General features: G+C 39.2%; 1 protein-coding gene across 2 annotated transcripts; it reads right to left on the bottom strand.

Annotated features, from left to right (window-relative positions):
• Positions 1 to 45,449: 45,449 nt before the first annotated feature.
• On the bottom strand, positions 45,450 to 57,902 carry YIPF5 (Yip1 domain family member 5). 2 transcript variants are annotated; one of them, XM_081093225.1, is made up of 6 exons: positions 57,792 to 57,902; positions 57,119 to 57,238; positions 51,154 to 51,276; positions 50,169 to 50,314; positions 48,171 to 48,352; positions 45,450 to 46,430 (listed from the first exon to the last, which is right to left on the bottom strand). In XM_081093225.1, the coding sequence occupies exons 2-6, from the start codon at positions 57,150 to 57,152 to the stop codon at positions 46,268 to 46,270; spliced, it is 648 nt and encodes a 215-aa protein (XP_080949351.1). In that variant the 5' UTR covers positions 57,153 to 57,238; positions 57,792 to 57,902; the 3' UTR covers positions 45,450 to 46,267. The 2 variants fall into 2 exon arrangements, with proteins under 2 accessions (XP_080949351.1, XP_080949350.1); XM_081093224.1 differs by having other exon boundaries at positions 51,154 to 51,326; positions 57,792 to 57,892.
• Between the last annotated feature and the right edge of the window lie 14,187 nt (positions 57,903 to 72,089).

Genomic DNA, 72,089 nt, shown 5'->3' on the forward strand with positions numbered 1-72,089 from the left:
ATAGACAGAAATCTTAATTTTTGTAGAAATATTCATCATCCTGTTGACACACACCAAATGGTCGTTGGATCAAACAATTTGGATTGTTTTAATTATCACCTTACTCAGTAGCAGCGGGCCCAGTTTAACTAAAGGTTCAGGGTTCTAGTCTCTTTCTTGCCGCTAACAGCTCCTGGGGCCACGGGTAAGTGATCTGATTCTCTGTGCAACCTCTCCAGTTATCAAGTTGTATTTAGATGGAGTCTCTTTTCTATCCCCCCAAGTGAGGACTCTCAGACAACAGGCTCAAAGAGGAAGATGGCATTCTGTCAGGCCTACTGCAGGCTACACCCATTTTTTAAACCCTACAGCCATTTACAGAAAGCCCATTTTAGAAGTGAAAACGTAGCTGGACCCCAATAAGTCTAAAATATGTATAAAATCCACAATATTTTCAAACCAAGATGGGACAGAAACACCACTGCCATGTGCACGGCCTTTTGAAAATGTCATCAACTCGAAAATAGCAAACTAGGACTAACTCTGGGCCTCTTGGGACTTGTAAACTTTTCCAGTCACATCTGCAGGCATCTGCTCAACTCTTAAAACCCATACTTTTTCAAATGAGGCGGCGCCTAGGACCTGTTCAAGCACTAGCTAGAAATATTGTTTGGGAACTGTTCTTGGGAGAACGCTGAGGACCAACACACGTAGCGCCATCCACACAACATAGAGTCGTAATTGCCTTTCTGGAGTTGCCGACAGCCAGGATCCATCTATCCATATTTCAGGTTGTGTCTCAGGACTCCCGGGTTCCGGCGGCTGAGGCAGGAGACTGCAGCTGACCCCACCAAGCTCTCCTTCCACGGCCATCCCAGTTTGCCTCTTCTGTAAGGATCTGTGTGGGCAGGCAGCTCAGGACTGCTCCAGCACAAAGCACAGCAACTCCAAATCTTGCCTCACTTCATTTTTAAGCGAGGCTTACATCCCAGGGACTGGAGATGTGATTAATAAAAGGACTACAGCTGCAACCTGGAAATCTGTTTTTAAGGTTGTTCCAAACATATGCACTAGTTTCATTTAGAATCCGTTCCTCTGACTTTAGTTCAAAAGCAGCACCTAGTGGTCCTCAGACCATATGGATGGTAAACTGTGATGAAGGTCTTTTCTATATCTACAAAGCACAAATCAGACAGATCCAGAGACTCAGATTTTCCACTCAGACTATCTTCCTTGATGTGGTTAACCATATAATGACCAAACCCATAACTCATTGTGTTCTCAGTAAACCAAACCTCATTCCACATCAAAAAGCTACCCAGTATTCAGGTCTATGTGATACATTATAATTTTCCTTCTAAACATCTGTAATTGCACATTCAATTAGATTGACTGACAAGCTATAGAGGTAAAAAAATTTGTCAGAGAGACCACAGGGAAGGCTGGAGACTGTGGCAAAGTGGAAAGCTCAGACCTTGTGAACAGGAGGAAGTTTCTAATTTGTTCCACCAGATTCTTGCCATGTGGCAATGTAAGCCCAGTGCTAACTTTTCAAAGGAAGCTTACAATCTGAATTTTCATGTAAATTCTCTCCACTTTTTTTTTTAATCCTCACCTGAGGATATGTTTAGAGAGAAGAGAGAGAAAAAAAACAACATTGATTGGTTGCCTCCTGTATGCATACTGCCAGGGATTGAACCAGAAACCTAGGTGTGTGCCCTGATCTAGAATCCAATCCACAACTTTTTTGCTGTACGGGATGAAGCTCCAACCAACTGAACTACCCAGCCAGGGCTCTCTCCACTTTTAATGATTCATAATTAAATTTTTGTTTAAACCCATGGACCAAATACATCTGTGGGTTAAAACCCAGCATACAGATCACAATTTTGTAAATTCTTAAATTTATGGAACTACTTCTTATGACAACCTGTAATTTTAGAGATTTTGCAACCCCTGAAAAATGTTCTCAAACTCAATCTCCCACACTGCCACACACCCTTCTTTTAAAATATATTACTTCAGTATAATATATATCCAGTAATGTACATATATCATAAGTGCAAAGTCCATAGGTTCACAAACTGATCATTTATGTATAGCTAGCACTTAATTCCAGAAATAGAACATAATTTGCATTCCAAAAGCCCCTTCCAGTCACTATTTGCCCCACAAAATTGATCACTATTGTATACACTTCTCTGTTGCCTCTTTGTAAAGTCAAATGAATACTGCCCGTGCATGAATTAGTTACAATAATTCAAACTTTGGATTACTAAAAGGCAAAGCATCTATAATAATAAAAGCATGATATGCTAATTAGACTGGATGTCCTTCCTGACATCCACCTGGACGAAGCCGTGGCTGCGAGAGAAGCCTGGGTCCCAGGTGCCGGCCAGTGGCAGGAGGAAAGCTTGGGTCCCAGGTGCCAGAGGGAAGCTGGTACCGGCAGCCCGTGGAAGGAAGGCCTACTCTTGCACGAATTTCGTGCATCAGGCCTCTAGTACATATATAATTGCTGTGCTAGGAACCTTGGTCTGATATTTTAGACAATTTATCAGCAGAGTTGAACATAACAGCCTTGGCCAAGTTTTCCATTCATTTTGTCCATACAAACAAAGCCAAGGGAAAGGCTTTGAATTCACAGCCCTCATGTTACCTAATCCAGTTCATCTGAGCCAAATGCTTCCCTAACACATGTGTGGAGAAGATCCAAGTCCATGTGCAGTTTCCTAGTCTCTCTGCATTGAGTATCAAGATGTTATCACTTTTTTCCCCATGAAATTCACTGTGTGTCAAATGCAGGACTTTGCTTCAATGCATGTATTTATGTTACCAGGTTCATGACAGACCATCAACAAGCCCTGCTGTGCTTTGGCTTCTCAATATGTTTCTCTTTTATCCTTCAGCAGTCATCCTACAGTTTAAATTTTTTGGTTCTCACATCCTTTGTTTTGAAAGCAACCTGAATCTGGCATCCAATTTTGTTTTTAGTGAGAAATAAATAATCTGTGAAGTGCGTTATGGCACATTTGGCACAAGACGCTAAAACAAAAAGACAGGGGCTTGTGTGGCTTTGTGTCAAAACACACGCCAGCAATTGGCGAAAGCAGTATTGGTGAACTTACCATCAACTGCCATCCAGTCCTGATTGATTCAGCTGCTCCTCCCGCACACCAGGCTGCGGGGCAGAGAAGTAATCACATCACTCTCCCACCACACAGCCATGCTGTCCCTACAGATCTCTGCATCGACCATTTCAAAAAAGTGCCCTTTAAAATTCCACTTCATTAATAATCTTAGAAACAGAATTCAAGCAACAATGACATGCCTTTTCACCTGGCAAATGTGAAGTTTCTTAATGTAATTTTCATTGCTTTAATAATAAGGCCCATGCTGGAGAGAGGGGGGGAAATGGAAATTCTTATACAATGCTGGAGGCAGCATGAACTGATACAAACATTCTGGAAGGGAGCTCAGAAGACCAAGTCTGGGAAGGCAGGATTTTGCTCTTGACATGACAAAAGGGAATTTGCCATGGAATTAACGCTGCTAATCAATTGGCCTGACAATAGGGAGATTATCCTGTTACCAATGTAATTACATGAACCCTTAAGATCTGAAGAGGAGGCACAGAGATGTGGCTGCAGCTTGAGGCAGCAGGTGAGGAGGATATGACCCCAGGCCTGGTTCTGAGCCGTAACAGCTTCCATGCAAGTTCAGGAGACTGGACTCGAGGCTAAGAGAGGCCCCAGCTGACGGCCATCGAAACAGGACGCGGTCCCGCAGCTGTAAGAAACGGATTCTCAACAACACCGGTGAGCCTGGCAACAGATTCTCCCCTCCCGTCTCCAGGCAGAACCCGCCATGCCCACACCGATTCTGGCCTTTTGAGACGCAATGCAGAGAAACCAGTTAAGGCCACTGGATTTTTTTTTTTTAACCTACAAAAACTGTGAAATAATAAATGACTGTTGTTTAAAATGTACCAATTTGCCTTAATTTGTTCTGGCAGTGTATTAATGTTCTCCACAGAAACAGAACCAACAGGACAGCGATAGTTATATTTAAGAGGAGACTATAGGAGTCAGGTCACGTAGTTAGGAAGGTGAGAAGCTCCACCATGGGCCACCTGCCAGCCGGAGACCCAGGGCAGCCACTGGGACGATTCAGGCCAAGTCCGAGGCCCTGAGCCCTAGGGACCTCTGATGGGACCTGGGTGAGGGGGGGGTGAGGGGCGTGCAGTCCTGGGGCAGGAGGAGATGGCCGACCCAGCTCAAGGAGAGAGAGGTTCGGGTTCAAGATGGTGACACCGTAGAACCCGGGGCTCCCCTCCTCGGACAAAGCGGGTTGGAGAGGCCAGACCGGGACACAAGGTCCCCATAAACCGCACCTCCAGTGTGGGCCGAAGTCGGGGGAACTCAAAACCGGGCCCTTCTCCCTGGGAGGGAAGGGTTTGAACCCCACATATGCCACTCGACCTTTTAAGACCTGTACCTGATGGAGGAGCCGCCAAACAAACCCCCAGGCTCCGCCTTCCAGGAGACTTCCGCAGCCGGGACTTCCGTAGCCGGGACTTCCGGAGCCAGGACCTCCGGAGCCAGGACTTCCGGAGCCAGGACTTCCGGAGCCGGGACTTCCGGAGCCAGGACTTCCGGAGCCGGGACTTCCGGAGAAATGGATCTTAAAGGGCCCAGGCTTGGACTCACACCCAGGGCTCAGCGCAGAGAGGAGCCCGACTTTAGGACTTTATGTGAATGATGCGCCTTTGCTCACCTAAAAGTGTCGGCCTGAGGGGCAGGCCCCTGGCGCCAGCTGGCAGGTGGCACCATCCTCACACTTTCTCTGCCTCATTCTAGCCAGCCAGTGCCCTTGCCCTCTATTTTTTTTAAACGCTAGGCTTACTCTCCCCCCAACCACCACCCCCTTTTTCTTTGTTTCCTCTTTTCTCCTGCAGCACCATCTGTGTGCTCTCCCTCTGTCTCCTTCCAGGAGACACCATCTTTTCTTGTTTTTTCCTTTTTCTTCTCTGTATGTGTGCTTTTTCCTTTATACAGCAGGTCCTAGGACCACTAACGTCATTTAGTTCCATGCTGCTTCGTTGTAACATTGATGAGATGTGTAGAAACTTAACACATTGTTATCAAGTAGCCTACGGCAACATATCGTGTCACCTAAGCTGCAGATCCAGTGGGCAGCGTTAAATGAGGACTAAGGGGATGTGTGGTTGCACTGAAGTGTAGGTACCACCATACTGATAGGATGCTCATCTGGGTTCTGGCTGGGCCCCCAAGCCAAGAATAAAGCCTGTGTTGGTTGCTCCACCTTCCAAGGCCAGGTGCTCTGTAGGGTTGGCAGACATGGTCACTGGAAAATAGCCCATTCCCCCTCCAGAGTGTAAGAGAAGGGAAGTTGAAACAATCTAGGGGCCATTGTGCTCTGGGCCTCTTCTCTCGACCATTTGTGGAAGGAGAGGGAGGTCTTGGCCTTCATCTTAGAACAAATGAAAAAGTGGGGCTTCATGGAGACCAAACAGAGAATTTGCTCCTTCTCTTGGGTTTGGAGAACACATGGTTTGGGGTATGAGACAGTTAGTAACTCATTTATTCATTCATTCAACCAATATTTACTGAATCAGCTAGCACATACTGTGCATTGTGTTTAGTGCTGAATTCTAGGCCTCTTGCTTTTGTTAAACATTAAAATAATCTATTGTATTAAAATAAAAGAACTAAAGTACATCTTCAGTGGACATTTATTGTTTGCTTTCCCCAAATCCATTTCTGCTTATTCTGGATAAAACCACTAATTTGAATTTTGGAATTTTCCCTGCCTGCACACATGTTTCTCTTCTCCTTCAGCTCAAGTGTGGAATAAATGGCTTAACCGATCAGTGCCTCTTATTCCCATGATCCTGGTGATTGATTCAGGAATGAGCATATGAGATACAATGAAATGTTGGCTTGGAATCCTTTGGTAGAGAAAGTTTCTCTTTTTTTATCAGATGTGAACTTGAGAATAAGCAGGAGCTGGAGCAGTTGCAGCCATTTTGCTACTATGAGAAACCTGGGAATTAATAGTATAAAGCCTGGTGACATTGCCTGAGTCTAGAATGAAGCCATAATTGAAACTAGACTTGCCCTCCTATTACTTATGTCTATGATCTAGTAATTGTCCCTTTGCTTAGGTCACTTTGAGTTGTGGGGCACCACTAGCAACAAAAAGTGCCCCCATATTGACAAGATCCTGTATTACTTTCCACTTTTAACTCTAAAATGTTGAAAGCTTCAATTGAAATTCTCAAAATAAAATTTGAAACTCTAAGAGGAAAGGAAATATGATAATCTAATAAATTAGAAACTATATATACATTTGCTTTCACATTTGATAAAAATAAGTTTGTATCTTTAAATGTGCCTAAATGAGAATTTTAAATCAAAACACACTTAGGACAGGAAAGTGTTATAAGCCAATTAGGGATGACAAGAATGCTTTCCCTATTCTGGTAAGCTCCTCTAATTAACCCTCTTATTGCTTTCCAGTTATGCAGCCAATTTGAAAAAAGGAGTCTGAAGAGAAAATGCTTGAAGGGTAAGGGGAGAGAAAAAAGTCAAAAATCATTTTAACACAAAAACTTCTGTTAGATGCCTCTGATCCCATAAAGGATCGTGGACTGGAGCTACCAATTTCCTTTTTTGAATTCTCTTTAGAGTCTATGCCTTCAAAAAGACACTAGAACACATTTTTGTCATACACTTAACATCTGGAATGAGGAAAGATTTCCCAAAGGACTCTTGGCTGCCTTATGCCCCCCTGGAGGAAATTCCCTGAGGGTCAGGATGACAGCCTGTTAAATAGCAATCGCTCATCTGTGAGATGCTTCAGCATCTTAGCACATCTGGAAATAAAAGAATAAGGGCCCCTCATTTTTGCAAGCTAAGTGTGGGGTTACATTACTCGATGCCAAAACATCCAGATTAAGATAAAAATATTCAGTCAGCCATCCAGATATTCTCAAGTATCCAGATGTTTGACATCTTGTAACCACAGCCTGCGATGGCACTGAGTAATATAACAATCCCTATCCCTTGGTCATTAAGCATTTATTATCATCTACTTACATGCCTACCACATAGGATGGAATGATTCATACCATCGTTCCTGTTCCCATGGATTTGACTATTTAGTGCCATACAAATTACACAAGAAAATGTGATGAATGACGTATCGAATTGGGAAACTTTCATTGTAAGAAAGTATTGAGTTCAACTAAAAGCAGGACTTCTACTAGCTAATTCTGTGCTTTTGTGAAAATTGGAAAAACATGCCTCATTCTCTAGGCAAACACAATCTACATCAGAACACATAACATAGCAGAGAGCAGCAGGGCACCCTTTTCCCTTAAACACCCTAAAAAAAAAACAAATACAAGAGGCCACATTATTATATTATCCTATTTATGTGAAACGTTCAGAATAGGCAAATTCACAGAGGTAAAAGTAAATGTGTAGTTGCCAGCTAGGTTGGGTGCAGTAGTTAAGAAAGAGGAATGACCACTAATGGATATGGGATTTCATTTTGGGGTGGTTAGACTATGGTAATGATTGCACAGCTCTGAAATATACTAAAACCACTGTAGTAAACACTTTAAATAAATAAATTCTATAGTATGTGAATTATATTTCAATATATTTTTTAAAAGATGAGTTATGTGCGACTGTGTGTGACTAGTAATACTGCCATGTAGATATAATCACGTTAATATTTTTGTGTATACCATGCAGACTTGCTGGAAGCTAATTCCAGCATATCATGAATGCAAGAAGTTTCATCAAAAGGTTGATGGAACTTGGGGATTCATTAGGGCTGAATACATATTACCTGCTGCTGGAATAGCTAAGGGCATTTCCCCACACCTACCTTTTGCATATATTATTGCCTGTTGCCAGACAGCTGAGGGCATTTTAAACTACATGTTATTGCCTCCTGCTGGCCAAACACCTGAACAGCCGAAGGCAGTTCCCCAAACTGACAATGCCTGCTGTTTACCAAACTTACCTTTGATATGTATATCTACTTTACTATAGGGCAGTGGTTCTCAACCTTCCTAATGCCACAACCCTTTAATACAGTTCCTCATGTTGTGGTAACCCCCAACCATAAAATTATTTTCATTGCTACTTCATAAATGTAATTTTGCTACTGTTATGAATCGTAATGTAAATATCTGATATGCAGGATGTATTTTCATTGTTACAAATTGAACATAATTAAAGCATAGTGATTAATCACAAAAACAATATGTAATTATATATGTGTTTTCCATGGTCTTAGGCGACCCCTGTGAAAGGGTCGTTCGACCCCCAAAGGGGTCGCGACCCACAGGTTGAGAACGGCTGCTATAGGGCAAGATGTGGGAATAAAAAGAGTTCTGGGTCCAGAGATAGGGAGAACTTGGTTTCTATAGCTAAGCTTCCTCTGGCTCCCCCATGGATTACAAATGTATATTATATTTCTAGTCTCTTTATTAATTTACACTCAGCGCCTCTCCAGATTTTTGAACCCTTCTAGATGCTGAGAAACACCCACAGGCACAGACTCTTCTCTAGGCATCATACATTTTAATGTTAGTATATATTCTATCATATATATGCAACACATTTGGTCTAGCTATTCTTCCCTTAAAGGAAAGGACTTTTCAAAGTGTGCTCACTCTGTTTCTGTTTGGTTTTTTATTCATGAGTTAGGATAAAAGTTTGACTCATGCCTCAGACTCATTTATAAAACTCATTATATGGTAAAAAGAAAAACACAAGCATAATCTATTTCTTTTTAAAACGACTGTTGTCATAACAATTTTATGTTGCCTTGTAAGTAGGATTTTTTTGCCTTCATGCTATATTTAGAGCATTAGTTACCATAACAACAAGATGTAATTCATCATATAGAAACCCAACCCAGGAGCGTTCTCTATCAGGAATCTTAACAATATGTTACAATTATGAAAGCCAGTCCCATTGATCATTAGGTCCAAATAAATGGCTTTATGCTTATTTTAACAAAATAAAATGAAAAATAAGGCTTGAGGAACCAAAATTCCAATTATTTCATTTCAAAATTTGGTTCAGGATTCTGCAACCAAGATGGATATGGCTTAACTTGTAGGCATTCTCTCTGCAACACAATCCTAAGTAAGCCTCATGGATTTTCCTCTCAGTGTACCAAAAAAGTGACCCAATAGCCTTTCATACCCCGGACTATGGCTGGGCTTGATCCCTCCATCCAAAAACATACTAGCAGTATGCCTCTGTCACAAAAGGGAGAATTTCTCCTATGACATTGCTTTCCCCTTTATAATTAATACCAGTGATACTTAACTTTTTGGCTCAGCCATCAATTTGAGAGTCTGATGAAACCCAGACCCTATTTCCCCAAAAATGCACATAATACATGACATTTAATTCCAATTTCAGGGGTTTCATGAATCCTCTGAAGCCCATCCAAATTCCTCTAAGGTTATGATTCCAAGATTACAGACAAAGATGGTTTGTTTTTTTTTTCTTTCCATGTCATTCATTCATTCATTCATTCACTCATTCATTCATCCAGATAAATGAGTAGCTCTGGATATGCCAAAAACTCCCCTGAGCCCTTTGTAGCCATGAGAACGGCTGCACCCAGGAGACTCTTTGGGGACCGTCAGTCTCTCTACTCCAGTGGTAGCAATTCCTCTGTTCTCTTTTCTCCTCTGGAATGGAGCTAATAATGACTCTCTGAGAGTTTGAGGGGAAAAAACAAACAAGAAAATGGAGGTGAAAGCATTTTGTAAACCACAAAACTAGTGATCATTAGCATTCTTCTTGTTGTTAATGCTATTGTTAAAAATCAGACCTGTATCTTCATTTTTGGCTCCAGAGGGTGACAGAGAGGTGTGAGAGACCATTCCTAATGAGTCGCAGTGTTTTATATTCAAATAATAGTTTTTGGAACAGAGCAGGTAGTACATTCCAGAATGTGAGACCTCTCATGAGGCAATTCTCAGCCTCTTATTTGCAGCTATAATGCACTAAATTACAGTGAATTATATGCACACACACAAATATTCACTCCATGGAAACATAGATCCTTCTAGAGTCTAGAATCTAGACATTTTAAAAAATGAAAGATTTTAATCGTTGCTGGGTGTGTGTTTTTTGGGGGGTGGGGGGGGAAAGGGAGGATCATGAAAAAAAACCCTCTGTCGATGATATTAGGATGCTTTTGGTGCCAAGTAACAGAAACCAACTCTCCTTGCTTAAACTCCCTGGTGCTGATTTATTTTGAAGATGCCACTGGATTCTGTGGGTCCTGTGAGCTGGCCTGCACTGCCTGGCAGGCAGGAAGGACTGAACCCTCTAAACGCCACCTCTGCTTCTCTGTGTGATGTGCTTGCAGGGCTCCTTGCTCTTTCTCATCAGATCAGCTTCCTCTGAACCTCTGTCCAACGGCAGACAGAATGTGGCTGCACCCAACTCTCAACTTGACATGTCTGCGCTCAGCACCCCAGACAGACATAATCTAGCTCTCCGTCCCAATCCCACGTCCCCAGAGAAAGGGGTCTAATTTGCCTGAGTTGTGCCATGGGCCTGCTGGTATCTGAGAGGGCCCCAACAATCCCCAAACACCCTCTTTCCAACACAGACTTTAAAACATTTGAGAAAAGAATAGGGAGAAGGAGAATTAGCCTACCAACTTTCTCATCAATAATGGTGGCTAAAATGCATACATACAGTGGGCTTCCAAACGGGGAAGGTGCTTTTACCCAAATAACGAGGAGCAGGACAAAAGAAATGTTCTCCATGGGCAGAAAGCACCCAGAAGCAGCAGGAGGGAGTGGCTGGGATTGGGGCTTCCTCCTAAACTCATCCACGCAGTGACCGGCTCCTCCTCCCTGGAAGAAAGACGTGGAGGCTGGAAATGTACCAGAGACAGAGCCCCCAGCACCTGGAGGAAAGTATCAGGCCTGGGGAAGGAGGCGTGGCTGCCTTCTACAGTGCTGACCCCCATCTAATCAACTGTGTCTTTGTTCTAGGGCTAGAGTTATGGCTCTAGGGAGCCCCCTTTAGATAAGGGACCAATGAAGTGAATTACTGTGAACAGGGTACTTCAAAAGAGGTATACTACAAATGAAGCTAATATGTCAACCAAGATTGAAAAATAAATTTTTAAAAATGTGTACTACAGGCACTCTCCCTTTGAAGTAAATGGAGAACCAATCCCTCAAGGACTATGATTGGGCCTTGGGCTCACTGCTGTCAGAGAAGCAAGGAAGGAGGAAGCTGAGACCATTGCATGACTGTTCTAGCTGTTCTATTCCTTGTGGGCAGGAGGGTTTTGCTACCCCTTCAACCTCCATGACCTTCCCATTCTTCAACCCTATGAGAAGGAGTTTCCTGTTTTGTTTTGCTTTAACCTAATGTACATTAAAAAACACTTGTGAGATCATGACTTCCCTAAGTGGTCCTGACCAACAAACAGGCCTGTGTCTTCCTGTCCTTGCAAATGTTGCAGGACACAATGTACCTTGCCTCCTGCTTCCTCTGGAAACTCACCACCAGGAGGCCTCCCCCTCTGGGTGTGCATAAGCCTCATCTCTGATTTAGTGTATTTTGCTTATGTTACTGGCAAATGCTAGCCTTTCCCCATCTGTTTAATAATCCTTGGTTTAGGAATAACCTCTTCCATGGCCCACAAACTCTGACTGATCTAGCCCCTGCCTTCCCCTCCAGGCCCATCCTGGCCATTCTTCTGCCCATCCATCTCTGTGCTCCAGCCCCACTGGCATTCTTTCCAATCCCAAGAAGCCTACTTCTTCCCACCTCAACTCCTGCGTGTTCTCTCCCTTGGGTCTGGTCCATTTTTCCTTCTGGTCCTTTCCTCTCCTCTTCCCTCATTTAGCTGATTCCTACTGCCTACTTAACTCCAAACAGGAAAGCTTTTCTTATCTGCAGACCAGACCAGGCATGTATTATCAAAACTCCCATTGGTTCTTCCACACCACTTAACAGCTTGTGATTACATATCTCTGTGAATATTTGATTACTCTACATCTCCCCACTAGAGAATAAGCTCCATGAAGACAGACTCTTTGCTGTTTCACTTACCACACTATCCTCAATGCCAAGCATATAGTAAATGCTCAATTAATATGGCACAATGGTTAAAAGTTCTGGCTTTGTGCCCTAGCCGGCTTGGCTCAGTGGATAGAGCGTCAACCTGCGGACTGAAGGGTCCCAGGTTCGATCCTGGCCAAGGGCACATGCCTGGGTTGTGGGCTCAATCCCCCGTAGGGGGTTGTGCAGGAGGCAGCTGATCAATGATTCTCTCTCATCATTGATGTTTCTATCTCTCTCCTTCTCCCTTCCTCTCTGAAATCAATAAAGAAATACATTTTTTTTTTTAAAAAGAGTTCTGGCTTTGCAGTGGTGCTGAGTTCAAATCCCATCTCTACCATCTAATAGGTGAGTGCCTGTATCCTTGTATGTAATGTGGGTATATTAAAATTGCTCATCTCATAAGATATTATGAGAAATAAGCTGACTCATACATGCAAATTGCTTAGAATAGTACCTGGCAAACATTATGCACTCAATAGATATTAACAAAAAATGAAGAGTGAAAAAACCCCAGAGGGAATTTTTTTCAGAGGAAATTTTTTCATAGGAAAAGAGACAATGTCCTATTTTGGACCCAAAGAAGGAGAACCTATTTTCTCCATCTTGAGTCTAAATTATATCCTCATACTTGAACTCAGCCAATTCTGGGTGTTTACCAAACTTCCAATAGTACATCAGAGTGCTTAGTCTTCTAGCAAAGCCCCCATAGAGTGCACAAACAGTGTACTCACAGGAAAGCTTACAGTGATAGGAGAAATCAGTCCATTCACATTTATACAAATTATAAATTCTGGGGTAAGACTGTAATGTAGTAGTATGTAGCAAGTGACAGCTATGAATCAGGTGCCTAAACTGGAACTAGATGAAGATAAGCTTGCAAGCCTGTGGTCACCTTTTTTCCAATTGAAAGTCAATTTTTTTTTTAAATTCACTCAAGGTTTATCTTCCTAGCACATATATTCTTCCAATTTGCTTCTTCTAGGAGTATGGTACATTCATGGAGAAATACAATGGATTTATTGTCAACTTTGGCTCTCATTGATTAAAGTGGAACTAGGAATGCTTTCTTCCCTTTATTTGATGATCTCCATTATTTTTTTGTATATTCTTTTACTGAGTACAGCCATATGACTAGCCTTGACATGCTTCCTGTTCCAAAGGAATTTACCATTGAACTAGCTTTGGATTAGAACAATTTATGGCACGTGTGTGACCTTGCCAAGCCACTGTGAAATCTAAGGAGTAAATGAATCTCGGTTTCAGCTGGAACTGTAATCTCATACACAGGCAAATACTTTCTCTCCAATTCCCATTCTGTTTTCCCTGCATATCTTTTGCCATTTTTCCTGCCTATGGACTTTTCCACATAGCAGAAGCATGACTGTTGACATTCTCCAACCTTTATGCTTACAGCTTCATCCACCTCCAGGAGAGAATAACTTTATTATTTTGGACTCAAATCCTAAATTCCCAGAGAAATGTTTTGATTGGCCAACTTGGATCACATGTCTCCCCTGAACCAATCAACTGTGTCAAGCAGAATAACTTGAACAATAGAAATGATGAGCAAACAAACCAATGAGTCACCAATGTATACACATACCCCCTCTTCTTATCATCTCTACCCTCCATATATTAAAGGTTATCATTGACAAAGTGAAATAAGAAAACTCAGACCCTGCATATCTGCTGTGATGACCATCAAAGGCCTCTGTGTGAAGCATCCCAATTCTGAGCTTCTTTCCCTTATACGATGATATTAGATTCACAACATATTGAGATATCCAGCTGATTCTTTCTTCTCCTCTCCCTTCTCGAAATCTCTGGAAGAAAGAGATGTTGCTGTGTGGAAATGAGGACAAGCTAAGTCTGCTGGAATCATGGACAGAGAAGAGCTAAATTTTATTTTTATTTTTTAACCATTTTAAAGTGTATAATTTATTGGCTTTTAGTACATTTACAATGTTGTACAGCCATCATCACCACCCAACTCAGAACATTTTCATCACCGTGAAAAGAAAGCCCATACCCGCTAAGCATCCACTCTTCACTTCCCCATCTCCACAAAGTAAACCACAATTGGTTCCCTGTCTTCATGAATTTACCTATTACAGACTATTTATATAATTGAAACCATATAATATGTGGCCCTTTGTGTCTGACTTTTTTTTTAACTTTACATAATGCTTTCAAGGTTCATCCATGTTGCTGCATGTAGTTTTGTGTTTTAGTTGGATTAAAGGAGCCAAACATTTCAATGTAGATCCAAGAGGTAACAACATTAATTTTAATGTAATCTTTGATAATGTATTTTCTTAATTTTTTTATAGTACTTGTTCCCACCCAAGAACAATATTTATTATCTTTTTAATAAAATGGAGGGAGATGCTAATCTTAAACTACAAATATGTTTTCCCCCATAGAGTGATACGGAATGAAGAGTTAAATAGCTAACATGGACAATGGAGAAAAAAATAATTATAATAGAAATTCAAATTAAACTTACTTATTGCAGCTGAGGCTAGTTGTCATTTGAGCTTCCTGGGAGATTATGTGAAAAGGGAGTAAGTAGATGCATAGCTCTGCCATCTGATAAACTCAAAGACTACCTGTTGCCGGGTTTTAATTCAACAGGAGTGCAATATGTGGATGCTCATGTGAAGAATGCTGGATGACTGCATGAAAAGTATCCTCAAAAGTCACAAACATTTTCTTACCTCAGCTGCCACAGGTATATTAGTAATTTGCCTTGACCCACCTATCTGGTTTTCCCATGCATACATAAGTTTTTCCATAGGTTGAGGGATTTTCATGATTGCTTTCCTTTGACAGGGCACTGTCTCAACCATAAATCAGGTCCTATCTCTTCTTGGGATGATCACTCCCACTTTCTAGAATTCACTGAAATTGTACTAAGCAACTTTTATTTCCTAAAGTTGTGTTTTGTATGTTTACTATGTGAATGGGACTGTACTATGACTGAGGAAGCTGAAAAGGTAATACTAAAATTAGTAAAGACATGGTCCTTGCCCATGAAGAGGTGTTATTAAGTTAAATACACTATAACAATGCATTGTAGTAAGGAGTCAACAGTGTTAGGAGTTATGAATAGTTACCAAGAAGTTCACCTTTTCCTTTAATATTCCTGTTGTAACTGCCTTTTTTTTCCTCCAGCACACTTTTATTTCATTTCCCCAAAATAGATCCTGATATATTTTAGATTCTCAACTTATTGTTTATTAAGTGAATATATTAACACACAGTGAAGTGGTAAAAGGAACCCTTGTGCACTGCTGGTGGGAATGCAGACTCGTGCAGCCACTGTGGAGAACAGTATGGAGTTTCCTCAAAAAAACTAAAAATGGAACTCCTATTTGACCCAGTGATCCCACTTATAGGAATATATCCCAAGAAACTAGAAACACCAATCATAAAGGATATATGCACCCCTATGTCCATAGCAGCACAATTCACCATAGCTAAGATCTGGAAACAGCCTAAGTGTCCATCAGCAGATGAGTGGATTAAAAAACTGTGGTACATCTACACAATGGAATACTACGCTGCTGTAAAAAGGAAGGAACTCCTACCATTTGTAACAGCATGAATGGACCTGGAGAACATTATGTTAAGCAAAATAAGTCAGTTAGAGAAAGATAAATATCCCAGATCTCACTCATTTGTGGAGTATAATGAACAACATAAACTGATGAACAAAAATAGATCCAGAGACAGAGAAGCATCGATCAGATCATCAGACCTCAGAGGGCAGGGGATGGTAGGGGGGAGGGGGAGAGATCAACCAAAGTACTTGTATGCATGCATATAAGCCTAACCAATGGACACAGACACTAGGGGGGTGAGGGTACAAGGGGGGAGGTGGGGGTGGGAGCAATAGGGGGATAAAGACACATATGTAATACCTTAATCAATAAAGATAAATAAAAAAATTTTGTTCTCCAGAATCTGAAATTCTTGGGTTCTACACCTATCTCTATAACTTGTTAGCTGTGTGACCTTGGGCAGATTATTTAGCTTTTCTGAGTTTCAAGGTCCCCATCTGTAAAATCAGGATAAAAATCTACTTACCCTATAAGGCATGCTAGCATTTAATAAGATTATGCATGTCAATTGCCTGGCTTATAGTAAATACTTAATATTTGCTGCAACCACAAATATTACTGACCCCCAAGATGTTGGGGCAGGCAAGAGGTGGTCTGTAAGGTCTTGAAATTCTCTGGGCTATAGGTTTACTCTCTTGTGCCAACAGAGCCACCTCAGTGGTAAGATTCCTTAAATTTCAGTCTAATTATCTGGTCACCATGTAATTTAATGTTTTCTCTTTAGTTACATTTCTATTTATATTGTTTCTGACATAATAGAATTCTAGCAAAGTCTCCCTGGTTATTATGCAAATGAAATCATCAAATGAAATGATTTATTATCCAGCCTGGAGAGTCTATGAGACTCTTCTGAAGTCAGCCATGACCCAGTGGCTGAGTTGAGAACAAAGCCCTGGCCTCTAGAACCTGGATGAAGCTCTCTTGCAATTACATAAGGCTGCTTCCTTATGATCTTTTCTCCTAAACAAAAGGCCAGAACTCAGACAAGACATTTAGCTTCTGTGAGCCTGTTAAAATGGGTACAGAAATAGAACTTATAGAGTTCTAAGAATTACACACACACAAATAAATGTAAAGCACCTAGTGCAATATCTAACACATAACAAGGACTGATCATATGCTAACTGTTCCTACTGTCATTGTTGTTGTTTGTCTTAATCTGTTCAGGCTGCTTTAACAAAATACCATAGACTGGATATCTTATAAACAACAGAAATGTATTGTTCATAGTTCTGGAGTCTGGAAGTCTAAGATTAGGGTGTCAACATGGTCAAGTGAGGACTCTGTTCCAGGTTGCAGACTTCTGGCTGTATCCTCTCATGGTGAAAGTGGCTAGTGAGCTCTTGGGGTCTCTCTCATAAGCAACTAATCCCATTCATTCATGCGGACTTCACCTTCATGACCTAAGCACTTCCCAAAGGCCCCACCTCCTAATACCATCTCCTTGGACATTAGGATTCCAATGTATGAATTTGCGGGGACACAAAGATTCATAGCATAGCAATGTTGAACAGGAAAACTAAACCAAACCATCACTGAGCGCCTTGATGGTAACTTGACCTTGATGACCTGTTTGATCAGGCCTTAAGTGTAGCACTATGCTGAGCTCTGTTTCCCCTTCATTAATCAACCCAGTTCAATGAGCTGGCATGCATATTAATTGACTAGCAAGCCTCTTCTTTACTCCAACTCCAATCTTTTAACCCAAATGAGGTGTGCATGCCCCTGATTGTATTTAAGATGATTCCAGATGGTATATAGTCTTATATTTTAATATTTATGGCCTTATTTTAATAAGTATTAGAAAAAAACATATAACTAACAGATAAAACCACTGATTTAATGTATAAGCTTGCTTAGGATGAAGCTAAAATGGGTTGATTTAAAAAAGAATAGTGCCTGGCTAGTGTGGCGCAGTGGTTAAGCATCGACCTATGAACCAGGAAGTCACTGATAAATTCCTGGTCAGGGCACATGTCCAGGTTGCGGGCTCAATCCCCAGTATGGGGCATGCAGAAAGCTGCCAATCAATGATTCTCTCTCATCATTGATGTTTCTATCTCCATCTCCCTCTCCCTTCCTCTCTGAAGTCAATAAAATATATTTTTCTAAAAAGGGTATTAAGTGAATAATAGAAATGGTAGCATGAAATTACAACAGGAATTGTGAAGAGAAATGCAAATACACTTTGGGAAACATGAATTTCACAGACCTTGAGATTACAGGGGCTTGACAACTCCAGATAGCTTCATTATCGTTAGTCTTAATCTGCCAGTACGTTCTCGTTTGACATAGCTCAGCCTGTCTCCTTCACACATACCATGCCAGGCCTCTCTTCCTGCTCTAACTCTGGCTGAGAGGCCGTTTCTGGCTCTTTACTTGGATAACCCCAGCTGAGTCTTTCAGTTTTGAATCGTGCATGGTCTCATATAAGAAGGCAGGATCTCTGTTAGTTCTCCTCCAGCCTCGGAAAGCCTCCCTGCACTTAACACTTTGTACAGGAATTAAATGACCTTGTGCCTCTCTCCCTGCTTTTTTGGGAGTTCCTCAAGGGCAGGGAGAGTGCCTTATTCATCTTTGCACCCCTAGCACTGAACACAGTGCTGGCATAAAGAAGGCACTCGGTGTTTACCTGAAATGAGCCATTACTCCAGGCTGCAGAAAAAAAGAAAAAGAATGTTTCTTCTGGTTGGCCCCTTAAAACTGGCTGCCTGTCCAATGCACAGGGCAGTCATGAAAGAGCTGGTAGCTATTTTGTTTTACTTAATAACTCAGTGACATTATATATTTCTCAGCTTGTCAAATGTGAGAGAAGCAAGAGGTGAGCACATTAAAGAGAGAATAGTATGTGTTCAGGCTCTAGGATGTACAGACCTCTGTTTATTAGGACAGGGAACCTGGTTTGAACTTGTAATTCTTAATTGGGGCAAAACTCTAGGGGGAAAAAATCACTCCTGTATCAGATTATTCCATCTGTGATCCTGTGAAACATTCCTTGGTTCAGTAGAACCCTGCCAATCCGCCACATTATCTCTTTTTGACAATTAACATTGATCCAGCAAATGAGAAATGGGGAGACAAACATAGAGGATGCACTCGTTTTCAGTAAAATACTAAATAAAATACGCATCTGTGAGTTCCATAAGGTTCTGAAGAACTTGCCAGGAATTGCTGTTCCCTCCAGTGTGATGAGTCACTAGACCAGTGGTTCTCAACCTTCTGGCCCTTTAAATACAGTTCCTCATGTTGTGACCCAACCATAAAATTATTTTTGTTGCTACTTCATAACTGTAATGTTGCTACTGTTATGAATTGTAATGTAAATATCTGATATGCAGGATGGTCTTAGTTGACCCCTGTGAAAGGGTCGTTCGACTGCCAAGGGGTCGCGACCCACAGGTTGAGAACCGCTGCACTAGACTATGAAGTTTCCATCAGGACAAAGTATCCTGGCGGTGTGAAGAGATGTGGGCCCTAGCTCTAATTTTGCTCTTGTGTAAGATCTTGGGCAAGGTAGCAACTCCACTTACACTTTAGTTTCTTTCTTTCTTTCTTTTTTAAAATATATTTTATTGATTTTTTACAGAGAGGAAGGGAGAGGGATAGAGAGTTAGAAACATTGATGAGAGAGAAGCATCGATCAGCTGCCTCTTGCACACCCCCTACTGGGGATGTGCCTGCAACCAAGGTACACGCCCTTGACCGGAATTGAACCCGGGCCTCTTCAGTCCCCAGGCCGACGCTCTATCCACTGAGCCAAACTGGTTTCGGCATATGTGATAAATATTTAATGAGTTTCTACACTGTTCTAGATCTTTGCAGGTAGTAATTAGCAAGATAAAGTCTGTTCTATCAGAACTTCTCGTCTTGTGATGGAAGGAAGCATTAAACAAATAATTATGCATGATTATTCAAATACTTATTTAAGTGTGGTTACATTAAGTGTGATGAAAGAGGGCAGTGTCGCATGAGCATATATGACTAGAAGGCTTCAGAATAGTACCAGAGGTCAGGGAATGCTTCCTTGAGGAAGTGATATTTGATAGCTGTTATCTGAAAGATGTGTAGTGGCCCAGGGGAAATGTAGAAGAAAGATCTGTCCAAGTAGAGTAAAGAAGTCAGGTGCTTAAGGAACTAAAAGGAACTAGTGAGAGGCTTGGCAGGCACATGAACTGAGGCAGGAGAGGCCAGCTATGGCCAGCCATGCAGAGCTCTATAGGCCGTGGAAAGGGTAGCCTTCTTCAGTGTCAAAGGGGAGCCATCCATGAAAGTGATATAATAGGGGTAAATGATTCACAGTAACTGATTACAGGAACTTTCTTTTCTCTAATTATGATAGGCCCTAATAGACAAGGTCTTAACTTGGATCTTTCTGGATTAACTATTACAAAAACAATATTGCCATCAAAGGCTTCTTTAGAATTCTTGACTAATTCCACATGGGCTCATGGACCTCTCACACTTACAAAAGTGTTTTTTCTCCCTTCACATTATTGCAGTGTGTCAGCAAAGAACATACTGCCAGAACCTTCTGCAAACCCTCGCTAATGAGGTTACCACCCAAATGATCTCAGGAAATATAACCTTTTGTAAGAACAACTGTAGACTTTAAAGAAGTCAGCACCTAACCTGCTATTTGGACTCCATAAAACGCACTTTCCCCACTTATTTTCTTTGTAAAGGATCTAACAGTTTCTATTTAGAAGGAGAGGTGAACTTAAATCATGTGCTTCCTCTTTCAGGGGCTCAAGCATTCTAGATTTAACTCGTATTGTTCTCTAATACTCTCAGAAACCAATCAGTAAGTGGGAAAGAAAGTATGGATGTGGTGGGGTGTGGAGGGTTGGGTTGAGAGCCTTTCAAAGTGTGCCTGTGTATAGTATACTTCAGCCATGTGTCAGGCTAGCCATGAAGGGTGTAAGAGACACTTGAATATTGACTAGAGCAGTGATGGCGAACCTATGACACGTGTGTCAGAGGTGACACGTGAACTCATTTTTTTGGTTGATTTTTCCTTGTTAAATGGCATTTAAATATATAAAATAAATACCAAAAATATAAATCTTTGTTTTACTATGGTTTCAAATATCAAAAAATTTCTATATGTGACACAACACCAGAGTTAAGCTAGGGTTTTTCAAAATGCTGACACACCGAGCTCAAAAGGTTCGCCATCACTAGACTAGAGCAATAATTCCCTAACAAATATTCTAGTTTTTTCTACCCTAAAGAAAAATATCATTTTTTTCTGTATTAAAAAAGAAATCATTTTACAGTATACTGTACAATGCTATGTATTATTGGTATTATTCTTATTACTATGTATTGATTTTCAGAGAGAGAAAGAGAGAGAGAAAACACATTGATTTGTTGTTCCACTTATTTATGCGTTCATTGGTTGATTCTTGTATGTGTCCTGACCAGAGATCAAACCTGCAATCTTGGTATATAGGGGCAATGCTCTACCCAACTGAGCTACTCAGTCAGAGCCTTGTTGGTGTCCTTAATGTCTAACTATAAACAAGCCAACCCAATTTTTTTGGAACTTTTCTCTGGGATATGATTTGGGATTCACAATCAAAACAGTAATGTGTCATTATTTGTCATTCACTGTTACTTTAACCACCTGATTTATAGCCAACCAAGCAGCTCACTCAAAAGACAGTAGGAAAGCCCTAACCAGTTTGGCTCAGTGAATAGAGCGTCAGCCTGCGGACTCAAGGGTCCCAGGTTCGATTCCGGTCAAGGACATGTACCTTGGTTGCGGGCACATCCCCAGTAGGGAGTGTGCAGGAGGCAGCTGACCGATGTTTCTCTCTCATGGATGTTTCTAACTCTCTATCCCTTTCCCTTTCTCTCTGAAAAAAAATCAATAAAATATATTTTAAAAAAAAAAGACAGTAGGAGAAAAATAGGCAAGATGAAGTCTGGGCCATATAAGGGTGTCCCAAAATTCACACAAGAAGTAATTTTGATAGAAAACACAGGTTTATAATTAAAAATTGTAAAGTTTTTATTGATTCATAAAGTATACAGTATAGGGTTATGTATGGAATAGCATATCGGGTAAACTGGATTATCATGTTGCGATAGCGAGCACCATTAACTGTTATTGCCTGAGCAGCCACATTTTGGAAGAAGAATGGTCTGATGATGCCTCCAGCCCAAAATCTGCACCAAACAGTGACACGTTTTGAATGCATTTGTTTCTCAACAATCATTCGTGGATTTTCTGAACCCCAAATGCGACAATTTTGTCGATTAACCAAGCCATCAGGATGAAAATGAGCCTCATCGAAATTCAGCCACATTTATGCAAAACGGTCATGGAAAATTTCAACAAAAGAGTGCATATGTGCCAGCAAAGCTGTGGAGGCCATTTACCCGATATCCTATTCTATACATAACCCTATACTGTATACTTTATGAATCAATAAAAAAATTTACAATTTTTAATTATAAACCTGTGTTTTCTATCAAAATTACTTCTTGCGTGAATTTTGGGACACCCTTGAGAAGAACTATGGAGTTATGAAACTGGGTTGCTAACAGAATTGAGCAAATAACCTAGCATGTCTGATGATGCACTTTACCATGGAGGTCAGCCAGTTAGCAACTAGACAGGAAGGTCTGCTGAAAATTGTGGTAATGAGAAGCTGCCTATTCAGATAATGCAAATTCTGCTGTCTGGGCCATACTGCCATAGTCTCTAAGAGCTGTCCCTATCAGGAAAAAGTGTAGTGTAGTGTTGAAGAACACAGATTTTGGATTCCAGCTTGACTTCTTCATTGTTTCATGGCCCTGGACTATTACTTAGCTGTCTATGCTTGATTTTCCTTAACTTCAAAATAGGGATAAAAACACCCAGGACCGCGGTGAGCTGTATGAGATGAATGAGGTCCTTACCTCGAGCAAAATGGAGGGGACGCCACAAAACTTAGAAATAGAGATAAATAATATTTTAATGTGATGTTTTCTTTTTAAAAGTCAAATTTAATGCCAAAAAATGCACAAAGAACCAAGTAACAAGAAACTCATTTAAAAAATTATTTTGTAACTACATACTCTGACCTTTTTATCTTTCTAAAGTTTTAACAAAAGGTTATAGAGTCACATGCTCAGCCTTTTTCCTATGCCACTGTGTTGGCAGCCATTTCTGACTTTTGGCATTTTTTGCCATTTAAAGGATCTGAGGATTTTCTTAAAGAACTTTTTTTAAAATATATTTTTATTGATTTCAGAGAGGAAGGAAGAGAGGGAGAGAGAGATAAGAAACATCAATGATGAAAGAGAATCATTGATCACCTGCCTCCTGCATGCCCCCCACGGGGGGAATGAGCCTGCAACCCGAGCATGTGCTCTTGTCAGGAATCAAACCCAGGACCCTTCAGTCCGCAGACCAACACTCTATCCACTGAGCCAAACCAGTCAGGGCAAGAGTCTGAGGATTTTCAAAATCAGCCAGTCTTGATGCTGACACCCAATGTACTTATTGGATTTTGTTTGTTTTACTTCTCCCACTAGAATTTAATCTATGTGAAGGCATGAATTTTCTTACAATTTTTAAAGTTGAAATAATTTGGATTTACAGGAAAGCTACAAAGACAGTATAGAGAATTCACAAATACCCTTCATCCAGTGACCCTAATGCTAACATTCACATAATCAAAACCAAGAAATTAACAGCCGCACAATGCTGTTCACTAAACTATAGACTTAATTAGATTTCCCAAGTTTTCCATTAGTGTCCTTGTTCTGTTTCAGGATCCCTTTGCATTAGTCATCATGGCTCTTAAGCTCCCCCAATTTGTGACAGTTTCTCGGTCTTTTCCTGTTTTTTATGACCTCAATACTTTTGAAGGCTACTGGTCAGATGTTGTGCAGAATGTCCCTCAATTTGGGTTTGTCTGGTGTTTTCTTAGGATTAGACTGAGATGATGAATTTTGGGGAAGACTACCAGAGGTGAGAAAAGCACTTTTTATATTTTATTGCTTTTTATATTTTATATTTTATTTTGATTACTGATATTTCCTCAGCATGTAGAATAGTGCCTAACATACAATGACAATAATTTGTCAATTGTTTGAGATGGAATTTATATGCATTTACCTGATAAAGTGGCTAAAAAAGGTGTACATACATATATATTTATAGCCATACAAGGTTTTTCTAAAGAAAATACTTGCAAAATGCTGATGGCTTCTAAAGAAAATGGCCCTGAGAAATCCACTTATCTCCAATGCCAGATGGGGAATCCTGTTTTAAATTAACTCTAGGTCATTGACGGTCAAACGCCCCTAACACACACGCACGCATGCACGCACACATTAACAACACTAAAATCCAACCAACCAAACAAACAAAAATGGAGAACCAAAATGTAAGAGAGCCTGCTTTAAGTATAAATGAACAACATTTGAAAAATACTCACTAGTTTTTCTCCAAAATCATATACTCATACTTAACCAAGAATTTGTAGAAGGAAGGCAGTTGGGTCCTAGTTATTCCCTGTATCACTGGCATCCAGCATCTTACTTGCTCCTCAATGTTCTTGATAAGCACTTGCTTCACTCTGTCTACACCACTGAACAGACTGCATAAGGAGATGAGGACCGGCCCTTGGGAATCTACTCCTCCAAGCGATGTGGAAATAATTTCACAAACTAATTTCGACTTAGACAAATATGCATTCCAATCCTAGCTCTAGTAGGGCATATTTCTTGAGCTCTTTGGGTCCTATATTCTTGTTGTATAAAAATGAAAAAAGCCTTTTCTCCTCTGCTGTAGATGATTAAACAAAGCAACTATTTTTAAAAGGGGCTAACAGGAAAGAAACGGTAAATGTGACTTTTTTGGGGGTGATTTGGGTAAATGTATCAGGCTGTTAGAGACCCTCACGTCTACCATGGTTGTCTCTACAAAACTTCTACTCTCTGTTCAAATGGTTTCAAATACCACACTGGCTGGAAAAGACCTCTTCATCGAAGTTCAGAAATGTATACTATCTGTGTTAACATGTTATTTCAATAGTAGTGATCTCACAGGCATATTGTCTTATCTGAAATGATGAATCCACAGCTTCTAGCAATATGCTCAATAAGTGTGTGTTTCATTTGTTTAGCTATGTATTATGGTTATTTTGGTTAGTCTTATGTAGATTGTAAGCTAATTAGAGCAATAATCCATTTTTGGTTTTGCATCCAAATTAGATTTTTGTCATGTGCTGAATCATATCCCCTTCAAATTCATATGTTGAAGTCCCAATCCCCAGTACTTCAGAATGTGACTATATTTGGAGATAGTATTTAAAAAGGAAATTATGAGGTCATGAGGGTGGGCTCCACTCCAGGATGACTGGCATTCCTATAACAAGAAGGAAACTGGACACACAGGTACAGAGGAAAGGCCCTGTGAAGATCCAGGGAGAAGATGACTATCTACAAGCCAAGGGGAGAGGCCTCAGGAAAAAAAAAAAAATCCTCCAATACGTTCATCTCAGACTTCTAGCCTTAAGACTGTGAGAAAAGAAATGAACAAATAAGTTTTTGCTGTTTAAGCTAACATCTGTGGTACTTTGTTATGGCAGCTCTAGTAAACTAATACAGTACTCGATATAAGTTCTTAAATAAATATGTATATAAATCTGTCTTAAAGAAGACATTCCTGCCCCTAAGTTAGATATCACTCCTATTTATCGCAATAAGAGCTTGTACTAAACCTCTATTATGTCACTCATCTATCACACTGTATTGTAATTATCACTCTATTATTTATTACTAGAGGCTCGATGCACAAAATTCGTGCAAGAGTAGGCCATCCTTTTCCTGGCTGCCAGCACCAGCTTCCCTCTGGCACCCGGGACCCAGGCTTCCCTCGCAGAGGGAGGCCCTGCCCACCCACCGCAGCCTGCCAGTTGGTCACAGCCGCAGCGGCTTGCCTCGGCCCTCGTCCAGAAGGTTGTCTGGAAGGATGTCTGGTCTAATAAGCATATTATGCTTTTATAATTATAGATTACATATATATTACTTCTTATATCTAGTATAACTGACAGAAAATATGATTCAAATAAGATCAAGCAAAGTGGAAATCTACTGACACTTCAGGAGTAGATCCAGTTCCAAGGACGTTTTGATTTGAGGACTCAAATGACATCCCCAGGGTCTAGTCTCTATCTCTTACCTCTGCTTTTCTCCACACTAGCTTCATTCTCAGACTTCGTAAGATGGCTGCCAACATACTCAGGCTGACATAATCCCAGGTTCAAGACAAGCATAATAGAAGAAAACACTTTGTTTTTCCATATTCCCAGCAAAATCTCTCAGGTTGCATCTCATGGAATCAGTCCATGTGCTTATCCCTGAACCAATAAGTGTGAGCAGGGATGTAAAACTCAGGCCAGGATGGAGTCACAAGCCTCACCAGAGGTCAGACACCTGCTACCCATGGACTGAGGGAGGGGAGGTAGGGACATGTCCCCCAGGAAAAACTGAGATCCAGAAGAGAGGATGGGTGTTGGGTGAGCAACTTGTTTGTTGTTCCTATATGACTATTAAACTCTCAAGGACTAGATGCCCCAGTCTCTCTAACTTCTGGACCCAATATGGTTCCCTGATTATAATAGGCAGCAATAAGTGGAATGAATGAATGCAGTAGATGGAGCCATCAATGAAGCATGAGAAGTAGACCTCTATTCCTGCTGCAACCAGAGTCCCTCTCATCTGTTTCCACAGTTAGAAAGCAGCTGGTAGTATGAGCCTGAGCCTGAGCCTGGTGGTGGAAATGGCCCTCTTCTCTTCCCTAACAGGGAACAGAGAACAGCCTTAGTAAGACTATGGGTATGGACGACATGACCACATTCTATCTGGACAGGACAGAGTGGCTAAAAATTAAAATAGAAATAAATAGGGAAGGTGTGGAGACAAGAATCCTACCCCAAATATCCCTGATCTTCACCTCAGCCAGCAAGTGGGAATTACATCAGATAGGTTACAGAACCACCTAGTGGTCAAAGAGCATCCAGCTAGGAGCATAGACTCCAGTTGGTGTGTGTAATGAGCCTCATCATTGCCAACCTGGACCTGGGGGAATGGTATATGCTGGTCACTCAAGGGTCTGGGTGCTCGCCCTGGCTTCTACCTTTTCTCCTACTTTTAGGGATGTTACTGAGGGCAGAAATTTGGGATGAAATGAGTCAGCTATATTGTTATGAGGGACATTGAGAAAGGAGGGATATTGAAATGACAAAGGGAACTGACAATTTTAGGGAGAATGTCAGTGCAACATGTTCTCCTCATATCTGGTCATCTGTGGGAGGTGGAGGCCATATAAGGACTTTCAATTCCTACTTTACATACTTTTGTACTATTTGAATTGGTTTACAATATGTATGCATTGCTTCTGTAATAATAAAAAAGAGGACATGTTTTAAACATAAAGAAATGGATGCTACTTCAGCAGGAAGATTTTCCCTGATGTACTATGACCAGAGTATGGTCAGTCTGCACTAGTCCATTTTTGTTTTTTAATCATCACTCGAAGATATTTTTTCACTGATTTTTAGAGAGAGTGGAAGAGAGAGAAAGACAGGGAGAGATATTGATGTGAGAGAAACACATCGATTGGTTTCCTCCTGCACGAGCCATAACCAGGGCCCAGGCCAGGGAGGAGCCTGCAAACAAAGTATATGCCCTTAACCGGAATTGAACCCAGGACCCTTTGGTCTGCAGGCTGACGCTCTATCCCTTGAGCCAAACCGGCTAGGGCTGCACTAGTCTATTTATAAAAGGCCCATAAATATTGTTCATATACACATCTGGCATTATGGGTATAGGCAGGGGATTGTCAGTAAATGGTGCTACCTTGTTCAGCTAGGAAGTTAATCCTTGGACCTCATTATCCTGGACACTCCAATCTTCCCCAGAGAGTCTTGCTTCTGGTAGTATGAAACTCAAAGCTCCTGACCTTCATCCCAAGGGAAATGGTCCACTGCAGTGTTTGGAGGAAATAAGGCTGGGATATGAAGGTATGATGGTATTTCATTTTGCTAGTGGACACACAGCCATGATTCTAAATGCAGCTAAGTGGCCTGGGATGCTTACAGGATGAGTCCTAAAGGTTTCAGATCATAATGAATATAACAGCTGTGATAGATACATGATATTTAGAAAAATATCATTAAAGTTGAATCTGGGAGGATTAATTTTTGGCCAACGTATTGGAGAGGGAGACACACAGGCTTCCAAGTTACCAATGGGAAGAGTGTTGTAATAATTCAGAGGCAATTTCTTTGTCAACATCAACTCTTCGGTGTGTTTATTACAGTGCCTGGCATTGGATGAATAAATGTTTATTTAAACCTGGACATTTAGTTACAGGATTGTAGAGGAAAGAAGCACAGGAGAGCCATAAAAGCATGGAGAAGAAGTATCTAGTACATAGATGCAAGAAGCTAGGAGAGAGAGAATTAAGGGATAACTGCAGTCTTGATCGTTACTGGAATGGCTGTGAGAGAGAGACAGAGGTGGAGATAGGGAGTGAGGGAGGTGGGGGAGAGAAACTGATTGAAAGAGAGAATTATGGATTGTGGAGAGACAGCCTGTCAGAGCAGAGAGGGGAAGAGAGAAAGGTAAGTTCCATTGTGCATATGCTGACTTTGAATTGACAATGAAACATTGTAGAAATGTCCAGCAGGCAGTTGATGGTAGGGATTTGAGCATGGGTGAGAGGTTAGTGATTGGGATATAGTTTTGGACATCTCTCACCTGGAGGCAAGAGCTGAATCTGTAAGTGACAATGAACTGCCCCAGAGGGCAGAATGGAAACACAGAAAACTGAGTGCTCAGAATTGACTTCTGAAGAATGTTCAATATTTCAAAAAGTGTTGGGTACAGTGGAAAAACTTGCAGGTGACAAGCTTCTCCAATTGCCAGCTGAACCCTTCTTTACTGAAGGCCAGGTAAAATCACTTGACATTTGAAATGTGGACTTTAGAGAGAATTGTTCAGTGAGATATGATCTGGAAAATCCTTCTGAAATATTCAGAGGGAATAAAATATTCCCATTTGTCAATGGTGCTCTTTTAAAATTCTCAAAAGCAACAAAAATCTAGGTACTTCAATTACAAAGTTTGCAGCTGAAGTTTGCTCTCATTCTAGCCCATTTGAGTGTACTTTCCCCCCTTCTATTTTTGCTTGGTCTCCACTTTGTAAAGAGGTTAAACCAGTGCATCAAATTCTCACAAAGCAACTCAACCACTAAGGGAAAATAAAAAAGGAAGTACAGTGCATTTATAACAGCTTTGCTGGAGTCAGTGGGATAGGAAACCAAAGGATACTGTCTAGATCAGTGACCCCCTTGCACTGGGAAAAGTTAATTGGCAAACCATGAGGGAACATAACGGGAGAACCAAGAATGGCTCAGCAACCTTTTCAGGATGAAAGGACTGTACTTTGAGCAGTAACAATTTTTTCACTTCCTTGCTTCCCAGCGGCCCTCTTCTTATACATTTACAAAAATGGTACCTTCCCAGCTGTAATGAGACATCAAGAAGAAACAAGATACAGAATGAGGGAGCAGATAAGAACAATTGCTGGCTTGGGTAATGCACCCAATAGTTTGGTGGAGGATATGTTGAAATAAGCATATGTGACCTTTACTGATGGCAGAGAAAGCAGTTTCACAGTTTCTCACTGAGAGAGAGAGAGAGAGAGAGAGAGAGAGAGAGAGAGAGAGAGAGAGAGAGAGAGGAGAATGCCTGCACATGATGGTATTACCAGCATCAATTTGGATAGGTTGATGGAAACACTTGGTGATCCAAGTATGATAGAAACAATACTTTTTGTTTTCTGTTTTGGTTTTTTTTTTTTACTAAGCAGATATCACATGGAAGTAGAACCCAGGTGTTTCCTTTCTGAAGGAAAGTCCCAACAACACTAAAATCTACTGTTAACAACGAAAACACACTGGTAAAAAAGTCTAGTGAATCTGAAATAAAATTCTTTACGGCATTTAACACTGTAGATCCCAGCTCATTAAACTCCTGAAAGGGGGAGAAATTAAAAAGCAATCATTTTAATTATTGTGTTTGTGTCAAGTTTAGTCAGCTGCTACAACAATACCATTGGCTTGTTCTACTGTAATTAATCCAGTAAGTGTACAAAGATAACAAATTAGAACTATTTATAGCTCTGAAGCTAAGTGGAAATGAGATAGTGCCCAAGTACTATTATAATAACTATAGGCTTATTAACAGTCCTTCAAACTATGCTTTAGGATTTTAACCATTCATGTCAGTCTTCAACCAAATTAACCTCCATGAAACAAAATTCCAATAGTGGATCTCATGAAACCTATTTTAAGCTGTGCATATCAAGCTGAGTAACCAAGTGCTTGTTTTATTGAACCAAATCAGATAAATCTCATTAAGAAAATGCTAACTATTATACAAATGACAAATGCATCTTTAAAATAGTCTTTGCAATGAGGTTCAAACATGTGATTTTATGAATCAGTCACACAGAATGAAAGCCATGGTCAAGAGTCACATCATTTAACTGCAGAGATGCCCCCAGATACTGATGATAATGAATTAGATATAAACAAAAGAAAATACATCTGGCATGCAAGAGGAAAAATCTGTATTAAAGATAACTTTTTTAAAAAGCAAATAATATCTCTTGCTCAGTAAAAACAAATAGTGTATGCAAGATCACCGGTCCATGTTTAGGCACAATACATACAAATTAGGTCCTATGTAATTAGATTCACAATTGTACAAAAATTGTGTCCAAGACCCCTCAGGATGTTTCCACACAACTGCTACTGAGATATCACTGTCCATAATACATAATATATAGTACCTATTCCATTCACTGCTTATAAACTGCTTTCAGTTTATAAGGCTCCTTATTAAGTTCTTAGCATTCTTTGCTCATTTATTTCCACAGCCTCATACACAGAGGCTGTAATTATCTTTGTCCAGCAGATGTGAACACTGAAGCTGAGAGAAGACTTTGCCACAAGATTCTAGTGGGGAAGTTGGCTTTTGAGCTCTCACTGGTCAGATGACAAAGCCTGGGCTCTTAACCACCTTATTTTCTCCTGACAAAATTGAATTTCAGATATGGAGGGTTTGAGCAGGACTTTTGAACACAGCTGAACTAGCCTGCCCTTTGGTTAGTGGGAACCAGGCCAGATCACTGCTTCAGCAGGTCTGGCTTGGATTCTGGTTTTCCCCCCAACCACAGGTTAATGCAACCAGCTCATGAGCATATAGCCAGGTTTGTTATCTAGAAAACAGTGCCCTGCATGTTTGGAGCCCTTTGGACTTCGTAAATCCATTTCACATAAATGGTCTCTTTTTTTGGTTCAGTGGACAGAGAAACCATTTTTATCACCACTTAACAGTGAGTTTAAACCTTAACTTTAAGTCCTGGCCAGATAGCTTGTAGGCTGATCCCTGATAGGGGCACATACAAGAATCAGCCAATGAATGCATAAATAAGTGGAACAACAAAAATCAATGTTCTCTCTCCTCTCTCTCTCTCTCTCTCTCTCTCTCTCTCTCTCTCTCTCTCTCTCTCTCTTAAATCAATAAATAAAAATTAAAGAAAAACACCTTAACTTTATCCAAAGCCATATGATGGGTTCGGGGCAGAGCCAGAAGTAGAATCTGGTTTGCCCTTCTGCCTAGCACCTTCCACTTCTGCTTGGCCCCTCCATGTGAGGAAACATATACATAACATACATCTAAGTGCATGTACAACATACCTGCAGTGGCTGAAAGAATTCTCCAGGAACATATGAGGGTGAATAACACCCTGTAGGGACTTGAGCTTCATGTTCTCATGCAATCTAGAATTTAGAACTAGAGGCAGATGTCTAATTTGTTTCAGAACTGAACCAAAATTCACTGATCCAAACCTCAAAGAGATGGCTCAGCTTCTGATTTTGCCCAAAAAACAGCCCTTTGGGAGAAGAGGCAAAAAAATAATTCATTTATCATTTCAGTGCTGAGCATATGATTTATTTTTTCTAGGTTGCCCTCAGGGCTGAAAATAAATTACAAGGCAGCATGGATTCTTTTCCAATGTTACCACATTTTCAAGTTTTCAGAACTACTCTCTAGGTCAAATCATGGCTATACTCATTGCTGGCTGTGTAACAATTGGGCAAATACTTTGAGTCTTTAAAGTAATCTACGCAGGAATAAAAATAACACCTACCTCATTGGACTGCTGTAATCTCTAATGAGATATGTATGACACAATGGACAGTGCCTGACACATGGTATGTGACAAGTACATTTTAGTTGTTGATTTTACTCCGCAGAGCATTTTTGAATGCATATTTGAGGCCAAGTAGACAAAGAGTGTTTATGCTTTTGTCAAATTTTTTATCTTAAAGTTTACCAGACTTAATCAAATGCATCATTCAACTGGGAATTAATATCATTGAGTGATTTGCATCTTTCTTAAAAAAGGATGTAAGGTGCCAGGGCTTTGATGGCACAATCTCTGCCCTGGATGAGTTTCTTAGGCTTTCTCTTTACTCTCTCAAGTGTGCTTTGTTAGAATTCACTGCCTTGTGAGCTCCTTGAAGGCACAGGCAGACGTTTTTATATGGATTCTCTCACAGAGAGAAAAAAATGAATGAATGGATTTTACTTTTTACCTTTCACCACATACCCATTAGCACTGTATGATCTTTTTAAGTATGCCCATTTATAACTTTTATAATTAAAATGAAAAAAATGTACACAGCTGTTGCTTTTGGCATTAAAATATTTCCATTAAAATGGTAACATAACCTGGGGTCTGATTTGCTAATTGCAGCTATCACCCATGATTGGGTGGTTACTGGAAGTCTTGAAGTAGCAGAGTAGAAAGGAAAGAGCATGGCTTTAAAATTAGACAGACATGGCCCTTCAATCTGTATAAGCTTGCCAATTTACTTAACCTCTTTGAGCTTCTATTTCTTCATCTGTAAAATAAGATCAATTATTAATTCCCCTTTGAAAGTTATATCAAGGTCAAGAGTACAAGCTTTGGCATCTTGAGTGACGGTGGCAGTATTTGCTATCAGGGTAACATAGTGAATGAAATGTAGGTATTAACAATACCTACCTCATCAGGTTATTAGAAAGAATAAATTCAACTAGATAATCAGGAAGAATTCCATTCTATACATTAGTAGACCTGCATTATCAAAAAGTGTACACAATTATTATTGTATTTTTAAGTTTAATAAAATATTTGTGAAAATTTCTTTCTCTCTTGATATTTATATAGCTATTTACTATATATTATATATGTCATCAAGATTTTGCCTCTTGACCTGCAAAGTCTAACATTTATTATTTGGCCCTTCACAGAAAAAGTTTACTGACCTCTTGTTTAGAAGATAGGAAATCACACTACCCCAAGGTACTGCTTCCTCTAAGACATATAACATGTTTTCTATTAATGAAGCCAACTCCATGTAAGTGAGAACAGAGAGAATGAGCTTAGAGGAGGGAGGAAAAGGTAGACAAATTTTAAAGGGAGATTCTTTTCTTTAAAGGGAAAAAAGGAGTTTTTTCCCCATTCCATTCTTTTTAAGACTAACCTCAAAAAATGCCTTATGGTTAGTTTAACAGTGCTTTACCTGGATGGATTAAATAAAAGGTGACAAACGTGGTGATGCATATGCGGGGGGAAATACTTTATATACCAAGTGGGTAACAAATATTTAAATGTGAAAAGCAAAACTTTAAAATCCTTAGAAGAAAATATTGAGGCTGCTTTTATGGCTTTGGAATAAGACAGACACAAACCATAGAGGAACAGATGTAGCCTCCACCCCTACTTGGGTCCCTAGAAAAACCTTGCACACACGTACACAAGAAGACATACACGGGGCTGTTTATAGACCATTGTTTGTAAAAGCAAGCAACCGAAGACAAAATTAATGTCCACCAGCTGGAAAATGAATCACACATTGCACTATATTAATGGAATTCTACATACTAGTAAATAGAGCTTCACGAAGTAATCACACAGCCAAATCTCACAAACTTATGAGAGAAAAGAGCAAGTTACAGAAAGATAACCATTTATCTGAAAGTCAAAAACATGCTAACTAATACTATGTTGGTTAGGCTAGGCACACACATGGTAAAAAATTACAAAGAAATGGTAAGAATGATAACTCTAAAATTCATAATAATAGTAACATCTGGTGATGCCCCTAGCGGGTTTGGCTCAGTGGATAGAGCATTGTCGGTCTGTGGACTGAAGGATCTTGGGGTCGATTCTGGTTAAGGGCACATGCCCAGGTTGCAGGATTGATCCCCATTTGGGCGGGGGAGGGGGGCGTGCAGGAGGCAGCAGTTCAATGATTCTCTCTCATCATTGATGTTTCTATCTCTCTCTCCCTGTCCCTTCCTCTCTGAATTCAATAAAAACATATATTTTTTTAAAATAGTAACATCTGGTGAGAAGGTTGGCTGCAACTAGGATATATACAGGGTATTTCAACTATAGTTAATGTCTTTACATTTCAACCTAGAGGCAGGGTGCATGGGTATCTACTGGTATTATAATTTTTTAAATCTTATTACATATATTATGAAGATCAAATGTATTAATAATGAATCCAAATATCTTCCTTTCCTTTATAGGCATTGCCTTTTGAAAGCCATGCTGGTTTTTCCTGCACTTCCCAGATTGCTGAAATGAACATAATTGCTTTCCTTAAGAGGAGCTCAGCTTTTATTTTGACATTGTAGTGACTGAGCTAAGGAAATGGCTACTGAGTTTTTGAGAAAGGACAAGTTATACCCCAGGAGGCCAGTGCTCATATAGATGGAAGTCCTTGGTACCTCAGAGTGAATTAGGTTATTTTTATCTGCTTGAAGGGGCACTGATGAACCAAAAATAAGAAATTACTCTAATGGTAGAATAAAAACTCCAACCTATGGAGATATGTCTGCTTAATAATCTTTATCAATGCAATTAGACTAGAAGGACAAAATATTTAAAAGCCAAAATTACATTATGAGTTATTGGGGAAAAATTAGACTTTTTTTTCTAAGGTATGGTTAAAACTTCTTCAAATCAGTTCAAGAGGTCTGGAAAAGAGAATCTAGTCATTAATTCTCTCACTTAATATTTTTGCCAGATGAGCAATGTGTGTGTGTGTGTGTGTGTGTGTGTGTGTGTATGAGTACGCATGCTTTTTAACAAAGAAAATATTCTATTTAACAAAAGAAATATATATACATATATTCTACATATGTATGTGTGTATATATGTATATATATGTATGTGTGTATGTGTATATATATACATACATACATATATATATACATACACACACACATATACATACACTTTCATGTAGCCTGATACAATTAGAATATGTTGGAAACACTTTACTTTATCAATATAGATTTTGAACATGATTGAGATTTTATTCCCACCACAAAAGTCATATGCATATTTATATTTTATATATAAATTTACAACATTATACAGGATTAGGCAAAAGTAGGTTTACAGTTATGAATATGTAAAAGTTTATTCTTGCATTATTATTACTATTGTATTATTTTCTACGTGAACTGGAAACTTACTTTTGCCCCACCCTGGATATGACATACATATACAGCCCATGTTATATCTAAAAGTGACATATATATTTCAGAATTGAAATGGTTTAGAGAATCTAATATAACTTAATTTCACAGAGAGAAAAACTAAAATGAAAAAAAAAATGACTGAAGGTCTCATTAAACTATGAGCAGGGCTAATGTTAAGATAAATATTTTTCACTCTCCGTTCTCAGTTCAAAAGTATGCAAGAAATGTGTCATTCTTAGCCACATAAAATGAAGTAAATGTGAGATCACTGTTATATGTTTGTCATCAGACACATGAAATATGCATGTCCCTATCTGGGCTGTACAATTAAAGAAAGATGAGAAGAATGTGGAAGGGATTAAGAGAAGAGTCCAAGGGCCATTAGAAAAAGAAAATAAGTTGTGGGGGTGGGGGAAATAAAGCATTAGAGCAGAGAATATTCCGTTTCTAAGGAGGAAGCCAAAAGCAGTACTTTGTTCACAGTAGGCACTTTAATGACGTTAAACTGCATTCGATGGGAAAGCTCATTGAGGGAGGGTGGGACAACCTCAAGCAAGGTCTGTATTCTTCTTTATATGGCTTGCAAAAAGATATGCAATATATCAACTAAGGATTAAATATTTGGTTCTTTGGATTTTTTGTTAAAGAACTGAGAACAGGCAACATAAAACTTTGATAAGCACAACAAATGCTACAAACACATCTCCTTTCTATATTAGAGTCAATTAAAGTTTGAATAAATATAAACAGAAGCCTAGGGTGAGACACCAAGTGGATATAAACAGAGAGATAGGGATAGAAGCCATATTCTAGGCATTAATTATATTGTTTCTCTTTAAAATGAAGATAAACTGCTTACTTTTTATATCACTTTCATTCCATTTTAAACTTAATAATATAGTTATTTACCATATATATCAAAATTATTATCATTTTAACATATAGTCAATATAACAATTTTAATGAGATATTTTTCCTTTTTATTGCATTTATTGGGGTGGCATTGGTTAACAAAATTATACAGGTTTCAGGTGCACAAATCCACAACACATCTCCTGTACACTGTCTTGTGTGTTCTCCACCCCAAGTCAAGTCACATCTTCTGTCTCCATTTATCCCCCTTATACTCTCCTCCACCTCCCCAGACTCCATTCTCCCCTCCCCCACAATCACCACACTGTTATCTGTGTCCTTGAATTTTTTCTTACTTATTTACTAGTGGCCCGGTGCATGAATTTGTGCACATTGAAAGGAAAATAATTTTTAAAAATATTTTAATATTGCTATTTGCCCTTTCTCTGTAATGGGAGTATTGATCAGTGGGGCGATAGGTCCCTGCTCACACCCGCCTTGGCCTGGTGCCACCAACTCACCTGTTCCAACATCCTGCCATGGTCCCGCTCTCATTGCAGCCCATCGCGGCCAGCAGTGCCTCCACTGCCGCCTGCTGCCAGCGCTGCATTGCCGATACCCACCATGTTCTGCACCACCCTCTGATGGTCAGCGCACATCATCGTGAGTGGTTGAACTCCTGGTCGAACTCCTAGTCAATACAATTTGCATATTAGGCTTTTATTATATAGGATTTTTAATTTTTTAATTGTTTCAACTCACAAGCTCTTCTCTGAGAACATTACAAATGCCAATGTGGAAGAATTTATTTTTGGAGTAGTACCAGCAGCAGGGGCACACTCAGCCTCAGGGTGGATGGAATGAAGTCCAAGTGTTGCAGTGAATGGATACTCTCTTCCACATCTTGGCCAGGGACCACAGGTTCCCTGCTTTAGTCTTAGAGGATGGTGACCTGAACCTGTCTCTGACAAAGAGAGAACAAGAAGACCCAAGCTCTAACTGCAGCATCAGCAATTTAAATTAGTGGCTAAGAAAAATTTCCCAACCCTAGGGCTTAAATGGATTTGAGGTTTGCAAACATGTTAATATCAGCAAGAGTTGCCTTGTGATATGTGGATATGTATTTAAAACTGCTGCAGAATTGAGTTTCTTTATAAAATTGATTTAAAGAGTTACACCTTTCTTCTTGCTGTGTGGTTTACTGTTAGTACTGCCTGCTTTTACAACATGTAAATAGGCTTTATTTGATAGACTAAAATTTTAATAGCAGTGTTTATATAGTATAAGCACTGAAACAAATTCTCTAGCACATCTTAGCACAATCTCTCTAACCTTTCCTCTGCTGGCTAAGGCTCCAGACTCCCCTCTGTCGTCTTCAGTTCAATCTTGACTTTCCTATTTTTCATTCAATTCCCATTCTGCCTCTAGCTGGTTCCTGGCTCCACGGTTTCTTCATAAATGATTCTCTCTTATTTTTGCAGTATGAATAAAAACAGAAAATCAGTGTGACTCATGTCAAATATTAAATTCTATCTTCGGTTCAAAGCAGATGATCAAAGCTAGCCATGTTTAAACACCATTCATTTCATTGGAGATGCAGATTAATCTCTTATGAAACCACAGAAATGACTGCACCTTTTATAGAAAAAGTGAAAACCATGTTATCCCACCAGGAAAAGTGTGATCCAGGCCAGAGTCAGAATAGAATATGGTCTAAAGAGGTAGTAAAAATTGAGCCTATATATAAGCTGTGACAGACATTGGCATTTATGTAAGCTAGGGGATGTTGTTCAATATGCCTGCTCATGTAGTGATTAATACATTAAGCACCCTGTCAGTCACTGGTGACTGGCATTATACTTTCCGTCTGGAAGACAAAACAGGCTGGGCGCTTAACATGTTAAAATGTACTACATTTAAACAGTAAAAATTGAAATTCATGTGCGGGTATGGTCCCTAGGCCTGGCCTTCAATCAGGGCCATCTTCCCCAGCTGCCTGCAGCCAGCCCTGCTCCCCACTGCCACCCATCTCCGGTTCCCTGTTCGCCATCAGGTGATCAGTGCCTGAGGGCCGGGGGAAGGGACCAAGAGGTGGTCAGTGCGCGTCACAGTGACTGGTCCAGTGGTTGTTCTCATCATTCTGCCGTTAGGGTCAATTTTATTACCCTTTTATTATATAGGATAGAGGCCTGGTGCATGGGTGGGGGCTGGCTGGCCTGCCCCAATCAGTTTGGGGGTCCCCGCTGCGGGGGGGAGGGCTGGCCTGGGGTAGGACCCGGGGGCAGTTTGCAGGCCGTCCACGCCCCTGGCTTTGTCAGGAAGGATGTCCAGAAGATGTCTGGTCTAATTAGCATATTACCCTTTTATTATTATAGATGCCAAAGCAAACAAATGTCCTCCAAACAAACAACCCCATCCAAACAAAAAAGCAGAAGGAAAGAATTTAAAATTTATAAAATAAACTTATATCTGCAGATGTCTGAATTAGACATGCTGATTTCAGTCTTCTTTTAAACCTCTGCTATGGTAAAATGTAACTCTTGGGAATTTAAATAGAAACAAATTGAGTAACAAATGTCTAATTTGAACACAGCCACTATCAGTTCTATATTATACATTTGATCTTATCTCTAACAATGAGTATTGATTCAATTAAAGCACACCTGAGTAAAATGTTAGGGATGCCCTGAAATGGCCATACAGTCCCACTCAAAGAGAAATTAAAAATGGGCACAGTTCATTTAAAGCTATGTAAAAACAGTGACCTATAAATGACACTGTTGGAATGACTCTTCTAAATGGGCAAGAAAGGCAGCTCCTTTGAATGAAGTCTTCCCTTCTAAGGTGGGAGTAATGTGAGGTGTGAGTATGACACAGTCCTTTTAGCCAGTGATTTTCAACCAGTGTGCCATGGCATATCTTTGCCACAAGAATTTTTAAAACATCCAATACCTTTCTAAGGGACACTGAACTCTTTTATCTCAGATTGTCAAATAAAAAAATGACATCAGCTGCCCTAGCCAGTGTGGCTCAGTTGGAGTGCTGGCCCATACTCTGAAAGATGGAGGGTTCGATTCCTGGTCAGGGCACATACTCAGGTTAAGGGTAGGGAGGCATGCAGGAGGCAGCTGATCAATGTTTCTTGCTCACATCGATGTTGTTTTTTCCCCTCTCTATAAAATCAATAATAAATAAAAAATAACAACAGCCAACACAATAGCTGTCCTGTGTGAATGAATCCAAATTACTGTATACTTTATTTTTTTGTCAAATCAGCAACAAGTGTATTTTTTGGTGTGCCACTGAATTTTAGTAATTAGTTTACGTGTGCTATGAGATGAAAAAAGTTGAAAATCGCTGCTTTTAGCAATATTCACATTCTACTGCTTCAGAGTATTATAAAAATGCCAAGATCACTGAGCACCAAAGAGCAATGCCTTGTGCAAATATAGATATGGCTTACTTCTTTCAACAAATCACAGAAAACTATTCTCACACTGGACAGAACCATTAGGAAATAAATTTACTGAAATATTTAGAATTAAATTCTGAGTTTAAATGATGATCAACTTGAGCACCATTAAAAGCAAATGTGACAGTCTAATAATGAAAGATGCCAATACCAATCTTTTTAAAAAAGGTACAAAAATCCTACTTGTCCAGTGATAAGAGACTGCCAAAATAAACTAGACTCTGATCATATAATATCCAGCTACTAAAAAGAATGAAGTCAATTTTGATGTTCAATATATATAATAATACCCATAAGAGATTGCTAAGTTTTAAAAAATAACAGAAACAGATCCAGAGTCAGAGAAGCATCGATCAGACCCGTCAAACCTCAGAGGGAAGGTAGGGGAGGGTGAGGGTAAGGGGGAGAGACCAACCAAAGGACTTGTATGCATGTGTAAGTCTAACCAATGGACACAGACACCAGGGGGGTGAGGGCATGAGTGTGGGGGCAATGGGGGGATAAGGACACATATGTAATACCTTAATCAATAAAGAAAGAAAAAAGAAACAAAACAAAAATGACTTTGAAAACATTGTGCTAATTGAAAGAAGCCAGAAACAAAAGGTACATCCTATGCTTCTATTTAGATGAGATGCCCAGTGTAATCAAATCCAGAGACAGAAAATAATTCATGGTTGCTATGGTATATGAGAGTTGGGAAATTTTTGGAAGTGGAAATATTTTTTTCAAATACATTTTTATTGATTTCAGAGAGAAAGGAAGAGATAGAAGAATCGACAATGAGAGAGAATCAATCGGCTGCCTCCTGCATGACGCCCTAATGGGGATGGAGCCAACAACCTCGGCATATGCCCTGACTGGGAATCAAACCTTGACCTCCTGGGTTCATGGGTCAACTCTCAACTACTAAGCACACCAGCTGGGCTTTAGTGTACACTTTAATGATTTTAGTTATGTAACCGTCATTGCTCAAAGGAAGTTCCCCTCAGCTCTTGTGTAGTCATTTCCACTTCCAACCAACTACTAATTTGTCTCTATAGATTTGCCTTTTCTGGTGATTCTTATAAATTGAACCATATGTGATCTTTCATACCTGGCTTTTTAAAAAAAGTTAGCATAATATTTTTGAGGGTCATCCATATTGAGACAATAATCCATTCCTTTTTATTGCCATTTAGAGGTATTATTTTTTTTATCATAATGATGGTGTGTAATCAGAAAAAGAAATACATTCCCATTTTGAAAATTAAAACATAAAAAACCATAGGGCTTTTAAACCATTGATTGTCTCAAGAAAATACTAAGTCCTACAATATTATCAAAGATCACAAAGCCAAAACCTGTAAGCAAATGTGTCACTGAATTTTACAAAAATCATTCATTTAAACTATATTTTCCTGGAGAAAAAATGAAATAACCATATTGCTTTCTCAACTTTTAGGAGAATCAGAGTTAAGCCAAATAGGAATAATTTTAGAAGCATCTTAAGCCACTTGAGTATTTCATTTGTTTCATTTTAAATATTATTTTTGTACAAGTCTTGAAAAGCTATTTAAAACATCTTAATGCATAATTAATCACCCTGCAAGCTATCAGCAGATTTAGTGGTAGTTTCAGAAATAAACCAAATTTATAATGCAAGTTAAGCCTAATTAGTTAAGCACACAAAAAAATGTAATATCCGATTTTTAGAACCTAATGTGCTCAAGAAAGTATTCGTGCTTTTAAATTGGAAGAACAGCTCTGTGTTTAATTAGTCCTCATTTGAGTATGTCATCATTTTAATTTATTTACACAAACACAGGACATTGTGCTCCATCAGCAGATAATGTTCTTCATTAACTAGAGTAGGAACTTTGTGCATAAGGGTGGAAGAAATATTCTCATCTGTGATGCAAAGATCAGAACTGCATACTACCAGATTTATTCTTCACATTTTATGGTCACCATTGAGATACACATTCATTAATAATATAAAACACTTTTGACTAAGTACTCTGCCAATCCCTAGAAATCAATAATTTAATATTTAATGTTTCATTTTACCTATTGCCCAGTTATTAAATGGGTATTTAATTATTACTGAACAAAGTAACTTACTGAAATTCAAATAATAGTAATGTACCAAAATTCAAACTTCAATAATTTGGATGGTGGCAGTACAGTTAATTCAAAATCAATTATTTCTTCACTGACGATGTAAAGTAAAAACAGCCTAGATTGCAGAGAGTGCAGTGAGGGTAGGCTTTATTTAGGTTGTTTGAAAATAGATACTATATGCTTAACAAGCTAATGGTAGATCACTTATCTATTCATTTAAGCATATGCAACAATTCAGGAAATTTTCAATAACTTGTATTATCTTGTTATTGCCACTCCTTCCTCAAATCCTAAATATCCCTAAAAAGAAACTCAGTAACTACTATAACTATCTTTGAAATAGTATTTATATTTTGCCTGATTCTAAATGTTTCATTCTTCAATTCATGGTAAAACAAGCCTATCATTAAATACCGAAAAACTGCTTAGGAATAATGTAAGTTTTCATTTCCAAATAAATTAACAAATATAAAAATTGAGATAATTTGGAATTTGCATAGGAAGCATGCTGCAGCTAGCGTTTTAAAGACCCAGTGCTATTCTTTGTAAGTGTTCTTCATGCTGTGATCTGAAACATGCAAGATTTTTTGGAAAACTTTTGGCCCTACCTTATGAAAAGCTAAACACTATCATAAATATATATATTCTTCTCCAATAGAAAAGCTACACAAATTGTCTACATCATTACATTATATCTGCTCTATATGGCAACAGGCAAAATTGCAAATGTGGTCTTGATTTCCCATAATTCTCCATGATTAGGTCTGGGTAACCTAATTTCTACAGTTCTGTTTTTGCCCCAAATTCTAAATTCTTCCATTTATATGGGGGAAAAGTATCTAATTTCAGAAAGAAAGGACTCCTTAAAAAAATCGTATTTTGTTAATCCTCACCCAAGGATCTTTTTTCCATGATTCTTAGAGAATGGAAGGGAGGAAAAGAGGGGGGGGGGGGAGAGGGAGAGATAGAGTCAGAGAAAGAGAGAGTCAGACAGAGACATCGATTGGTTGCCTCCTGCCATGTGCCCTGACTGGGTCAAGGATCAAACCTTCAACCAAGGCAGCATTCCTGACCAGTAATCGAACCCAAGACCCTCCAGTGTGTGGGTCGACACTCTTAATCATTAAGTTACACTAGTCAGGTCAAAAGGCTTTGTTTTTGTAGATAATGAGTACTACAAACATAATTGCATAATTTTTACTTTGGAAACAACTATTCTTACTTAGCTCTGGAATACATTTGAGTTGAGCAACAACTATTAAGATTCAAAATACATACTTGCAGAATGTTAAGTACACAGTACTTAAAATCTACTAAAAATCATGTCATAAGTTACATTTTTTTAAAATTCTCTGATTAAATGGCTAATATCAGGATAGTTAGCAATTTAGGTTTTATAGAATTTTGCATTACCTTTACAACTATACCTAAAGAATGCCTATTCCTACAAGCCTACTATACAGACAGATCTTGAAAACACCGATTGGTAACATTACATTTACACCATATGAAAAATCAACTACATGAGCTGGCATACATATATGCCTGCAATAAGTAACAAATAGTTTCAGTTACTCAGTGACAATCATTAGGTGAGCTGTTAGCTATCTGAGAGTGTCTCTAGTATTAAAAGGTCCATGTCTGTTTTTGTATAAAATAGGTCCTAAAAGCAAGCCAGATGTGCTACCTGGTATTAACTGGAAAAACAGAAATCTATTCCAATGCTAGCGAAAAAGTTACCATATAATAAACTTTTTGAGAAATAGTATATCAGTTTTTAGAGTATGTGTAAATGTGATTACATATACTGTATTTTTTATTTAAGATACCTTTATAAGGGAAATTTTGGCTATACATGACAGTTCGTGTAACCTAGAAAACTCTAGAACTACACTCTTGCATTAAATGCAACTCTACTTTATAGCTGTTTTGACAGAATAACAAGTTAAATATAAAACAGTTTTGCACTTAATCATTTCGGAGTCAAATAAAAGACAACCAAAAACAAAAAACTCTACAACATTGATTTAAACTAAAAATTACTTTGTTCGGAGGTCAGAGAGGCAAAACACACACAACCAACAAACAAAAAGAGAAAACACAACTTGATCCATTTGGGAATCTGACTGAAGACTTGTGGTCTTAAGTCTAACAACAGTGAGAGAATTTAATTTCTAAAGCATCATCTACCCTGTTCATTAGGAAGAACTATGTAGTATTAACATAAGGTGGTCATTAAATTTGCCTTAATAAGAATTATATTTATAAAACTCTTAACTGAAAAAGGCAGAAAAGATATCATGCAAGAATTACAATCTCTATATATAAAAGCCTAAGCGACCGGTCAACCAGTAGCTATGATGCACACTGACCACCAGGGGGAACGCTCAATGCAGGAGCTGCCTCCTGGTGGTCAGTGTGCTCCCACAGTGGGAGCGCCGCTCAGCTGACCAACAGGCACCAGAGCTGGGCTCATGGCTGGCAAGCACAGTTACAGCAGCGAGAGCCTCCTCCTGTGCGGCCCTCCCCATCTGGACCAGGACCAGGATCGGGACTGGCATCTGGACTGACTGGGCACAAACCCGTAGCTTCCTCACCAGTATCACCCTAGGATGGGCACGGGGAGAACGCAGTGGAGCTGCAGTGAAGCCTACCGAGCGGTGGTGTCAGGTGCCGCAGGGCTAGGATGAGCGGGAGCAGCACAGCACCCGGCCTGGGCTTGGGCTCCTCCCTAGCCACCTGGCGCTTTGTGCTCTGCTTTGTGCTGTGCGGGATGGAAGGGGCAGTGGGCTGGAGCCCAACAGGCTGGTGGGTAAGGCTGGGCTACGGCAGCACGAAGGCCCACTGATCTCCACAGGCCAGACCTATCTATCTAGTAGAAAATATTATTCTAGCCTTGGCTGGTGTTGCTCAGTCCATTGGGAGTATTGTACTGTACACCAAAAGATTGTGGGTTTGATTCCTGGTGGGAGGCAACTGATCAATATTTCTCTCTCCTCCCACCCTTCCTGTCTCTAAAAAAAAAAAAAAAAATCAATTAAAAAAATTTATTCTGAAACAAATTTGTAAATTTGAAAACCCAGCCATAAACCAATTATTACTGAGTATATTTCTTAAGGTCATTAAGTTAATGAAGAAAACATATTAATATGACTCCAGAGATAAAAAAAAAAAATCATCTTCTTTAAGAAATGTTTTATTATCTTTACCACCTTTTATTATTGAAAGCCAGCTCTAAAAAAGAGCCATAACTATGTCCGCTTGGAATTTCTTTTTAGTCTGAAAATCTCTTTTTTAAAAAGAAACATTTTCCTCTCCATCTAGCACCTTTCTCGTAACAATAACTGAACTACTGAGGCCATTTCTTCAGAAAAAGCCTATGATCCATATGCAAGATTTAGTGTTTCTTAGAGATTATCTTGCAAGAGAACATGACAATATTAACCATGTTTAATACAAAGAAATAATGTTGTAACTCCAAGTAAATTGCTTCTCATTAAATCTTTTCTTTCTGATCATGTACTAGGTGATTTTTATTCTTAAAGCTTAGGATAAATTGGGACTATACATGAAAATCAGACCCTACGTAAAGAAAATGAGACGCCAAGAATAGTAGTTTAGTAAAAGTAAACTTGACAACACAGTTAAAATTCATTGGGAAAATTTTAATAAGCATCAAATGCATTTTACATTGATAACTGCAATACTGAAACTGTGACATTTTAAATATTTTTTTCAAAAAAGGTTAGCGATTTTCTTTTTCCTGGGAAACATGGAGATCCAACTATAAGCATTAATGTGGCCAGTCTACGTCACTATGGTCTAGTTAATGCTAATATCTAAACAGGTGGTTGCATCGCACGTCTACAATAAGGCAGACTCTGAATTTCCATATCGTTGAATTTTAGCAAAACTTCCATGAGATAACTGAAAGGAATGTCAAATTTTTGAAGTGCAAACTCATGAACTCTATATCGCGATTAGTTTTTTGCTTGAAGTGCATCCAACTTGAGAATACAGGTGATTTTTCTTTCCTAATTATTTGGAAAAATATTTTGCAGTAAGTCTTGTATCTTCTTTACTATGACTGGGTTGTTTCTAAAAAAGATTATCAGCTCTGTGGTTAGTTTCCCACAGTTGATAAAAATTCTATCAAAAACACCATAATATAATTTAAGGAAAAAAGTTGTTTTTCAAAGGCTGCAGGAACAGGGAAGAAATAGCACTTCTTATTTGTATAAGCACAAACACTTAAAGCTAATCACTCTGCAGGTAAATCCAGTCTAGTATTCCAAAGTTCTATAAAAATGAACAAAAGATCCATGTTTACATCCACTGCTTCAATAGTTAAATGTTAGACCTGCGTGAGAGTTCCACTGTAGCAGTTTGCTGGTCCGGTTTAAGAGTTCGAAGTCCTTTTTGTGTATTTGGCCCAATGATGTCCACATTCCAGATAAATTCAGTTCAAAAAACAGAAATTAGGGCAAAGACTCCGTATAACAAAGCACAAGGATATGCTACTAGAAGTTGCTGTCCTTCCATGGCTAATGCAGAAATAAAAATTTTGGAAGCAGAAAAACTACACCATCCAATAATTCCAGCAGTGAGAATGATTCCTACCATTCCTCTGTAACCAAGAAGAAAAAACAAAACAAAAAGAGGGCGAAAAAAGACAGTAGACGAGATTAGTTATGTAAGCAAGTCTTTTAAAAAAATATTTTAAATCCACATGTAGACATCTGTAGAAATAATCAAGACCCCCCCCCACCATGTTCAAATGTACTTTGCAGTGAATTCAAGGAGGATAAATTAAGTATGTGATAAACAGTTCATTTATGAATACATTTTGCTCCTTTTAGCACAGGGTTTCTCAATCTCGGCACTACTGACAAGATATACTCTTGTTGTAGGGACTGTTCTGTGCATTGTGAGAATGTTTAGTCGCATCCCTTGTCCCCAACAGTTGTGACCAAAATTGTCTCCATGTATTGCCAAATGTCCCCTGGAAGCAAAGTCATCCCTAGTTGGAAAACACTGTTTTAAGTAGAAAATATCTTCTGTAGAATTCAAATATAAATATATCAGTCTTAACAAGTGAGAAGAATGAAGCAATGTCTACACCAGGGGTGGGCTAACTTTTTGACTCGAGGGCCACAATGGGTTCTTCAACTGGACCGGAGGGCCGGAACAAAAGCATGGATGGAGTGTTTGTGTGAACTGATATAAATTCAAAGTAAACATCATTACATAAAAGGGTACAGTCTTTTTTTTTTTTTTTAGTTTTATTCATTTCAAACGGGCCGGATCTGGCCCGCGGGCCGTAGTTTGCCCACAGCTGATCTATACTGAAAACTCAAGTGTTTTTATCCAAAGGAGGAATAAAGCCATCATCTTGCCAAATCTCTGGTATCAACTAGTTGACAGATGCTCTTCTCTTAAAGCTCCATTGTAACTTACTAAGTGAAACAAAGGTTGCTCACTAGTCCTGTCCAACACCGGCCACAAGGAGGAGCTTGAACTGCTGAGATTACCTGCCCACTGGCCATGAGAAGGAACTTTTACACTTTACTTTTTAACCTTTCCTAAATTATTATCTAAAAATTACACACATTTAAAGCTGCTTACAAGTACATCTGAGAATATGATCTATATATATGAAGGCCTAAGCGACCTTTATGACTGGATGACCAGCCAGTAGCTTTGATGCGCACTGACAACCAGGGGGCAGATGCTCAATGCAGGAGCTGCCCTCTAGTGGTCAGTGCACTCCCACAGCCAACCTCCTGTAGCTGGCCAACTTTCCTTGGTACCTCCCCATGGCCAGCCGCCTGATCTGGACTGGGCAATGGCCCCAATCGTCGGCCAGGCCGAGGGACACCACCGATGCACGAATTTGTGCACAGGGCCTCTAGTAGGCTAATAATAGCCTTGTGCTAAAAAAAAAATGTTTCATTTTCAGTTAAAACACTGCCAAAAAGAGAGTATATGTTCATTATTCACTCACTTAGCACATGCTCAACATCTTCAAAAAAATCAGACATAGTCTAAAGATATCAGAGAGAAAGTAAATATAATTTTTAACAAATTAACCTTTTCCATGCTAAATTTAATATTTACTTTCACAATCACCACTATTTAATTATTTATAGACACTGGTAAGTGAACACAAAACTAGTTAAATTCTTTATCACAGGTCAAAGCAGAGATGGTATAAAATGTTTTAAAATGTATTCTCAGTTTCCTTATCAATGAAAAAAGCATGTAGCAGACCGCAGTCAGAGTCAGTGATTTATCTCAAACTGATAGTGAGGTAAACCCTATTACACAGAATTGGTAAATCAATACCCAAAATAAAGATCATACTTACTGCAAAGAAAATATCACTGCAAAGCTGGAAAGTAGGATCATGGGAAGAAGACAATATCCAAGGACACTTGCCACACAACCAAATGAAACACCCGTCATACTCATCAAGTTTAATAAACAAAACATTCCTAGACATCCAATTGCACTGATCCCATATACATAGCCAAACTGGATTTTGCCAGCCTAAGGATAAAGAAAAGATTATAGGTCAAAGGGCAAAAATAAATAAATAAATAAATAACATAACATAACATAACTTTTTGGCCTCATTTCATAATTTATGAGCATCAAAATCTAAAGAGGTACCTAACTCTTTATAAAGAGAAGTAAAACATGGAACAGATTAGCTTTCACATCTGATTCCTGGTCTGGGCACATGCCCAGGTTGTGGGGTTGGTCCCTGGTCAGGGTGAATATGGGAGACAACTGATCAATGTTTCTCTCTAACATTGATCTTTCTCTTTCTCTCTTCCCCTCCTTCTAAAAAACAAGCAAACAAATTAAAACACACACACATACAAGAAGTTTAAACTATACACCTCCCAATATTTGGTTTTTCATTTTCCAGTTAGTATTTGAGCTTGGCATAGAATTCAACAAATAGATACAAAATTTTGGTATAGCAACCTGAAGTAGTACATTTCTAAAAAGATATCTGGCTGATTTTAAGCAAAGACTACAGAGACAAATGGAAAGCTAATATCATTTTTAAAAACCCAATTCCACTGACACTGCTCCAAAGCAATTTATTCTCATTGGCAGATACAGCCATAATCTTCTTAACAGTGGAAATAATTTCATCATTCTTTTTATATGTGTTAGAGGAGCTAGGGGATGAAAGCCAGAGTAAAAGCAGGAAGCCAAGGTTCTGTAGGAAGGGGAGAAGAAAAGTAAACTGAATAATGAGGCAAGAGGAATATAATAGAGGCACTATTTTCTTTCTTTTTCTAAATTGTTGATTTATAAGTCCTTTGACCAAAAATAAACAAACAAACAAAAAATTAAGACAGTAACAGCTAGGTAAATTGCAGTTACAGTACCATTAGTCAAGCTATGTGAACAACCATTGTATCATTGTATTCAGGTCACATTATCATTAAAATCAGTCTTCAAAGAAACCTTCAAAAGTTCCTAATTTTTTAAGATTTTTGACATATAAAATTCAATTGCAAGAATGCCTCTATAAATTATGCTAAATGGGAAAATCCTTGAAATTTTTGTTAGACTAAATATTTATTTGTAAATACTTGATTAAACATGTAGGAGTTTGAAAGAGCTCAGCTGAGTTCATTGGTAAATTTGTTCATGTAGTAATAATAATCCCTCATACTTGCACAGTGTTTCAAAATTTTCAATGTGTTCTCACAATCTTATTAGGTGGAAAGCACAGAATTATCTATCAGAGCTCAAGGACAGAGTAGGAGTACTGAGTTCATGCCTAGCTGCTGACTAAAAACTACATCTTCTATTCATCACATCATTTCTCTCTCTTAATTCAGACACGTTTGAAATATAAAACAAATATTAATTATAACTTTTCATTTTCAGTATGTTTTAACATTCTTAGGGAGGTGGGAGATAGGAACTAAAACTTATTCTTTAATGTTTCCATTCATTAAAAATCAAAATAATATATAGAAAAATAACCACCAGTATCCCAAGGAAACACTATCCAAAGTCTGGAAATAAATAAAAGAGCAATAGGCTAAATTTTTTTTATCAATCTCTGAAAAGTAAGAAGCGATTCTTATGAAGGAACAAAGCTACACATTATTTATTTATTTATTTTTGTTTGTTTTCCCCTAATAATTGGATCACTTACTGGAACAAGAAATGGTATATGCTATATTTATTATCCATGGAGATATGATGAATAGGTATCAATTCAGGCAAGTCAATACTATTCAGAACACAACAAAGATTTGATGTGTAAGCATTCTTGGTAGAACATTGAGAGAATTCTTTAATCTCACACTGAGAGCTGAAACTAAAATCTTACCAGTAATAATGTGGCTCCAAAGGCAAGGCAAAAAACCATGGGTCCTGCCAAATCAGTCTCATTCATGATGCTGCCATCTGCTACTTTTAACGGATGTAACACTGTTAGTGTTTTTTGCCAGATGTGGTCAAAATTGATACCTAATTCTAAAAGAAAAGAAAATAAGGAAATCAATTAGGATTTGTGATATAACATTAGTTTACCAGAATCTATGTTAGAACAGGAGACAAAATGAAACACCCAGCATTAAAAGAGCATCTAGCAATACCAATAATACTATTTTGGTAAGTCCTCAATACCAGTCCTTCCTGAGTAGGTGCTTATCCCACAAATAACCAATTTCTGGTTTTGTGCTGGAAAAGGATATGAATATGATGAAACAGACACTCTAAGCTATGACTGCATAGCAAAAATTATATGGACAAATTTAAAAGCAAGGTGTCTTTAATCTGGGGCTTCAGGAATACCTGAAGTCCCCATGATATTGTACACAAAACTATGTCTTTATTTGTTCATTTTTCTGGCAAGTGTATTCATAACTTTCATTATATTTTCAAAGGGTATCAAATTCCCCCTGTCCCCAAAGAAATGTCCAGAACTACTGCTTTATGGATTTTGGAATACAATTTGAAAACCACCATACTTTTCAGTGATGTTACGAGTTCTGTCAGCTTATTTTCACGTAGAATAATCAATGCCATGCCATTTCCTTTAACATCTTCCACAGATAGAATTTAATCAATATGAAGTAAAAGTCAATGCTAATATACTGACATACTTTATTATCACTTTATAAAAATTAAAAATCTGGTCCCTTCTGACACAATGAGGTTTCATATATAATCTGTTCAAAATGGATCACTTAGCAGAAACCTTTTTCTAAAACATTATTCTTTTAAAAGAAAAGACAACTTCTCTAAACAGATTTATTTTACTAACCAGCTAAATACTATAAAATACTATCAAGTGTTGCAACCAATCTGACCTTCCAATAAAGGCGGCTCATCCTCAAAGCTGTTTCCATAGAAGGGCTGTGGTGTAGTCGGAGTAAAGGTCTGAGTTGGCTGGAAAATCTGCCCGGTGTAAGGCTGTTGTGGCTGTATCATTTCTGGAGGGACATAGCGACCTTGTTGCGAATAGTCATAGCCAGCATACTGTCTGTAAATCAAAATAAGTTACATTTCCCAAAATTATGTCACTCCTAACAGCTAGTATCTCTGACAGCTAGCGAATCTTAGTTATGTGATTCCTAGGACATCTCCCTCGCCAGTTTTTACAAATGGAGGTTGAAATAATTACTAAGATCAAACTGATCACCAACAATAAATTGTCTATGTTTTATAGAGAAGGTTTCTGATGCCAACACACCCTTACGCAGCACTTAAGCATTTTACAAACTAACTTCTAAACAGTAGGAAGTTCACAAATGAAAACTTAAAATCTGTTCTATTTTATGATACAGTAGGTCCTCGGGTTACATCGGAGATCCATTCCTATGATGTGACGGAACCTACTTACATAAGCACCTACGTCACTCACATGGAGCACATGCACAGCAGTAATGAAGTGAAACAGTAAAAAAAATTTAAAAGAAAGATAAAAATTACTTGACCTTTACTTGTGGTAAATAAATAATAAAAAACATAAAGCACGTATGTACATACATCAAAATGACGGGACTTTTTTTTATAAATAAATGGGAGATGGCGACGTACCCACGAAATGATGTACATCAAGTCCTATGTAACCCCAGGACTGTCTGTATATAAAGATAGCTATGTCTAAGACTATGGGTGAGTAAAGTGGCACTGTATTTTATTTTTAACAATCTCATTTATGTCTGTCTGGTTTAAGAGAAGGCAGCTAAAATTTATTTTATCTGCTTCTACACTCAATCTGTTGTGATATATTGTTTTAGCTGAAGTATCTGAAGAAAATCCAGTGTTGTAGACTTGCAGTTGGAAAATAGAGTATTTTTAAGATATTATCAAGAATATTCCTTTTCATATTATATCAAAATTCAAAGCAAAGTGGTAGACTTTTAAATTTGTTGAAACATGGAAATTGAAACAATACTAATGATGTTTTGTACTCTGTTGTATTAGAATACATTAATCTGTTCTCTTATACTTTGAAAGGATTCATTCTTTAATCATGTGTGATTTTGTAACATCATGCACTGGCCATTTAGAAAATATTAGTATACTCTCATTTCTCTTCAGATCACATAAATCTTTCACCTTAGAAAATATTAGTACTCTACTGAGTTATGTAGATGTTCTAAATATTGACATTTAATATAAATCATACAAGGTGGGGCAAATATAGGTTTATAGCTGTTCATATGGAAAATATAATCTATAATAATAAAAGCGTAATTTGCTAATTAGACAGCCGAATGACCTTCCAGATGAAGCCACAGTGGTGGGGCCCGAGGCAGAGGCTGTTGGGATGATCAGGCATGTAGGTGAGCAGTTAGGGGTGATCAGGCAGGCAGGCAGAGGCAGTTAGGGCAGTTGTTGGCAAACTGTGGCTCTCGAGCCACATGTGGCTCTTTGGCCCCTTGAGTGTGGCTCTTCCACAAAATACCACATGTGGGCGCACATGTACAGTGCGATTGAAACTTCGTGGCCCATGCGCAGAAGTCAGTATTTTGTGGAAGAGCCACACTCAAGGGGCCACAGAGCCACATGTGGCTTGTGAGCCGCAGTTTACCAACCACTGGGTTAGGGCAATCAGGCAGGCAGGCAGGCAGAGGGGTTAGGGGCGATCAGGCAGGTAGGCAGGCAAGCAATTAGGAGCCAGCAGTCCCAGATTGCGAGAGGGTACAGGCCGGACTGAGGGACCCCCTTCCGTTTGTGCACCAGGCCTCTAGTAATTAATAAATAATTAGAAATAAGAATAAACTGTTCCCCAAACTCACAACTGTAAACCTACTTTTGCCCCACCCTGTATCCTATATAATAAAAGGCTAATATGCAAATTGTCCCCTCTACCAGGAGTTCGGCCAGGGGGCGGGCCCTTCGCACCCCCCTAAACCTCCCCGCTCCCCCTGCAGTTTGCCAGCCTGATTGGCCCCTATCAGAGAGGGCTGGCCGACACCACCTGTGCACAAATTCAGACAGGCAGGTGAGTGGTTAGGGGCAATCAGGCAGGCAGAGGGGTGCACCGGGCCTCTAATATAATATAAATATAAAAATCACATTTGTTAATGTCACCACGGCTCTCATCAGAAAAAAATAGTTAATTACTGGGAAGCTGACAAATTCATGGTGATGGATACAAGTTTTACAAAATCTTCATTTTTGCCTGAAAACAGTAATTTGATCACTGGCCACACATATTGTCAATTATTTTCCTTGAAGTAACAGGCTCATTTCATTCATTTTTTGGAAAATATCTGTCAAAACACTTAAGTCTGAATAGCCACAGTTTGTCTATCAGTTGTTCTTTCCAATAAAAATGGTTTCCATGGAAAAGCAGCTGATTCAGCTTGAGACTCAAATTGCACAGGGACCTTTCCAAGAGATAATCATTGTACTTCAGTATGAAATAGAAGTGCTTTATGACTGTTTCCCATTTTATCACACAAAATACTTTAAAAATATGTGTACTCAAGGGTCAGGATATAATTCTTACTCCTTCATCAAGGGCATCATTAAATAAAGTTGGTTCCCCCACTCCCTAACAAGTGTGTGGCAATGAAGAATACAATGATTATTAGAATGGTTTGATGCCTTTGTCCTAATTCATATTTGGGTACCAGCAGTTTTACTGAGCATTGCTTTTGCAACATCTGTGCAAAAGTCAACACACCTAAAAAGGTATATGTCTTAGTATTGTTATAAAAACAGTTTTGACCTTAAAAACTCTCTGAAAGGTCTCAAGGAACCCGTTGGGACTTCATTCTACAAAACACTGATATAAACCCATAAATTTCATGTAAGAAAGAGAAATACTGCAAACAAATGACAGTTTCAAAGATGCACCACCATTCCTTCTTCAAGATCAAGGTGAGAATGACAATATCATGAAGTATCATTTCCTTTTGCTTGTAGAGCCTGGTCAGAAAAATTCCTGACTCGCCTCTGCAAGCTTTAATCTAAAATATAGTATGGTAGACATGATCTTTGTGGATCAACACTTTTACAACAGGAGAAACAGCAGAAAGTAAACCTGTTTAGCACTCATAATCAACAGCAAAGACAAAGCCTTTTAACATACTGGGTTGGCTACTTAAGTTCATGAAAATCCGCAGACAGTATATAAAGGTATTACCAGTTAAGTCAAAGATAAAAACTTAGGCGCTTTCAATACTTAAAAAAAAAAAAAAATATGTATGGTATTACTACATGTCTTAGAGGCCTATCTAGAATGTGGGTCCTGGCCAAAAATGACATTCATAAAACTCAACAGATTAAGATTAAATAAGCTTTATTTTTATTTGTTATTTTTAATTAATATATTATATTTAGAAAGTATCCATAGAAAAAGCTATGCAAAATGTTAAAGCCGACTTCATAGGGAAAACGCAAAACTATAATAATAAATAAGTCAAAGTTGAAGACAATCCAAGTAATATGTTATTCAAATTTATATTTTCATCAATAGATATGTTATCAGCTGATCTTTGTTACCAAAACAAAGTATTATTTGATAAACTGAGGTGGACATTTAAAATGTCATTAGGAATATATCCTGCCGCTGTGAGAATAAAGTTTGAGGCTTGATCAGGAAAAAAAAATAAAATAAAATAAATAAATAAATAAATAAATAAAATGTCATTAGGTTATAGATTTAATTAAAGGTACATTAAGTAGAAGAGGCCAGTTTTTATTTTTAAATAAAGCTGAGAAACACAGTTATTACTAAAAAAACTTTAGGATTCTTGTTTTCCTAAGCGTCACCTATAAACTCGTATTCATTAGCTGGCAGTAATGGTTATGTAAGCACCTGGACCAAAACTTCTTTACTAGTATTGGAGCAATGGTACATAATTTGGTTGGAATGAAATTGTGAGAATAGTTAGCAGTAGAATATCTAAAACTGCTCTGAAAAACTGAAATGAGAGGTAAAGTGGAATGATAGTTACACCTTAACCCCTAGAGTGCCAGGGAACGCGATCACGCTCCTCCTGTCTTTCGCCAAAATTGCCAGGAGCACTTATTCAAATTTTTTTTTCTACTAGTATTTCATGATACAATCAGCAAACAATATATGTCAAAGATGAAAACAAATGTAGTAAAGGTTTCCCTAAGTTTTTGAATATGTAACTTCACTTACTTGCGATTCAGTTTTTTTTCCTAAACTGCTGTAAAATCAGCAAAAATGCCTTGGCAATTTTAGCATAGTTCCTAGGATATTGGTTGGCACTCAAAGGGTTAAAGTAATGCAAATATGAACAGGACAGGAAAGAAAGGCAGAGACAGATAAACCCAGGAGGTTGAAACCTAAATGGCATAATTCTGCTGAGTCCAAACACCAATACATATAATTTGGTTAAAAACAGGCTTGCATATAGAGGTTTTCCAAAGTTCTATAGCTGCAATCTGGCTAATCTTACATTCACTTGCCCTCACACATAGAACAAGTGCAAAATATATATATTTAGGTAAATAAATGAATAAAAATTTCACAGCAGGACTTTTCTGATTCTGTCCTATTGACTGAACAAAAAAGATATATCCTCAATGATATGTAATTTGAGAATTTAACAGAAACAAAAGTGACTCACAGAGAGAATTCTTTACATGCTCACTCCCATTATGGGTTCACTATGTAAAGTTTTTTGGTGTGTGTGTGTGTGTGTGTAGGGGGGGAGGGACTTAGACTATATCAAAATAAACAGATTCAAGAGGTCTACAGGTTGCAAAAAGTATAGCCTACCCATAACAGGCCAGTCTATGAAGCTGCATTTGTTTCTTCCTTGGTTTATTTAATATTTTGGGCCCTTCCATTCAGATTTATCAATTCAAAGAAACACATTCTAGTGCTACATGTTTCTCTCAGACTGGATACACCATCTTCCCTTGCTCTCATCCTGGGCTAGTCTTCATGAGGTTTTTAATTCATGGCTCGCAGATGAACATCAGATAACACATCAACTGTCTGAAGTCATATGCACATGTGGATATTTCAGTGCATGCACATATTTCTCAGAAAGAGGCCCACAGTTTTTATTAGATTCTCAAAGGAATCCCAGATCATCTTGAAAAATTTCCTGATACAGGAAATTCCTTCACTGGCTAGGAGTCTGGTAAGATTATCCTTAAGGTCCTAAGAAACTAAGGATATGATGTCCTAGAGGAAACTGATAGAAAACCTTCAGTTATTTTTGTCACAAATGCCGGGAATTATTAAGAAAGCATTCTTTTAACAGTTCAGGGCTGAAAGGCTTTGAGTCCCTCTCTTCAAAATGCAACTGGCAACTTGTGTGACAAGCTTTTAGTCTAAGTAGTAACAAAGATGACTATCAATTGCTAAGTGAAAATCACCTGATGATTCATAATGGGAAGCTTACTAGTGTTACTAGCACTTCAATTAATGTTGATAAAGTGTGAAAGTTGGAGTATTTTAATTATTTAAAAAGCCACCAAAAGCTTTTAATTTTTAAGTGTTCCCGTAGGCTAAATAGCCTATCTTCTAAGTACCTGAAGGCCTAACCATATCTTAAATGACGTAGCAATTCTGTGAATAGAGAAAGCCCTTCAACAATCTACTTGTCCACCTACATCGCACCTGAAGATTTTGCACAAGATACCAGACTCTGAATAGGGCAAACCCTTCAAACCCAAACTAGTGTCACAGTTCTCTCCCGAGGAAAGGAAGATTATGAAAAATCAGATTCCTGAGCAGCGGAGACAAGTTCAGTTTCGGGCAGAACCAAACATTCTGGGCATATGGCTTCACCGAGACCTTGAGTAAATAAATGGCCAAACTTGAAAAGTTACTTGTTATAGGGTCCTCCACTTCCTCCATAATCATAGGACTGCTGTGACTGGTCGTCGATGCTGTAACTTGTCTGGTAGAAATCCGTGTTTAAGTTATCAAAGCCTGACATTGCAAACGATCTGCAATAGGAGAGAAATGGGAAAGGCTGCTTATGCTCAAGATCCTACCGAATTCGTTCCTGACACTTTGCTCAAGCAAACGGCCCCCAAAGGCAGCAAACAGTTCTTCTGAAATGTTGCGAAGCAGCATTTGGAGGGTGGGCTGGAGCGGGGCGGGGGGACAGGGGCGGCTAAGGAAACGTTTAGTCTCTAAGTCCAGGCCAGGGAAGGCACGTCCACTTCAAGGACCTGATAGACCCTGGGTTAGGGGCGGGGTCGCGGGAGGAGTGGCTCCGCTGGGTGGAAAATAACAACAAGGACCCTTTTTCATCTCGAGGCTGGGATTTACAACGGACAATGCGGCTGCCTCCTCGCAACATAAGGCCGGGGACTTCCAGGAAAGTGCAGACTCCTGGGAGGCCGCGCCTTTGGTGCAGAGGCCGCGTCACAGCCAGGACTTGCAAGGGAGCGAGGGTTTGAGGAAAAGGACCCGACGGTGCCGAAAGGCGGCCACAAGCCGCGCCGCCCAGAGGTGGGGAGAAGCCGAGCAGTGCCACGGGCCTGGGACACTCACCAAACGCCAAGGCGGCGGCAGTAGCTCCCGCGGCGCCCGATAATCGCCCGAACTCCGCTTGGGACCCTGAAGAGGCACCGGTTGCTACGTGTCACAGGCCAAAGAACTGCTTCCGGGGCACGCCCCGCTCGCGCAGCCGTGTTGGCCGATTTTGCTCTCATTGGTTGGACACCAGTGGGCGGGGAACGTGATACGTGCATGCGCAATATGGACCAATGAGAAGAGGAGAAATACTTCCGGCAGCCTGGTTAACGGTAGAGGCGGCAAAGCGCAGGCGCAGCAACTGTTGATCGCAGTTTGCGGGGAGGAGAGTTCGGAGAGGTCGCGTTTGCCCCGGTGCAACTGTAGAAATGCGACGGAGAGAGCCTGTCTCCTGTCCACCAACTAACGAACCTCGGTCTCTGTGGACTTACTGTGATCCCGGCACTCTGCTAAAGAGTTTATGTGTGTTATTTATCTTTACCCTAATGAGGTAGTTACTCTGTTATTCTCCTATTATAAGCTAGGTTGTTAAACGTTCCTTTAATAACATTGAATGCAATGTTACAGGACAACTCTGCCAGCTGTGCGAACTGCTGGGGATGCCGTGGATACTGTGGTGAATATAAGCTAGACTAGATGGTACTGCTCACATGGAGTTGGTGAGGGAGGGGATTACACATGTAAATACATGTGAAATTGTTACCGGTATTATGTGCTTCATAATTCCTTGAGAGGGTGTAGCAATCATCTGGGGATAAGAACCTGAAAAGCCACAATAAGAAAGTGGTCAAAACAGTGACCAGGAGTTAATTAGGGAAAACGGGAAAAGAGAAGGAAGAAAGAGGGGAAGAGAAGAGCATGAATATTTCAGGCTGTGCAAGGCCTGGGATTAGAGCAAACATGGTGTGGGGAAAGCTGTAAATCAGGGTTTCTCAACCTCTGTACTGTTAATATTTTGCTCCAAATGATTCTTTGTTGTCGAGGGCAGCCCAGTGCTCTGTGGGAGGTTTAGCAGCATCCCTGACCTCTAGCATCCCCCCACCCACCTTGTCACAACATCAGACTCAGGAAATGACTGGTCTAAAGGAAGAGTGATTGAAGTAGCCAGTGCGGGAGCCACATTAGTGGTGAGCTGAGCTAAGGCAAGCGCCAGGATACCTTGTCTTGTTGGATTCTGGCGTTGGTTCTAAAAGAAAAGGGAAACTACTGAAGGTTATGAACTAATGAGTGGCATTGACTATTTTCTTTAAAAAAAAAGAGAGAGAGAAAGAAAAAAGAGAGAAAGAAAGAAAGGCAAAGATTGCTGTGGCTGCTGTGTTAAATCACTTTTTCAAAGTGGAGAAATCCTAACTACACGAACTCCAAATGCCATGGCATTAATCAATGAGCAGAACTGTCTTCAGGATTTATAGTCCTAATATTTATATCGAGAGCCATTGTATTGTGTGCTGGGACCAAAATCCTGACAAATCTGGCCTTTGCTCTGGAATGGAATTTCCAAAGGAATGATAAAATTTTATTGGCTAAAACGAAACAAAGAAGTAAAAATAAAATAAAAACACATTCCCCTCCAAACTAAAAAAGCAGCAGCAAAAGGATATAAACCAAAACATCAAGGACTGTACTCTAGAGATGAACAGGCAGCTACACTTTGAAGTTTTCTACTGCATTAGAGAATGTCTGAAATTGCTCATCCAACTATTTACCACCTTTTACAAATAATTTTAGGATGTATTGATGTAGGTACCATCCGTATAACTCAAGATAGACTGATCATATATACTTATTTGCTGGAGATAGTCTCATTGTCCCATTTTACGCATGATTTTTCTAGCAGAATTATTAATATGATTACTTTTTCACTCTCAAAAATATCCCAGTTTGATTGATAAATCACATGATTGTACTCTTTAAGCTACATTAGCTATGAAGCTGAGTTTCTAGTCATGAACAATATGCAATAATCTATCACTTTATCTACTTATGATTGTGATTCTTTCATTGAAAAAAATTCTAGTCTGATTCTCCTGATACTTTCATTTTTTCCTATCCAAAAGAAATATTACTCTCAAAAATGAGCAAAGTACAAGAATGCCTATTAATGTGAAATAAGTCATACAGAAAGACAAATACCATATGATTGTGCTTATATGCAGAATCCAAAGGAAAAAATAAATGAACAAACAAAACGGAAACAGACTTATAGATATGGAGAACAAACTGATGCTTGCCAGAGCGGAGAGGGTTAGGGGGTTGGGTAAAAAAGGTGAAGGGATTAAGAAGTACAAATTGGTAGTTACAAAATAGTCATGGGCATATAAAGTACAGCGTAGGGAATATAGTCAATGATATTACAATAACTATGTATGGTGCCAGGTGGGCACTTGAAATACCAGGGGGAATACTTTGTAAATGATATGGTTGTCTAACCACTATGTTATCCACCCGAAAATAATATAAAATAATATTGAATGTCAACTATAATTAAAAAGTGAAATAAAAAAGAATGTGAATATTAATAATGAGCTGATTAAGGATGAATTGTTGGATATAGATATTATTCAAGTTCTGCTTTTGTCTATGAAAGCAATTACCATATTTGTTGGATTTTTTCCTCTCTAGCCTCTGCCTTTGCTGAGAAACCAAGCAAGAAAATTGAGTCACATGATTAGATCTTTCATATTGTTTGGCATTGAGTTATAAGCCAAGGTATCCTGTAGAAGTCTCTTGGGGGTTTTGAGAACACCAGTAAATTTCATAGCTAGTCAGGTAGGTCTTCCTTTTTGGAAAATTTATTTATTTATCAATCTAGGGATCTATCAATCTTATCTATTTATTTATTTAATGTTGTACCTCTGCACCCCAAAAGAGGTTGAAGTAAGTTATAGTAAAGAAAACTGGAATAATTGATAAATGTGCTGACCTCTGTTAGAGTCGTTGAGCTGACTTAATTAGGAATACAAAAACTTACCCAGGTGAAGAGATGATGGACCAGGAAGTGGGCTTATGACAGCTATCTAGTCCTTCCCTAGAATCTAGTATGTCAGTTACCAAAATTGTAACAATAGAAGTAAAGTAATATTTTTAATTAGTGTGATAATCATGCTAGTATACATACTAACACTTCAAAAACATTCCTTTTTTTTTTTATAGGATGGCAGTGAAATTGTATTTAGATATTTTAGAATTACCTTCTTTTCCCTTTGTTTTATCATAAATATGTCCTGGGGAATTGTGCCGGAAAGTTATGGTTTGAACATGGGTAGTTTTCCCCTATTTTCAGCTATATCTACAAGCTCCAAATAAGGTAGGGATTTGGCAGCTGTGAGGGTATCATGTCAAGTTCCACAATGAAACCTGACAATAATGGTAAAACCATTATAAGTGCTAGAAATATGTTTTCACTACCCCTGGATTATTAATTATGTAACCCCATGTCCCAAATATGACAACTATATTTCCCCCAAATTATCCTTTATCCCTTAGAAAAAGTTTCCTCATCGAAATTTGCTTCTATTATTTAAATGATTTACTCTGAATTATTTTTCTTTGGGAAGACAAAACTTTCAAGTGCCTCATGTTGTTGCCAAAAAATCTTTTTTGATAATTTTTAAAGTCATACTGTAAGTATTTTTATTGTACAGGTCACAAATATCCTTCTAAACAACAAAGACATTTATAATATTAGGTGAATGGATACTGTAGTTTGGAATATGAATTTCAATGACATTAATGGAAATTTTATATCTCAAATAACTTAGAAGGGGAGATAATGTAAAAACAAACAAACAAAAACCATCACCAGAGGACTGGGCCCTAGTGATGGCAGAGCACCTGTGCTAAAGATGAAAGCGAAGCATTTGAAATATTTGACACCTAACACCTATGCATACTTACACCTATGCAGAGCTAAGCACTGCTCTAAGCATTTTGTACCTTTTAACTTAATTACTTTTCCTAATAACCCAATAAGGTAGGTACTATATATTTAACATACGATGAAACTGAGAGCAGAGTGGTTACATAACTTGTCAAACATTAGGCTAGGGAATAGACCTGAGGTTTGAACCCAGACAGTCTGGCTCCCAAGTCTTTGTGGTAAACCACTAGACTGTATGATTATTGTTATCCTATATAATAAAAGGCTAATATACAAATCGATCAAACAGCTGACCGACTGGTTCCTATGACATGCACTGACCACCAGGGGACAGATGCTCAATGCAGGAGCTGCCCCCTAGTGGTCAGTGCACTCCCACAGGAGGAGTGCCTCTCAGCCAGAAGCTGGGCTCACAGCTGGTGAGCGCAGTGGAGGTGCTAAGGATGTCCGACTGATGGCTTAGGCCTGCTCCGGACATCCCCTGAGGGCTCCCAGACTGTGAGAGGGCGCAGGCCAGGCTGAAGGATCCCCCTCAAGTGCACGAATCTCATGCACCATGCCTCTAGTTGTTACATAATGTAAATATGGAAAAAGGCAATGTTTTTAATGCATATAATACCTTACCTAGCATGTGATTATATTTTTATTATGTATATTATAGATACTAAAATTTAATGGATAAACTCCTTTAACATGTTTTATATATATTACATATATAGTTTTTCCTATATAATAAAAGCCTAATATGCAAATAGACCAAACAGCCGAACAACCGAACGGGTTGGTATGACGTGTGCTGACCACCAGGGGGTGCAGGCGGAACATGGCGGGCATCAGTAGCAGGAGGCAGAGCGCAAAACATGGAGGGCGTCAGCCGCAGCAGGATGGTGGAGCAGGTAAGTAAGGATGCCAGACCAAGGTGGGCCACTGGTTGCTGTCATCAGGGCGAGCCTCTAGTGGTTACTGAAAATTCTTTGCTCCTGTGTGCCTGGCATTCGTACCTGCTGCTGGTGATGGCCCTGCTTGCACCTGCTGCCAGCACCGGAGCTGCAGCTTACACCCACTGCTGGCACTAGCCCCCCTCGCACCCGCAGCTGGCACCAGAGCTGCCGCTTGCACCCATTGCTGGTGCTTGGCATTGGTCCCGATCGCTCAGCACTGTCAGCGGTTGTGAACGGTGGCTGCTGGCCCCAATAGCCCCTGAGGGCTTCTCCACCTCCCCCTGAGGGGCAATTGGGGCAGCAGCTGCCACTCGCACCCGCTGCTAGTGCTGGCCCCAATCGGTTCGCACCATCAGCGGGTGCGAGTGGGGCTGGCACTGTCAGCATGTGGAAGCGGCAGTGGCGGCGGGAGCAGGACTGTGGTGGGAGGGTCCGGGTGGGTCCACAGAGGATAGGCCGAGACCCACCCCTGTGTCCACTGCAGCCTCGTGGTTCACAGTTCCTTTCATGGTGCACAAATTCATGCAGTGGGCCCCTAGTATATGTAGATATACTAAAATTGCAGTTAGTTGTTAATTGTATTTGTGTCCCAAAGTGTATACATATTCAAGTTGATAAAAAAAATTTTTTGTAATCTTCTCATTGGGCATAAGACAAATCACCTAATGTTCAAGTTCACCTTATATTAGTCATGTAATTGTATGTAATAAAAAGCTAATATGCAAATTGTCCCTTGGGAGTTCCACTAACTGAGAGTTCAACTGCTTGCTATGACATGTGCGGACCACAAGGGGGTGGCACGGAACGAGGGAAGCCCTGGCTGGCAGCCAGGGAAAGGAAGGCCCAGATTGGCTGTAATTGCTGGCCAGGCCTAGGGACCCTACCCATGCACAAATTTTGTGCACCGGGCCTCTAGTTTAATTAATAATGTATAGTGATTAATAGTGCATGTTTTGGGGCCACTGCCTGGTTTTACATCCTTCCACTTATTAGTCTTGTGCCTCACTTTTCTCATGTGTAAAAGCAAGAAGTAGTGTCTGAGATAATGCATGTAAGGCTCAATGCCTACTAGTAAGTATAAAGGGTTCAATAAATGTTTGCGGTTGTTATCAGTGGTGAATTTAAATGGGTACAGAAGCAGTAGGATTTTTTCAGCAACCAAATGGACTTTTAAAAAATTGTAATGATTAAACTTGAACAAACTATGCATTTCTGAGATCAATTGCACACATTCACTATGATGCTTCCCTGATGATTCTGTGTTATTCTATTATTTGCCTCTTGGTACTGTGGAGTGTATTAAAACTATGTTTTCATCTCTGTGTCAGATTTCCCAAATTGGGCTTGTCTGCATTGGACATTTAAGTTTCACAAATACCTTTTGATAGCACACACTATTGGTTAAGAATCACTCATATGTTACAGTAGCTGTAATTGAAAATTGTGGACAGTGCTAGCCATATTTGATTTTTCTTGGTGTTTTCATGTCATTTCAAACAGTAAAGAAAACGTGTTCATCTTTTTGCTTTATCTTCCTTTCTCTTTCCCCAACACATGGAATTTATCAGGAGACAGTGCATAAGATGAATTGTAGAAAATATGTTTATTTGCAAAGAAAGAAAATGGCAGTGTCTAGTCATATAAAACAGTTGCCATATGATGTTTCTGAAAATCATAGAGGAATCGGCTTTTATTAGACTCAGTGAGAGAGAAGCCTAGAAATTACTATGAGTGTAATATACTTCCTTTAGGCAGTTTATCTTTTACATTTTACAGTTAGAATTCTCCATGACCTTCTCAGTTATAGATACTTCAAGCTACCAGTGCTTATCATTATAGTTTAACTCTGCTATTATAAAGAATGTCATGTTAAACTTTATTTTATTTTAAGATAGTATTTATCAAGCTAGATATAGCTGCTCTGAGAGCTTTAAGCCAGACAAATTTAAATATAAATTTTAAACATTCTTGGTTTAACATTATATCTTGCCTTTTGTAGTACACATGCCTAAGGTACAGAATTCTAATTTTTTACTTTTATCTGATTTTCACATTGGTGTCTTGATAATAATGGTGTCTCACCTGAGATAAGTCACTAAATGAGAGAGGTGGCCATGTGGGAGCCATGCACCCTAGCCTGTAGCCCTTGGGCAGCAGCAGCACACCCTTTCTTAAATTGTTATTTTTATTTTCATTCTTTTCTGTGTCAGAGAATGCATGTTCTCTGAGCAGAGAATTCTTACTGGAGAGAGCAGGTTACGCTATCTTTTTTTTTTATAATATATTTTTATTGATTTCAGAGCGAAAGGAGGAGGGAGAGAGGGCTAGAAACATCCATGATGAGAGAGAATCATGGATTGGCTGTCCCCTGCAAGTCCCCCACTGGGGATCGAGCCCACAACCTGGGCATGTGGCCTTGACCGAAAAATCGAACCTAGGACTATTCAGTTTGCGGGCCGACACTCTATCTACTGAGCCAAACCGGCTAGGGCAGGTTACTCTATCTTAACCATAATACTTTTCGTGTACTTAGATATGACTTTTTGTTATTATGATTACTAATTATAATACTAATCAAGCTCTTCCTTAAATGAAGATAATTTTATGAATATCAGAGACATGTGTTATCAAACTTATGATTTTCATTAAATTCTGCAAATTAAGGTCTGGAAGTCATAGATAAACATTTTTGCCTTTTGATTTTGCATTAGGCAGTCAAGATGTTTTTGACTCTCCTACAGTCCTAAATTTGCAGAATTTAATGAAAATTACAAGTCCCCTACTGTCCAAGATCATGAATTTCCCCCCTGGAAGTAAATATAAACATTTATTGACTGTTGCTAAGATTTTATTAGAGAAAGATTGACATAATTTAAAAGAATGGTTGATTTTAGGCTTATAAATTTATTTCATTCCTGGACTGTCTCTAAAAGCTCTTTACATTAACTCCAAAATTGACTTCTGTACTAACTGCTGTTAACATATACTCCTTCCCAATCTCTGGAAATTAAATGTGTCAACTTCACATTAAAATTGGGAAAGGGCCCTAGGAGATTAGCCTGCATTCACTGAGATATATTTAAAGTGAACAAAAATAGACTGGTCTTCACGGACAAATCAGGACAGCAAGTGCCTCAGAAAATTACCAACACACCCCGTGTTTGACTGGCTTCACATAATGAAAATTAAAGGGAATCAGAATGGATCCAAACCTGGAGATTATTCACTCCCCACCCTCTGATTTTACCAGTGAGGATCTGAGGCCAAGAGAAGTGAAGAAACCTATTCTAAGACCTAACTTTCACATGCTGTCATGACATTTCTGACCCTCACAGGGTCCCAAAAATCTAGCCATGAGCTCCTCTGCTCTTGCCAGGTGTGCCCTCTACCCTATTTGGAAAGGCTCCCTACCAGCCTGGTTCCCTGATTAGCCACACTACCTACACCCTCACCTGGTCCTCAACTTAATTGATCTTACCTTCCTACAAGCTGGTGAAATTATTCAAACAAATCATATCCCCCCAGGGGAGTCAGGGATGACCCCACCCAGCTGATGCTACAAAGTCTACCTCCCACAGCCCCTGCTTGGTCACTCTGTTCTGGAGTGCAGTCTCCACGTGGCCCTGCAGGATTTGTGCTGTCCTCTCCATAGGGGATGTGAGTGTGACAGGTGTCAGTGTTCAGCCAATCACTCCTTCAACCACAGGGTAAACAGAAGGTGTTCAGACATGGGATTTGACTCTAAGGTAGATACTGTTACTATCCTCAGTTTACACAGGATGACATGGAGGCACGAAGAGGTAAGTGGCTTGTCCAAAGTCGCATGACTGCTGAGCAGTAGAGTTAGGGTTTGTACCTGGACAGCTAGCTTCAGAGATTGTGCACTTGACTACACATTATTTTTTCTCTTTGACACCCTCTCAATCTTTTTCTCTATCACATATATTTTTGTGATATTTTCCTGGTTACCTCTCCTAAGTTTGGATTGCAGATTACAAAAAATTAAATGCAAATGATTGCATTGTAAGTAGTAATTCATTATCCCCAAGGGCACAGCTAGCCTCAGATATGTTTGAATTCAGTAACTTAAATAATTTTATACCTTCCAATGATCTCAGCAAGCATCCTCAAATCACAGCTCTTTGGCTCTGATTGAGCCTTGTGCCCATTGCTGAAGTAACCATGGTGGCAGGGAGCATGAACGCTTTGATTGATCTGGCCAAATGAGTCTCATGCCCACACTTGAAACAAGGGTGACATCAGTACAACCTGAACCACAGAAACTCGGCCTCAGGGAAGGTGGTCTCCATGCAGTATTACTAGACTCTCATTCACATTTTATTGGAGATTTTTTTGAAAGCGTTTTGTTTTTATCCCTTTTGGAACAAATATGCAAGCAAAATTACTGTTTCTAAGAATGTTTTGCTTATAATGGTTCTTGTAATAACAAAAGCTAACTTTGAGTTAGTGCTTTCTATATACCAAACACTGTCCTAAGTGCTTTACACATATTGCTCAGTTGCTCTTCACAAGAACTCTGTGGGGCAAATGCTCTCATGTGCTGGTGGGAAAACTGAGATGTAGAAGCGCCTGGTGTACCCGGAAGAGACTGTGATAACTCACCCTCATTGGTCCAGTTTAGAAGTGGTGCCGTCAAGAGCCTCACCCAGGGAGATGGGTTCCAGAGCCTCTTCTCCAATTGCATCGTAAGAAAGGTTGCTTGTCATGTATAGAAACTGAAGCCCACCAGGAAACAAAAGAATTTATCACTTACGTCAATGCCTGATGGTCACTGTCAGGAAGAGCTTAAGGACAGTCAGTTGACCCCTCCGCCCACCTTGCACATAATAATTAGGACTTACAGTAGGACCTAAAGTTAATAGATAAGGACAAATATAAATATGTAAATTAGTTTTCCAAGTTTGTGCTAGAAACAATAGTTTTTATATTTTTACTTTATTTTTTAATTAATTTTTTCAATATACAAAATCAATATATTACTAGATTGTATATACAAAATAGTTAGCTATTTACATGCAATAAACATTAATATTTCAAGAAAAACAATTTTAAATATAACATTACATGCAATAAACATTAATATTTTAAATATTATCAAAACTGTACTAACAGTATAATATCACAAAAGTTGTAGGAAATATTAAAAATCTGCAAGTAGGGTTACTTCTATTACACTCTAAAATAATTTTTTCTCTGGCTCTATTTTTGCTCATCAGTTTATGTTGTTCATTATATTCCACACAGGAGTGAGATCATGTGATATTTATCCTTATCCTTTTGCTCAGCACAATGCTCTCCAGGTCCATCCATGCTGCTGCAAATGGTAAGAACCTCTTTTTTACAGCAGTGTAGTATTTCATTGTGTAGATGTAGCACAGTTTTCTCATCCACTCATCTGCTGCTGATAGGCACTTAGGCTGTTTCCAAATCTTAGCTATTGTAAATTGTGCTTCTATAAACATAGGGATGCATATATCCTTTCTGATTGGCATTTCTGTTTTCTTGGGATATATTCCTAGAAGTGGAATCAAATGGGAGTTCCATTTTTAATTTTTTGAAGGAACTCCATATTGTTTTCCACAGTGGCTACACCAGTCTGCATTCCCACCAGCAGTGCACGGGGGTTCCTATTTCTCCGCATCCTTACCAGCACTGGTTGTTATTTGTTGATGATAGCCATTCTGACAGGTGTGCTATGGTACCTCATTGTTATTTTGATTTGCATGTCTTGGATGATTAGTGACTTTGAGCATGTTTTCATATGTCAAATATTAATTGAGCATAATGGCTTGGGTCGATTTCTGGGTTCTCTGTTCAGTTCCATTTGTCTATATGTCAGTTCTTGTGCCAGTACCAGGCAGTTTTGAGAACAGTGACTTTGTAATATAGCTTGAGCATCTTTACCATCATTATTCTGAACTGTTTCAGATAAATTTCTTATCTCTGCTTCATTTATCTCTTTTTCTGGAGAATTCTCTAGTTCTTTCATTTGGGGTTGTTTCTTTGTCTCCTCCTTTTGGCTCTCTGTTTGGGTTTGTGATTATGTATTAGGTAGATCCTCTATCCCTCTCAATCTCTGGTGCAGGATAGTATTAAAGGCTGTTTCTGACTAATTAGATCCGGCAAAGACTCAAAGCCTCCAGAGACAGTCTCTGCCTACAGACTGATAGGATTCTGACTTGAATTCCCCCCCCAGGCAATCATCCTCAAGTGTGGTGATAGTTTTGTTTTTTTTCCAACAGGGTGGGGCAGTTGCTTCTGCCTGGAGGCTAATTGTTACTTTTAATCTCTTAAGTGGCCTCAGGGTGTTTACTAATAGGGTGTGTCAACTGTCTTCCCCCCAGGCACGGCAAATATCTATGTGGGAAAGATGTTCTACCCTTCCTGAAGGAATGTCTCAGCCCAGGAAGCTTGGGGTGTCTGCCTTCTGAGCTCTATTCCCTGAGTCCCCAGTCCTGGCTTCTGTGCTCACAGCTCTAGTACACTTCACCCTTCCTCTGGCAGAACACGAAGTGGGTGGCTCCACAGGGAATTTTGTGCTTTGGCCTTTTAAGAGGGTGCCTGAATTTTCAGCTGTCACTACCTGCAGATAGTGCCCCACTGCTTTTCACAGCCAGATGTTGTGTGGTTACCCTTCTCAGTTTTGTTTCTCTCTGCTGGGGGACCCTGCTTGGGGGTTAGATCCCAGAGTCCTCAGGGACAACCCCCCACAGCTGAGATACCTTCTCTGGGACTTCAGTTGTTATCTGTGGGCACTCAGCCAGCCCTTTTGCCCTTCCATCCCTCCTACCAATCTCTATGTGGTCTCCACTTTCAGTCCTCAGGTATCAGAGTTCTTTCCTGCAAGTTTTCAGTTGATTATTTCTATGTATTTTAGTTGTAATTCCAGTTTGTTCCTGGGAGCATGTCTATGCAGTATCTACTTTGCCACTATTTTTAATCCTCTAATAGTTTTTGAAAAAAAGAATGGGCCCAGCCAATGTGGCTCAGTGGTTGAGTGATGACCCATGAACCAGGAGGTTATGGTTTGATTCCAGGTCAGGGCACATGCTCCGGTTGTGGGCTCAATCCCCAGGAAGGGGTGTGCAGGAGGCAGCCAATCCATGATTCTCTCTCATCACTGAGGTTTCTCTCTCTCTGAAATAAATAAAAACATCAAAAACTTAAAAAGAAGTATAAATTTTAAAAAAATGGCCAACAGTCCCAGTTAGAGTCTAAAGGAATGTGATTAAAGTTTTAAAAACTTATTCATGCTATCAGTAGAACTATTTATCATCATAAGCATTGACTATTGTATTTAGAAGAACTTTGTAGCATTCTAGTTTTTCAGTTAAAAAAATCATAGTTGTAAAGTATATCTCAAAACTTTGTCACCTCCTAAAAGGAAAGAAAGGAGTTTTTAACTAGTTTGCTAAAGCAAGCACCATACTCTCTTCACAGTCCACCTTTTCTCTTGAAGGCACTCCCAATAAACAAAGCCTCAAAGGCAATATACTAAAGGTATGTTAATGTCTTAATATCTTGAAAAAATTATTAAGGTAAAAGATCTAAAAATTTTCTGTTTAGAATCATCATACTTTAGTGATAAAAATTGCAGGAAGTGGCAGTTCTTGTAAATGAATTGGAAGGAGGCAGAGATAAAAAGAGATGTTTTTTCTCCTTCTGTTTAATACAATATCCCTTGTGTTTCCCCTTCCCTTCCGATATAAATTTGGTTGATAGAACATAGATAAAGATGTGAAATGAAATGTCTTTACTGAGTCATTGATAACCTGAGGGTAGCAAGAGCTAGACTTTTTAATTGCTTGTTGTGTTTATTGAATTTCATCTTTGGCAGTTGATCTGTGAATTGCTTTATGTAGCCCAAGTCTGGTTGTTAATTAAATCTTCTGTAAAAGTTCTTGTGTAATATATAAAAACTCTTACAGTTTCCACATGTCTCTAAGTTGGGCTGAATGTGTGAGGGAGGAGGCTATCTATTGAGAGCCAACCGGTTGCCCCATTTATTATATTTTTGCCAGCAGCTATTTACCCTCAGACTGTGATTCCATAAAAAGATATTGTACAAGCCTGCTTCAGTCAACACCCCTCCAGCCCTACCCACAGTGGCTGCGGTTGGTGTAGTAGATAGCAGTCTTCCCTCTGAGTCTAGCTTATGCATACTGCTGAACTGAGAAATGATGTATCTGGAGCCCTTTTTCACTAGGGTAGGTGAACCTCTGATCATCTGCAGCTGTTGTAGCTTTCTTGCTCCTTGTCACAATAGCAAGGCTGCATTGACATAAAGACATTAGCCAAATGTTTTGGTTGATAATGAACTTGTCCAAATCTTAAGATTTCATCTGGGTTTTCCTGTTATGTGATCCTTCCCTGTAAATTTCCCTTTGGTGCTTCTGAAAAGCTAATGATATTTGCCTTGGATTACTCCCAGATTTATTGTTATGTAGCAACAGAGAATAATCAAGACCAAATTCTCATCTTAGATTTACTTTTTTCTTACTCCTTTCAATAGAAGGTCCATGAGAATATAGTCAGTTCTAAGAGTTCAGTTTTTGGTGAAGTTTGGAGTTATACATTGGGAGGTGAGCTTTCTAGTCCTGAACTCTTTCTTAATCTCTAAAGGATACTTAACCCAAAGGGGCCAGGCCAATGGTTATTAGTTAGGACATTTTAACCTCTGGCTAATATGTCATCAGGCAACATCACAAAGGATTGGAATAGGGGTGGGGTGGAGAAGGGATGGGTGGGAGAGTGTATGCAGCTTGATGATGTGATACTGTCCTTTCCAGTCCCTGGCCTGCCACACACACACACACACACACACACACACACACACACTCCCTGCAGGCCTAAGCCATCAGTTGGACATCCTCCGAGGGCTCCTGGAGTGTGAGAGGGTGCAGGCCGGGCTGAGGAATCCGCCCCCCCCCCCCAAGTGCACGAATTTCATGCACTGAGCCTCTAGTAGGAAGATAAAAGGTCAGCTATACACAACATAATCAAAGGCAAGCCCCGAAGTCGTCAAGGCTTTATGCTCAGGTGTGCTTTATACCTGGTGCTACTGCTCATTTGCAAGCATTTGGATTAATAACAATGGTATCAAAGCATTCACGTAAACTTTTTGGACCGTCTGAATTGTGCCAGATTCTATATTGTACTAAAATCTATTGAAATAACAGCTCTCAGTATTTTCTACATAGCTCTTATCCTACTTGGGAACACATACTATTTACTTTAAATTTTGCATTAACTGTGGAATCTCTAGAAAATGCACAACAGATATGTAGAGTTTTACATACAATTTCAGGGAATTCAGAAATTTTATGAAGTCCATGCATGGTCTAGGTTAAGAACTGGACATTTGAAGCAAATTATGCTAGGTAATGAAGACTTCATGGAATACAGTTTTCCTGACTGAGTAACTGTGTTTTCAGCCACCTGCGTAAGTCAGGATGGCCTTGGGTTCTTTCAGGT

The sequence above is a fragment of the Myotis nattereri genome (genome assembly GCF_964212035.1).
Source record: "Myotis nattereri genome assembly, chromosome: 5".
NCBI lineage: Eukaryota > Metazoa > Chordata > Mammalia > Chiroptera > Vespertilionidae > Myotis > Myotis nattereri.

Bases quoted from the DNA above. Each gene is read 5' to 3' on its own strand.
- YIPF5 (XM_081093224.1), bottom strand. From the start codon at position 57,228: ATGTCAGGCTTTGATAACTTAAACACGGATTTCTACCAGACAAGTTAC. The intron at 50,315-51,153 runs GTCAGATTGGTT...CTTTTCTTTTAG, and splicing joins TGAGCCGCCTTTATTGGAAG to AATTAGGTATCAATTTTGAC. The intron at 48,353-50,168 runs GTAAGATTTTAG...CTTTATCCTTAG, and splicing joins TTGGAGCCACATTATTACTG to GCTGGCAAAATCCAGTTTGG.